The following is a 60,948-nucleotide window of genomic DNA, read 5'->3' on the forward strand; positions in this document are numbered from 1 at the left end:
TGGAGACTCAGTTGTAAAGCCTACTGGAGAGTGTGCAAGCTCCTTCCTGACTCTTGGTAAAAATGAGAGGCTCACCTCTCTTGAGCCCTTCCTCCAGGGTAATGTCCAAAGCAGAGCATGCACATCCCAGGTGTAGACAAATATTAGGACTTCCACTTATACTTATTCATACTTTAAACTTCTAAATTTAATTTTGAGCATTTTACAGTTTTTGTATTATTTTAATAATTAGTCCTGCTAAATAACTTATAAGATAATAAACATGTATGTAAAAAACACCTGTTCAAACAATTCTGTTGATAGGAGTTTAAACAAAAAAGATAAGAAAATACTACTCTGGGAGTAAATTAGAAAATCATCACTAAATTTAGTTTTAGTAAAAGCAAATGCCCATAACAATATATCCTAGTTCAGCTCAAGCATCTGTACTTGTTCAATCCTGCACTCTCACACTCTCTTGAGACATGTACAATGTCTTCTTCACCATTACTCTGCTAAATATCTAGGCCATCTACCTACCACTAGACTTTGGCTTATGCACATTCTAGGACTTTGTGAGATTTATCCACAGAGGATAATTAAGGGAGCTCAGCCAAGATTTTGTGGCATGAATGGGTATCACTCTTACAAGTAAGTTCTAAGAAGAAATGGAGCAAAATGATCCCCAGTTGTGTTGGTAGAACCACGAGAAGCTTCTAGAGTCAAAGGGAGAATCTCAAATTGGTGGGGTTGAGTGACACAACAGTGAGGATACAACTTTGGTGAATACTTGGTGCTGGTTTCATTCACCCAACAACTTCAGTGAATTCTCCCTTCTCCCCAGGATCAGTTTAATTCAAAAAACCTGTTTATGAATTCCATGGCTTCAATTACAAGGAAAAATTAATTTTTAAACTGTCTTTTTTATTAAAAATTGGTTAGCCAAATGTTCACATGAAAGCAGTGGTCATTTCATCAAATGCAATGATCTCTAAATTTAGTGTCTATTATTAAGCCACTGAGTATTTGTTTGCAATATTGCAGTAGCCTTTCAAAACAAGATTCTCAATTACTTGAAGAATCCTAGCAATTCCCTGAGAGGTTTTCTCACAATGTCTAGATGCATGCTTTTATAGACTTATGGACAAAGTTTATTGCTTAAATTTTTGCCACAGAGCTCAGGCCACAGTTAGTGTTTGTACATATGCCACAGGAGGTGCTCCAGGGAAAGACAAGCAAGACAGTCAAAAGGGCCAGGAATGGTTTGTGTTCCCACCAGCCTGGGAGCACTAAGAATTGTACTAAAAAAAAAAAAAAATCGTACACCTCAATACTGGGACAAAATTACTCAAAGACTAAATATTGCCTTGGTCACATCTTAAAAAGTTATAAAGCAAGACTCAAAAGTATCAAACTATTTTCCAGTGACTTAACTGCATCTAAGAACAAAGCTCAAAAACATTTTTAGAAAGCAAAAATATCTGGTGCCTAAACTTCACACTATATGGCATGTAGTTTAAAACTGCTAGGCATGCAAATAAAATAATGAGAAAAATAAATCAATAGAAGAAGTCTTAGAGAAGACACAAATGACAGAGTTAGTTGGGGATAAAAATTTATCAAAAGTATTCTTCTCTATTTCCCATATGTTCAGAATGATGAAGAAAAGAATAAATATGCTAACTAGAGAAGGTACATTCAAAGTCTCCAAGCTGAACATTTAGAGATGAACAATAAGTCTGATGAAAAATAAACTGAATAAGAATAAAAGCAGATTATGTATTTCAGGGGGAAAAAAGATTAAGGAAATTGAAGTCATTGAAATAAAAACCAATAAAAAATAAATCAGAGGGAGAAATAGACTGAAAAAGAAATAAAGCATCAGTTAGCTATGCAACAAATTCAAGCAGCTTAATATACAAGATGGGTACCCTTATTCAAAATTCTTGGGATCAGAAGTGTTTTCAATTTCAGATTTTTCATATTTGGGAATACTTGCAAATACATAAAGGAATCTCTTTGGGATGAGACTCAAGTTGAAATATAAAACTCATTTTTGTTTCATATGCACCATTATATACATAAACTGAAGGTAATTTTATACAGTATTTTTAGTGTGTCTTTTAATTGAGAATTATCACATAAGGTTAGGTGTGAAATCTTCCACTTGTGGCATCACTTGGCATTTGAAACATTTTGACTTTGGAACATTTTGGATTTTAGATTTTCAGATTATGGATGCTCAGTTTCTACAGATATCAGAGTCTCCAAATGAATTGAAAGGGGAGAAGATGAAAAAGGGGTTATTAAATGTACAGAATTTTAGAAATTTTGGTGAAAGTGATAAGCCCAAGGGTGCAATAAGGTCAATGAATATAAGCATTAAAAGTTATGGTGTAATGTAAAACAATGGCATATAATAATTAAATTGCTTAAAATTGACCAAAAAATCTTAAAATAAGTCAAAGGGGGTTAAAACACACACACACACACACACACACACACACACACACATGCACACGCGCGCACACACACGCACACGCGCACACATATTGCATACTGTTGGAGCTCAACCATACCAACTCAAAATGTGACTATGGACGACACCTGAATATGCATCCCAAAACATGTCACCTTGGCACATTAATTACTTTGAGTTATCCAGCCAGCACTGAGAAAGCTCTTCACCTCCCCACACTCAATTTCCTAAAATAAAGTTAAAACTCCCCTTTTGTAAAGAAAATTAGATCTATTAAATTTTTTTAATTAGCAATGTTATCTCTACCAGGAAGAGGAGCTTTTCAACATCTTGGATGACCTTTGTGTACAAAACAAGGCAATATTTATTCACCATACATTTTCTCCCCTCATTCTCCCATAATTTCTCCCCATCACACCCAGAAGTCCTGATACTGAACTCCTTTCTGATATTCAGGGCGCTCAACCATCTGGGCATTCTTTGACCCTTTTATATTTGTGGGACTCCATGCATCCATGTGTAATGAAAACAGTATTTTCTTTGTTGATCTGTTTTATGTCAATGTAACTCTGAACTATCCAAAGAACCTAAAGGGATAGAAGAAAGCCATTTCTCTTCCCACAATAGAGGGGAACAAATATGATAATGATAGCAGATTTCTCACCCTAAAAAGTACAAGATAATGAAGCAACAGTTCTATGCATAGAGAAAATATATCTCGAAAATGAAGCTAAAACAAAGACTTAAAGACGTTTTCATAAAAATCTGGAATAATTCATCACCTTCACTATAAGAAATGTTTAATAAAGTCCTTCTTACAAAAAAAAACATGATACTAGACAGAAATCTTGAGCTAAATATAGTAATGAAGGATAGCAAAAATGTGAGTGGAATGAAAGGTCAGGGGTTGGCAGGAAGGAATCAGGTTTATTCAAAGCTGGCCCTGAAGAAGATGGAGGGGCCAGCTTCTCAAAGCTTCATCTTGAGGGTCTCTGGGCACAGAGGGAAAGGAGGAGTAGGGCAGGAAGGTCATGTGCTGAGTGAGTCTTCGCCATCCAGGGCTTGTGTCTCCTTTTCCTTCTCGGGAACATCACAATGGACCAGTACCTCCTGGACCAGCTCCTGAAGTCTCTTTTAGACAGACAAACCACAGAACTAAAGACTAAGGAAGACATTACAAAAGCCATCATATATTCTGGATCCTGTGAATATTTTTTTTAAAAAGAATATTTATCAGTTAACAATATCATTTAGATGGGGCTTCTTTTTAGAATTTAGAATTCAAGGCAAAGGGGAGAGGACACAAATGGATTAAGAAGTGATAACACCCTTGCAGAGCTCTGGCAAGCACAACTCCCCAAAAAAGAACTGGTATATCTCTTCAAAAGATAACTGACAATTTCAGGGGAAAAAATTAATAACAATTTACTACAGAGTGTGTGTACATCAAAATGTAAAACAGCACAAAGAAGCACAAAGATATGAAATAACACACGTAAGTAAACTACTGAAGGTATTTTACTGTTCACAAAGTGGCACAATAATACTTGTAGTTAGGCTTCCATACATTAAACTGTAAACCCCAATGCATTATAAACATGCACATGTGTAATGTCTAATAGGCATACAAGAGATAAAAAATACAGAATCAGTAAAAATAAAATATTCACTCAATGAGAAAGCAGAAAAAGAGAAAAAGGAAAAGAAAAATAGAGGGATGAGTATAAAATGAATAACAAGATAACAGTTTCAAAACCAATTGTTCAACAATTGTAGGAAATGTAAATAATCTTAGCAAAAACCTACAATTGAAAGGCAGAAATTATATAATTAGATTTTTAAAAAAGCAAGACCCAATTATATACTGCCTACAAGGAATGCATCTTAAATATAATGATACTACTAGTTTTAAAAGATGAATAAAGACAGACCATGCTACCACTAATAAAAATAAAGCTGAAACAGCAAAGTTAGCTTCAGAGAAAGTAGATTTTAAAGCAAAGAATATTACCAGGGATAAAACAGGGTAATTTCATAATGATGGGAAGGTTAACTCATTATGAAGAATAAGAATCCCAATAGCTTAATTTTTAAATAAAACATCTTCAAAATACATGAAGCAAAAACTGATAAAACTATAAGTAAAAATAGGCAGATCTGCTATTTTGGTTTGCAATTTTATATCCTTCACACTTTTTTCTAGGCAACACACAACATGTGCCAAGATATGCCATATGATCTTGTTTCTGGTCCATAAAACGAGCCTTAGTAAATTTAAAAAGTTTCAAGTCTTACAAAGTATGTTCCCTGACCACAGTGAAACTTAAAAATCAGTAACAGAATATGGATGGAAAATCCCTACCCATTTAGAAATTTAATAATGTACTACTAGATAAACTGTTGATCAAAGAAGAAATCACAAAGAAATTTAGAAAGTATTTGGAGCTAAATGAAAATAAAAGCACAGTATATAAACATTTGTGAGATGTAGCTAAAGCAGTATTTATACTATTTAGAGTTTCAAGGCCAATTTTTAGAAATATTGAAAATATTTAAAAATATTCTTAAATCAATGATCTCCACTTATATAGAAAGTAGGAAGGAAAATTAAACCCAAAGTAAACAAAAAAGAAATTAAAGAAAACGATAAAAATCAATAAAATCAAAACAAAATATAATAAAGTAAAAGCTATAAAACCAAAAACTTATCATTTGACAAGATCAATATACCCCTAGCCTGAAAAATGTATTAATGAGAAAAAAATAAAAACACAAATCACCAATATCAAAATGAGAGAGAAGAAACATCACTACAAATTCTACATATATTAAAGGAAAAATCAGGGAATATATGAATAATTTTAAGCCAGTTATTTTAACTATTCAGATAAACTATATTCTTGAAAGTCTCAGATTAGAAAAGCTTATTCAAGTAGAATAAGATCAATAGTTTTTTGTTGTTGTTGTTAAAGAAACTGTATTTATATTCTAAAATCCTTCTCATAGAAAAATTTCCAAGTAGCTTTACCTAAGAATTGTATAAAACATATAGGGAAAAAATAGTACCAATTCTACAAAAACTCTTCTAGATTGAAGAGAAAGGAATATTTCCCAATTCAATCTGTGAGCATAGCTTTACTCTGATACCAAATCTGGACAAAGACTGTAATAAAGCTACAAACTAATCCCTTATAAACATGGATGCACTTTATATACATCACTACCAAGTAGGTAGTGATATATATATCACAAGAGTACAAAAGGGGTTTAATATTCAAAAAACAGTTAATGTCATGTTAACCAACATCAATCGTCTCAATGGATTGATTAAAAAAAAAAGCATTTAGTAAAACCTAACATCTATTCCTGATTAAAAAAAAAACTTTTAGCAAAACAGAAATAGAAGGAAAACTCTTTAAGCTAATAAAGAATACCTATTAAAATATATGTCAGGAACATGAAATATCTATTTAATCACTTCCACTCAACATTGCAGTGAAAATCCCATCCAGTGCTGTAAGCAAAAATATATAAGTATAAAATATATACTAATCTTAACATTTAATGGATTCAGGTTGGGAAAAATATAGTAAGTATTTGTTTAGAAATAACATGATTATCTCTGAAGAAAATTCTATAAAATTTGCCAGAAGCCACTATAATTAGTAAATAGTTTAGCAAGGCATCAAGAGACAAGATCTATATAAAAAGAAGTTGCATTTCTTTTTTTTTTTTAAGAGAGAGTGAAAGAGGGAGATAGAGAGAGAGAATTTTAATATTTATTATTTTTTTAGTTATCGGCGGACACAACATCTTTGTTGGGATGTGGTGCTGAGGATCGAACCCGGGCCACTCGAATGCCAGGCAAGCCCGCTACCGCTTGAGCCACATCCCCAGCCCAAAAGAAGTTGCATTTCTATATATTAGCAGAAAACAATCAGAAACTTAAAAATTTAAAAACTCCTTTATGATAGCAAAGAAACAGAAAATGAGGATAACTTTTTAAAGATCGTTTGCAAGATCACTATACAGAAAAAGGACAAAGGACACTGTTCACTATGCTTTGCTAAACTTCACTAGTTCACCCCAATCTTTCCCATATTTCTTGGTTGTACTTGCTGCTTATGGGAAACATGAAATGCTGTCATCTAGGAATCCTTATGGCTATTCCAATGCAATATCCACCTGTGCTGGATTGAGCCAACTTGTTCCAGAAATAGATTCAGTTAGCCTAAGATAATAATTCTTTTAGGCATCAGAGGCAGTAATATTATGCCCTAGGTTTTAGATAAAGTCTCTTCTCTAGATTTGCAGGTTTTCTATTTCTAAGGAAAAATACATTTACCAAACCTCAAGTGAATTGGAACATTATTCCTGTCTACTGTGGTTTGAATATGTTCCCTAAAATTCATGTGTTGGAACCAATGCAATAGTCCCAAGAGGTGGTGGGACCTTGAAGAAGTGATTGGGTCATTAAGGTAGATAAAAGCCTTTCCCATAGGTCTGGGTTCATTCTCACAATACTGGATTGTTATAAAGCAAGTCTCCTGGAGTTTTGTCTCTTTCCCACACACCCACTTGCCCTTCCACTTTATGCCATGTGTGGAAGCAGCACAAGGACCCATGAGAAGCTGAGCAGATGCCAACTGCCATGCTCTTGGACTGCCTGTCCTCCATGAGCCAAAATAAACCTCTTTCCTTCCTAAGGAATACGATAACAGGTATTTAATTATAGCAACAGAAAGTGAACTAAGACAGTTCAGAGATTTTAAAAAAAAAGAAATATCAATTTAGTTTTTAAAACCTAAGGTGAAAGAAGGAACATTTGTACTATACAGCTCTTTTCAAATTGTTTTATGTAAAAGAAGACCTACTGGGAAAAACAAACCATTTACACAATTTTGGAATTCCACATTTGCAGGACTTTCATTATATCTGGGCCACAGTTCCAATGCCTCTAGGCTGTAAACCTGGATGGAGTCATTGTTAACTGCTCAAAATTAGCTTTATACAAGTTTTCTCTCATATGTATTCTCATCAGCTGCATTCAGTTCAATAGTCATAAAGCAAGAAAATACTTAACAGAAATATTTAAATGTATTATTAATAAATAATGACCAGAGGTTTTTCTCTTAGTAAATTATCATAAAGCTTTCTGAGGCAGATTGAAAAGCCACATGTGAGGAGCTTTACATGATTCGGTCTATGGATGTTTTGTAATCAATTACAATAACATTATATACCTCATTTCTGCTATAATATATTCAATTACATAGTTAACATTTCCTGCTAACCTTTTCAAATACAGGAAAGCAAATTCCACCTACCTGATTGCTATGTTTGTGTAATGCATATGTTATTCTCGTTATCTTTAATTCAAGTGGACAGTTGCTTTCTTTGGTTACATAGCTGGATAACCAGTTATTTACCTGATTTGTAGATGCATTTAAACTCCTATGCCTCAGGGGATTGATTCATACATATTGTTGTCATTATACTTTCTCTTAACAATTTATCTCTCCCAACAGTCTCATAAAGTGGGTTGGTATAACATTACCCCTCTTTATAGGAACCTGGAGACATTACCACTACATTTCTGCATGAATAGGTGCCAGCCAGCAGAAGTGTTGTCTTAGCCCATGCGGTTCTAATCTATTGCATATCCCAGACCTACCCCACCTCCCAAGAGAGCCACAATTTGGGGAACTGTAAGAGCAAAGAGTTAAGAAAGTAGATAGCATTTTGAAAAGTATTTACAATGCAAGTCATTAATATCTAGCAGTACTAAGTCATTATAATACCACTGAGCACACAAGACCTTCTTCAAATACATTTTTATTTCACCATCAAGATCTATGCATGTATAATCATAATGCACTAATAAAAATAAATGGAAAAAAGGTAGGAAAAAAGGTGCATGATAACAGAGATAGGAGAAATTTAAAGAATATAGACTTCTAAGTCTATATTCTCAGGAAGGAATGGTTTGGGCTTTTAGGAGCATTCTGTTTTGTTTGGCCTACACAATGGCCTTGAAGGGAGAAGTATAGCCTGAAGTGCAAAACGTGACTCTGCATTTAATTAGGAGCATTTTGAAGAGTGAAAATTAAGCAATGTGATTTTAGGCATGGATCATTGTAAAATGACCAAAAGCAGTGGGCAGAATGAATTGGTCAGCTGATTTTACTCTCTGTGGATTCCAACTTTGGCTCTCACTTAATTGATTTTTGTCTGAATAGGCAATTGATATGCATATTATTTAATATATACTTATCCTAAGAAATAAGTAAATTCTCCAAGACTATATGAAATCTGCTTTGGTTTATGAAAAGTTGAACAAGTCTGTGTGCAATGATCTTAAATGTTTTCAAACCTAGTCAATCCTCTCTGCCCTATTAATTCTTCCCCCGGCCATCCCCCATTCCAAAAGAAAATAAAATATTCGATTGCCTTTAATATTTCAGTGTAAATCAGATCTCAAAGATACCATAAGACAAAGCAGAAATGCAGAGGCCTAGAAGCCCCAGGATTTGGATCTTCATCTCACTCCCAAGCAAGCATTTGAACACAGTTATACTAGGAGCCTAAGCCAAATTCTCTACTGCCCCAAGGGCAGAGACTGTGGCCCAAACCACTGGAGTAAAATGTGTTTTCACAAACTACGTCAAGATCTTTAACATGAATCCACAACAGGCATAGCTTCAGCCAAGGCTGAAATTAAGTTCTACTCTAGAACACATCTGTACAAAATGACTTTGCTAAATGAAGTTTACCCTGTCAGTCAACAAGCAGTCAAACATTTTGAAATTACTAGGACAAAACAAATCCATAAAATGTAACTACATTTATATATAAATACATCTGTTAGATTTATGAATAAAAGTGACTTGCGGTGTACCATTTGTTTACCTGCTGAAAAATAAAGAATTCTACTGTCTAAAAGAGAGGAGAAAAGATGTTATGGCAGAAATTCTCTGAGGCTAAAGGCAAAGGATTTTTTTTTTTTTTGCCTGTTTGTTTTAGTTTTATTGAAATACACTATATAGTCAGAAAAAGAACATTTGGTATACAGTTTGATGTATTTTGATAAGCTGAACAGGCCTGTTTAACTAGCTGGTAGATCAACAAAGAAAATGTCAGCTCCCACAAAGACCCCCCACAGCTGCTGCCACTGCTTCCTCCCCTACACTTGCTTCCCTGGGGAACGATGGGGATCATTTCTGCCTCCTAAACCCATTTCACTCTGGTCCCAGCCCTGCATCAAACCAAAACGTGTCCCTCTGCCTTTCCTTCTCACTCTCTGGACACGCCAAGACTCAATACAGATCTCATCAGAGTTAGGGCAAGAGAGGAGCAGGGAGGAAAATCCTTAATTGGTTGAGCCTCAAATGACTTTGTTTACACCCAGAATGTGCCATTGTGTCCTCTACCATCAGTTAACAAAAGGACTTGAAATAACAGTGAGGTTGAGTTGGAGAAGAATAAACTAATTTGAATATTTTTTTTATACCTGCATCAGATAAAAACCCAGCCTTCCTTCCCTGGCCATCATAGCTTCCAGGAGTTCAAAGGTGGTTGAGGAGGGCAAGTGTTAGAGTAAAATGAGGAAATGCTGTTGGGTGAAAGATATACATAGGTGGGACTTGGGAAAGCAGGAGAGACTTTAATGAGTCTTCTGAAACATTTGGCAGCTCTCAGTTGTCTGCAAAGGAACAAATGACATTTTAACAATATTTTAAAAGAGGAAAAATTGTTCAGCATTAGGGGTGTAATGTTTTTCGGTAGCCAGAAATTTCCGGAAATAATCTGGGGTTGATGATGAGTGTTTTTGCAGTGAAACTGTCCTCATAGCCCTTATCAGGAGAGAGGGTAGCAGAGCAGACAGTTTCTCAACTGTACCTACCCTGATAATTGAAGTAACATATCTTGGTGTTTGCATCTGAGTGATACATAGGAGCATTATGAAAATGGATGGAAATGAGCATTATTACAGTTTGGAACTAGAATGACCCCCAAAAGCTCATGCATTAAGGGCATGGTCCCAAGTGCAGCAATGTTCAAAGATGGGGTGTGTTAGTTAACTTTGTGTCACCATGACCAAAATACCTGACAAGAACAACTTAGAGAAGAAAGTAGTTTATTTTGGCCCATGGCTCACAAGTTTACTGTATGGTGGGCCCACTTTATTGGTCTGGGCCAAAAGTGGGACAGAACTTCATGGTGGAAGGACGTGGCCATTTTTGGCAGCCAGGAAGCCGAAAGTGGGGGAAGGGACTGTAAGTCCAAGGAACCCTTCCAAGACAGGGTCCCAGGGATCCACCTCCTCTAACCACGCCACACCTGCTTACAGCTACCATTTAGTCAGTCCATTCAAACTAGGATGGACTAAGTCACAACCTAATCATTTTGCCTCTGAATATTTCTGCATTAGTACAGGGGCTTTAGAGGATATATCACCCACATGAGGGCTTTGAGAAAGTGATTGAGTCATGAAGGCTTTGATCTCATTAATGGATTAAGCCATTAAGGGATTCATAATTTGATAGCATTATTGAGAATTGGTAGAAAATGTAGGAGGTGGATCCCTGTGGGTGTGCACTGGAAAGTGTATATCTTGCCCCTAGCCCTTCCTTGCGCTCTCTCTCTCTGCTTCCCAGAAACTATGAGGTAAGCAGCTTTTCCTCATGCCCTTCCTCCATGATGTACTGTCTCACCACAGGCCCAAAATTAATGGGGCCAGCCAACCATGGACTGAATCCATGAGGCAAAATAAATCTTTTCTCTTCGAAACTGTTTTTCCAAGTATTTTGTCATAGTGACAAAAAGCTATTGCAGGTGTATTATAAGCACAGTTTGACAGCTAACAAACACAGAACTTGCCAATTACTCATTCATCATCTATTTTGAGGACTTACTTTAGCTTTCTCCAAGAAATGGCTCCTAATTATACTCTCCCACAACCCAGAGTTTCTCATTTAATAAGCAGATGGTACCCATTGCCAAATTAGGAATCCACATTAGAAGCTGTAGTATTCAAACTTTGAACATGTTTCAATATTGGTATAAAAATATATTATATTCAATAAGCAGTTTTCATTCTTTATCCTACTGGATCTCCCATCGGTACTGGATCCAGGTGGTCATACTCACTGTGAAAGTATTTTTCTGACCTCTATAACACTACTGTTTCTTGGTTTCCCTATTTCTCCCACAACTTCTCCTTCTTAATCATCTATGAAGGCCAACTTGTCTTCCTCAGAGTTTGGTCCTAAGCTCTCAACTCTTTTAGTTCCACATATTCTTGAAAGGTGACTTCAACTACTTTCGTGATTTAATTTACAATCCACATGCTATTACTTCCCAATTCAATATCTACAGCCCAAATCTCATTCCCAAGTTCCAGACCTTTTTATCTAATGGCTTCCTGGACTCTTTCATGAGAATTGTTCATAGTTTCTCAAATTTAGTATCTTTGGACTGCATCTAAACTCATAAACCCATCACTGTCATTGAACAGTCCAACTATCTTAGCTGAAAATCTGAATCATCCTTGATTTCTCTCTCTCTTTATTATTCCCAAACCAACAAAGGGGCAGCTTTGCAAATTTCACATAGTTGACAATTCTCAAGTTTATTCACTCTTCCCCATCTCCACTCATATTTTGGACTCTACTCATTGTTCATGTGGAACACAGCAATTGCCACTTGCCAATCTCTACTATTCTCTATAATGAACACAGTAATCTTCAAAATGCACTGAGATGATGATTATATTCCCTGTTTCAATTGCTTTAATCAATTCATATTTTCCTGAGGGTGGAGTAGTAAGTCACCCTTTCCCTTTTTCCCAAAGCCCTTCATAGAGTAGTTCCCATTTACTTCTCTAGCTTTTGAATTTATCTCACTTATACTCACATGATGAAAGTTCCTGAAAACAGCTTATTCACTTCTTCCCTTAGTGCAACTCTCCAGAGAGCTCAGACCACAAGGGAAAATGGATGCCAACACTACCCTTTGTTCCTGTCCTTAGCACCTCCACTCAAGTCTGCTTTATGAGGACTCCTGGTCCCAGAGCAAAAACTCAAAAATATTTGTCTTCCGCTTTCTGCTAATAAATTCCCTTATCCCCAACCAAATTCTGAACTGCAATCTCAGCTCAGCTGAGACCTCCATTACAATAAAATGAGATCCTCTTCTGCAACTGGAGAAATAGGCTCACATAGATGAAAAAACATTGACATGCCAGACTTTCAAATCTAGTGACTGCCACATACTTTGCATAACCTAAACCTTATATATACTTTCTTTGTATAGACACACACACACACACACACACACTGTAAAACTTCAGGGGGAGAAAACAAAAGGCTTCTCCAAGTCTTTGCTTACTTCTCTGCAAAAATGGATCAGAACATTCATTTCACTGGACAGGGCGATCTAAAACAACTTAATGCTTGGAATACTGTTAAGTGTTCAGTAAGCATTGGTTCATTTTCCCTTTGCCAGACTCCAAGAATCAGGTAGAGATGTAGACTTTAACATTGCCTTGTGCACCTGAATGGTCACAACATATGACACAAAAGAATGTGCTCCTCCGTGGACACTTTTTGTTCTTTAAAATCTGTCTAAGCCAAGCAAAGAAATTTTGCAAAAACACTCTACTGTATGTTCACAAAAACATGTGTTTCGATGCTACATCCTTAAAAAAAAATGCAGACAAGTATAACAAAAAAGGTCTCCTGTTTAAGATCAAATTCATTTTAGTTAAATATTATGAGATTTATTGCTTTTGGCATAAATATGAGATATGGATTTCCTTGGTTAAAATTCTAACAAGGTCTGTGTTATGGTTTGGATATGAGGTGTTCCCCAAAAGCTCCTTTTAATTCAGGAAGATTCAGAAAGAGAAATGATTATGAGATCTGTAACCTAATCAATTCATTGTATTTCAATGGACTGACTGGAAGGTAACTGTAGGCATGTGGGGCATTGGTTAAAGGAGGTGAGTCACTGGACAAAATATCAACTCCAAAAGCATACCCTCAGTAACCTACCTGCCTACAGTTATCCTTTCACATTATTAATCCATCAAATTGATTAATTCACTGCACTGAATAATTGGTTTGTATTATTTGGTTTAATCCACTTAAATCCCCTCTAAAATCCTACCAAATATGATACATAGATGAAAAATAAGTATGTGAAAAGATATTCACCATCGTTTGTCATCAGGGAACTACAAATTAAAACATACTTCACATCCATGATAATAGCTAAAATCCAAAGCGCTGACAACACCAAACGTGACAGAATATGTAAAGACAGGAATTCTCCCTTATTGCTGCTAGGAATGTAAAATTTTATAACTGCAGTGGAAAATGGCTTAGCAGTGTCTTGTAAAACTAAACCTACTCCAGCCATTGTATGCTTAATATCTGCCCAAAAGTAGAAAACTATTTCCACACAAAAACCTGCAACTTTATTCCTAATAATCAAAATCTGTAAGCAACCAAGGTGTCCTTGAGTAAGTAAATGAATAAATAAACTGTGGTTAGATCCAGGCAATGGAATGTTATTCGGGAATAAAAAGATATTATCTATCAAGATGTGAAAAGATCTCCATACTGTTAGGTGAAAAAAAAATGACCTAAAAACAATATTACTGTGATTCTAACCATATGATGTTCTAGAAAAAACTATGGTGTCAATAAAAAAGTTTTGGAGCACGTGAAAGAGAGATGAGTAGACGGAATACAGGGTATTCTTAAGGTAGTGAAACAATTCTTTATGGTATTGTAATGGTAGATACAGTTTATTATACATTTGTTAAAAATCTATAGAATATACAACACTAAGTGTAAACAATGGACTAAAGTTAGTAAAATATATCAGTATTAATTCATGAATTATAATAAATGTACCACATTAATGCAAGATGTTAACACTGGAGCAAGGAGAAGAAGGCTTATGGGAACTCAATACTTTCTTCTCATATTTTTCTGTAGACATAAAATTAACCAAAAATAGTCTGCTATTTTTTTAAACACTCTGAGGTAGACACTATCATCATTCACATTTTATAGATAAGGAAACTGAGATATGTACAAAATGTTACTTGTTCAAGGTCAAATTACCGGGAAATTGAGATGTGAATCCAGGCAATCTGACCACAGGACCTATGATTCTGTCTTATATCTTATATTGTTAGAAACGCTGAAATGCACAACTTTCTAACCTGTATGCCCACCAAAAGCTGATACCAAATCTCAGTCTTAGGGAAAAAAAAAACTATTACAAAAGTGTTTGTTAAAATGAAGCAATTTCTCCCAGTACCCAATTTGCTGTCTCCATTAATGGTAAGTGCCCTCCGGATCACCAAGGAAATAACTAAGTATTAACTCCTTCAACACTCTGGAACACCATTCTGTCTTGCAATAGTAATTTGCTTCATTAATCTAGTAATATCTTTAACAGTCTCAGTGGTTTTAATAAAGAATTGCTTCTATAGTGCCAATGTCATCCCAAGACACAGGAAGTCACCTCTTATGAACTGGTAACTATGGAACTTGAGAGATTCAGTACATGTGCTTGCTTTTTGTAACCACTAGAAAGTCAGCTAGACACTGGGAGAAATTAGACTCATTAACAATTACTGTGTCTACCAATGATTGCTGCCTTAGGGTAGGAACCAGATGAACAGAAGGGGCACGGCAGGTTTCAGACTCATGTCATCCAGTCACAGCAGCCAGTACCTGGTAACACTTGTAGTATAAACACACCAGCCCTAAGTTGCCTGCTGGGGGAGATATGTGGTTCAAGAAGTGCTTTGCACAATGGCCACTGCACTGAACTTCCTAGGGTGAGGAATCTGAAGGTCAAGCCTCTTAAGTGAGCAGCAATACTCCACAGATACTTGTAACATTAAGTGTCTGTATAAACAGAAATGTCAATGAGAAAAAGGTGCATCTCTACTAGAATTAGAATCCAAAGGCTGTGTTCCCCGAAGTCTTATCCCAGAGCCCAGTGGATCTCCCACTCTTTCCCTCAGCAGTGCTTAACAAGCACTTACTATGCACCAGGAACTTTCCCGGAGGCTGCAAATGGAGTGGTAAATACATGGATGGGAAGTATTCCATCAAAATATGACCCTATCAGCTCCATGAACAAACTCCCAGCGCATCTACTCTCAACACCAAGTATTAACTTGTTCACATGAGGTTTCCCAAATCTTCTTGGATTAGAATTGTTTCTGTTTCTGGCCTAAAATTTTGTTAAGGTTTGGGTAAGTCAAAAAAGTTGATGACATGGAGCTGGGGTTAGGGCTCAGCGGTAGAGCGTTTGCCTTGCATGTGGGAGGCACTGGGTTTGATCCTCAGCACCACATAAATAAATGAATAAGTTGATGACTTTGAAGTGGTGTGAATGTGAGAAACATTCACAATATAAAATTTGAAGAGGGCTACATAACAAAGAGGGCTCAGTATAATTCCATGTCCAGAGTTCACTGCTTAAAAGGCTAACAAGGAGAGAGAAGGGGAAATGAAGTCATGAGAGTCACAGTCACGATCCATAAGACCAGAACCCTGAGGATGGAGACAGCACTACTGGTGAGCTTGACTTCCTTGGCATGAAACACACAGCTTAGAAAGTTCAAACTCATTGTTGAGATGAAACATGGTTACTTACCAATGACCACATGGCCACAAACCTAGAGTAAAGAAAAGACAAGCTCTTTATCAATCAAATAAATTATTAGCTGAGGGTTACTCATATAAATAAAAGCAAAATTAAGAAATGTGTTAATTTTTTTTCTTACTAAAAATATCTTTTTGCCATTGCTGCTTGACAAATAGGGATTTCTAATAATAAATCAAATATAGATTAATTGGGGGGACACTCTTTCTCTGTCATAATCACTTCACTTAACATTTTGCTCTTATATGATTAGAAATGCTGAAATAAAATGTCAAGTATATTTTGGAAATTAGAGTGCAAAAATAGACAGCTGGTGACATTAATGTGGCAGAGTGGGGTTTCCTTTCACTCCCATCCCTCTTGCCTTGTCTCCTCACTCCTTCTGTGGTGGGATGGGAGGCATCTTACATGAATAGGAAATTAGACAAAAACATCTTTATTGTGATCGTATCAGTCAGGACAGACAACAATGCTGTGGTGGTAACTGGTCCCTAAAGCTGGAAGGCCCAGTGCTGCAAAGGTTTATTCCCTGTGCCTTCTGTGTCCACCGCCACTTGGCAAAGGCTCTGCTCCATGTCTTCTTTCTTATGGTACCCAGGCTGAAAGAGTACCCACGATCTGGAAAGATGTTTTGCACCATTGTTGTTCTCATTTTAATAAAAAAAAATTAAGATTTTTTTTTTTTACTTTTTAAAATTTTGCTTAGAGAAACCTAATGTAGCCATAATTTAAACCCATTTTTCACTGCTATAGAAACTCTTCTCTTTGCAAAAATAAACAAAGGTATTCACTGTTTTTTTTTTTTTTTTGAAAGGCAACCTACTAGAACCAAACAACTTAGGGAAACACTAAAATCTCATATATCAATTGGTGAATGCTTTCTGAATTAAAACTAAAGTGAATAATGGTACTAAGAGAACACAATTACAAGTACGTATTTGCAACCAAATTAAAGTCAAAGTAAATGATACTTTCCAAAGGCAAGTAAAATATTTTTAGACTATATGCATTTTAAAAAATATTTATGCTATTATTCCTTTTTGACTGTGTAGAAAATTAAGTTCTCTGTCTTCTAAATTAAGCATGCCTTTAGATTTAGAAGGATTATACAATGCTTACATTTCAAATACATATTTTATAGCATACTCATTTAACCATCTCAATTACCTTATTTAACATTCAAATAGCACATGTATTTGCAATATACTTTGCAAACAACCCATTACTTCAGTGTACATTCAGTTCACAACATGACATAAATATTAAAACATTGGGGAAAATGATCTGGTTATGTCTCATGCAATGCTTTGCCATGGTTACTAACTTGTGTTTTCAATATTCTCATCAGTGGTAAAAATGACTGTTGAATTTTTAGGGTTCAGACTTTCATTTGAATAAGCAAATGTAATTTTGCCTGATATCCCAAATACAATATGCATTATATGCTTGTTTCGAGAACTATAATTACAGAATCTCTGCTTATAATAAGTAAACCTGAAATTGTCTAGCATTGGGATGCCTCGGTGAATAAAACAACTTATTGAAATTGGAAAAATCCTGCATTTTCCTACTTTAAAGCTACACATTTCCCAGAGGACAGCACTTCTTTATATCAAGTCATAAAGAACACTGGTGTTTTATCTGGATCTGAACTTAGTATCTATAACAATTTTAAAAAACAGAAAAAATTATTGAAATTTTCCCATAGTTAACAAGATTATAACACTAAACTGTTTAATGCTAAGACATCGTAACATAGTCAAGGGCAGTAAAAAATGGTACAGAATGAAATTGATTTTTCATTAACTATCCCACAGGAAGCTTTCATATGTCCTTTTAACATCTGTTTCATCTACACTTTCATAAATGTGAGTAGCTCCTTCATCTAGTTCCAAATGCATCGATACTTGGGATTCATACTTTTGTCTATACAAACCTAGGAAAGTAGAAGCTTTTTCTAACTCATTTGAACCATCTCTGGTGGAAAATCTTATTAGAAGATATATAAGAAAGTAAAGGCAACACTCTGTTGCTCTTGATTTAAATTTTTTTCTTTTCTTTTTTTTCCAAGGCTGAGGACCAAACTCGAGGTCTTGTGCATGTTGCCATTGAGCTAAAATCCCAATCCCTGTAACTCTTGGTTTGAAAACAGCAAAGATACTACTCAAAGCAATCGATAGACTTAATACAATCTCTATCAAAAAATGCCAATGACATTCTTTATAGCAATTTTTTACAAACTCCTAAAACATGTATGCAACTACAAAAGGTCTCTCATAGCCAAAGAGATCTTGAGCAAAAAGAACAAAGGTAGTGGCATCATATCACTCAGCTTTGAAACATCCTACAAAACTATAGTAATCAAAACACTGGCCTATAATCAGGCATGGGAATTAATGGAACAGAGTAGAGAGCCTAGAAAATAAATCCACCTATTTACAGCCAACTGATTTTCAACAAAGACACCAACAACACCCATTGGAGAAAGGGCAGTCTCTTCAATAATTGGTGCTAAGTGGGAAAATTGACTCATAAAGGATCAAAGACTTAACCATAAGCAACCCAAAGTTAGGAACTACTAGAAGGAAACATAACGTAAATTCCTCAGAACTTTAGTGTGGGCAAAAAATATTTTTGATCTGACCCAAAATTATAGGCAACAAAAGCAAAAAATGACAAATGAGATTACACTAAACCAAAAAGCTTTTTGCACAGCAAAGGAAATAATCAACAAAATGAAGAGATGAACAATATAATGGGACAAAGTATTTGCAAACTACTCATCTGAGAAGGAGAACATATAAGAAACATAAAAAACTCACCATTAATAATAACAGTATTAATCCAACATATAAAAGGGTAAATGAGCTGAACAAACATTTTTCAAAGAAAGATAAACAAATGCCAAACAAGTATATGAAAATGCTCAACATCATTAATTACCACGGAAATGTAAAACCACAGTGAGATATCATATCACCCTGGTTAGAAAAAAACAAAACCAGTAAATGCTGGTGATATTAAGGAAAAAGGAGAATTCTCCTGCTGTTAGTGGGTTGTGCAAATTAGTTACAACCATTATGTAAAACCATTGGAAATTTCCTCAAAAAACTAGAAATAGAGCTACCAGATAATCCAGCTACACCACTGTGTATATATCTAAAGGAAAGAAATCACTGAGTCAAGGAGACATTTCCACTCCCATTGTTACTGCTACATTATTCACTATAGCCAAGATATGAAACCAATCTAAAAAATGTCTACTGAGAACAAATGGATAAAGAAAATGTGAGATATTTGTACAATAAATTATTATTCAGCCAAAAAAAATGAAGTACTGTCATTTGCCACAACATGGATGAGCATGGAGGACATTATATTAAGTGAAATAAGTAAGTCAGGCACAGGAATACAAATACCACATGTTCTCTTATACATGGAAGCTAAAGAATTTTATCATGTAGAGAGTAGAATAGTGGAAACCAGAGGCAATGGAGTATGGAGATGGGGAGATGAAGAGAGGATGGCTAACAAAGAAATAAATTCCAATGTTCAATAGCCCAGTAGGGTGACTATGGTTGACATAAATTAATTGTGTATTTCAAAAGAGCTAAGACAGATCATTTTCAATGTTCCTGGAACAAAGAAATGACTAATTTTTGAAGTGATAAACATGCCAATTACCCTAATCTGTGCACATTGTATGCATATATTGAAATATATACTGAAGAATGTGCAACTATGTGTCAATTAAAATTTTTAAAAATTAAAGAAAACAACAAAGAGCACCTTTCAGTATCTATGTTACAATGTCCAAATATGCTGATAAAATTTATTTCTCCTCCTTAAAACATTTGTCATTTTTCACTCTCCCCAACTTTCCCAAAGAATCCCACTGGACACTTAAGTAAACAATCAATATAAAATATGCTGCTTTGGTTTAATGCAAACACATGCACATCCCTTCTTTGAGTGCTTCTCAGCACCCCCTGCTGTACTGCAATGAAGAGTTAATACTCGTGAGAACATAGATAGGATGGTTCTTGGAACCAGGCAAATTCAATTTATTAAGTAGGCATTTCCAAGGTTTTGAAAAGTATTTGAAACATCTTCATGCTATAGAAGTCAATGACAAAATCTGATCAAAGCTACCTTTGGCACCATCAAAATGTTTTACAAATATAATACTTGTTTACTTCCTCTTCAGAAGTTGTAGAGATTTAGACATCCAGATCATTGCCACTGACAATTCTTTATTAAGCCAAATGTTTCTACCAGCCTATAAAATATTTTCATGTCACATTTCAAAGCAGGTGGAAGTTTTCTGCATATAAAATATCAGTTTGTGATAAAAGCCAGATTCCCTATGATCGTCAAAATTTTGTATGCTTCCTTGATCACAGCCTGGATTGAGGTTTTCCATTGTTTCATTTTGTACTCTATTTGTCACCGGCCCACTTTGTAATTTTAAAAATCAACAATTAGGAGGAAGAACAGTGGAGAAATGTCATTAATAGAGATCAATGCACACTCACTACAAAGGCTAAGTATAAAAGCTTACTGTAATGATATGGAGGGTTTGCAACAGAGCTGAAAGATAGGTTTACCGTGGAGAAAAAAAAAATTCCAAGATCTGTAAGTATAAAATGGAAAACAAATCACAAAGGGAGGGAGTAAACTTCAAAATGGGGCATACAGACACTGAACCATTCTTCCCTCTTTTTTTTCTGAGGGCTTCTTGACCAGAATTATGGGCAGATAAAGACAACTTCAGTGTCAAACTTGCAATGATCACATTGACACTGCTGGTGGGAGTGCAATGTTTTTGGAAAATGACTAACATAAAGAACTTTAGAATTTCAAAAAAGTTCACTCTCTCCTGGATTAATTCTAAAGCTTAGCCAATTCTAAGAAAGCTATCTTAAAGAAGCACTTCTAAGTAGGCAAAACGATGTTAGGCTCCAAGATATTGTTTAGGGATTGGTTACAAACAATGAATAGAAAGATAATGCAGAAATAGGAGACTCATAAAAACACATAACTTTTCCCAAAGGAATACAGCCTTCTAAAGTGAATACTCCTGTGGAGGGTGTTGCACGGACTGAAACTGAAGCATCACAAATCAAAACTACCTTGAGATTCCACTTTGCCCCAATTAGAATCATTACTATATTAAAAAAAAAAAAGAACAAATCCTGATGTGGGGAGAAAGGAACCCTTATCACTGTTGGCGGAAATGTAACTAGTTCAGCCACTCTAGAAAATAAAATGAAGATTCCTCAAAAAATTAAAAATAGAACTACCACAGTATTTAGGCATACCACTCTTGGATGTACCAAAAGGAAATAAAGTTAGCATATGAAAGAGACACCAGCATGCCTATTTTTATTGTGGCACTGTTCATAGTAACCAAGCTATGAGATCAGTCTAGGTATCCACCAACAGATGAATGAATAAATAAAATATGGTAATATATATAATGGAGTATTAAGAAGAATTAAGAATTCAATCATGCAATTAAGAAGAATTCAGTCATGTTGTTTGCAGAAAAATGGATGGAACTAGAAACAATTTTTTAAAAGAATAACAATCTAGTCACAGAGAGACCTATTGTGTGTGTTCTCTCACATGTGGAAATTGAGGGGGAAAGGAGAAAAGGAACTATTAGGGAAGAGGAAGGGGACCTAGGATAAAGAGGAGGGAGGGGAGGGAAAGAGAGGGTAGTAGTGTTCTGGTTTAGATGATGTGTCCCAAAGCTCATGTGTGAGACAATGCAAGAAAGTTTAGAAGTGATGACTGGGTTATGAGAGTCTTAACCTAACAGTGTGTTAATCCCCTGATAGGGATTAATTTGGTGGTAACTGTGGGCAACTGGGTTGTGGCTGGAGGAGGTGGGTCTCTGGGGGCATGCCTTTGGGGTTTATATTTTTGTCCTGATGAGGAGAGCTCTCCCTCTCTCCTCCTCCTCCTCCTCCTCCTCCTCCTCCTCCTCCTCCTCCTTCTCTCTCTCTCTCTCTCTCTCTCTTTCTCTCTCTCTCTCTCTCTCTCTCTCTCTCTCTCTCTCTCTCTCTCTCTCTCTCTCTTCCCCTCTCTCTCTCTCTCTTCCCCACCACCCCCCACTTCCTGGTGCAATGCCTGAACTGCTTACCCCCACCACATTCTTCTGCCATGATGTCCTGCCTCACTTGGGCCCAGAGCTATGAATTGGGCCATCTATGAACTGATACCTCTGAAACCATGAGCCCACAAATAAACTTTTCCTCCTTTAATTATTCCTGTCAGGTCTTTGGTCACAGTGAGGAAAAAAAAAAAAAAAAGCTGACTAAAGCAAGTAGGGAAGGTAGATATGACTATACACATGCATGGAAATGTCACAGAGAAACCCATTAATTTGCAAAACTTCCATGAGTTAATATTTATATTTAGAAAAGAAAGAAACACAACATAATAAAATGACGTCTAACACAAAGAAGCTAAAACTATGCCTAAGCACAGAATGAAATTGGTGCACATTGGTTTTTCTTTCGGTGGTGGGACAGCATTTCTCATTCTCTATACTTATTTGTCTATAAAGAACATGTTTTACTTTTCCAATTAAAAATCCCTGATAAATGTTATCTCTAAATAAATAAACCAGAAAGCCCTCTGTAGAAAGTTAAATGAGGACAAAGCCCAAAAGAGGAAGTAGAGCAACAAAGTGATTATTTTCTTTCTCCCATCAGCTAAATATAGTACCAAGATGTTGATCCAGCCCATGGGTTTTCCTACTTCTAATGAGGGGCCTGCCACGGCTCTCTGTATAAGGATCTTTATTATTCAGTGCAGGACAGCAGTCAACGCTCAGTCGGCAGAGTGGATTAGAAAAGGAGGCTGCACACATTCCTCAGTTTATCAGCAAATCCAGCAACATGCATTTTCTTTTTCCCCCACTCATGAAAACTAAAACCTTCAGTCTCTCTTACTTCTGAGCTGTGGGCTAAGAGGCCACCTCTGTCCCCTCTGCTGCTTGCTGGTGGGCAGGCAGCTCAGCTCCACAGGATTTTGTTGTTTACTGGTAAAGCTAGTGGGTCAGCCAAGAGCCAAGAAGTACATAGGCAATTTCTTTGAATAATAAGTGAGTAAGGGTGTGTGGATATAAAAAGATAAAAGAAAAACTAAATTGTATCTCTTTCCAGGGAAAGAAGAACAGCTTAGCCACATGTGAAGTATCAAAATCTGTGACTATGTTTTTATTTATTAGTTATACATGACAGTAGAATGTATTTTGACATATGATACATATATGGAGTATCACTTCTCATTCTTCTGGTTGTAAGCTTTGACTATTTTTTTAAAGTCCTTGGAAGTATTTTACTTCAGATTGAAAAATGAACAGTTTCCGCACTACTGTGCATTGCAAGATACACAGTATTCATGAATACAATGCTGGTCATTTGAGAAAATGTGTGCATACCTCAATTTCTCCTCCATGCTTTTTTCTTTTAGAAAGATACTGTTTACCAAAAAGAAACTTCAGCAAAAATTATTTTCCCAATAAATTTACAAAAACCTAAGAATCCCAATGTAATCAAGATTATCTTCCTGCTACCTTTACCTTAATATAATCACATGCTTATGGGAACACTAATATTCACACCCTGCATGTACATTTACTTTCTACGGTGAGAGTGATTCTTTAAAAAAAAAAAAAATATTTCAGTGTGGTAAATGTAACAAGGATCTCTGCAAATATTAAGTATCTGAAATAGGCAGTTAATACTGCTGTGACTATTTTTAAAGGCTAAATATTCCGAACAGTGAGGTAATTCACTTGATAATTGTTTAGGGTTTTTGTTTGTTTGTTTTGTTATTGTTGTTGTTTGTCTTTTTTATTTTATTTTTTATTTTTTATTTTTTGGTTTTGGCTTTGACAGAAAAGCTTAACTTGGCAAATAAAAGCCATAGCCCTCTTTATCTTTTCATCCTGCTTTCTTCATTCCTTTCAAAAAGTCCTTTGGGAGCTACTGTCAAAATAGAACCTCCATAGAACCATATCTGACTGTAATTAGTTTCCTTTGGTTCATCTGTTCAAAAACACTGATTTTAAAACAAGGGCCGAGATGTCTGGTTGACATCTTTTCTTTGCTTTTTTTGCAGCTGACCCAAGAGGCCCTTCTCCGCATTATTAAAGAACATCATTCTGTAATTTAGTCACTAGAATGATAGCAGTTATAGTGCTTACTTATAATTTGGTTAGGACCTTTGTGAGCAAAGAGAAAACTGATATGAAAGAAAAATCAATCAATGTTCCCTCTAAAGGAATATATTATACCTCTTCATATAGCGACTGAAAATATGAGTGCTCAAGAAATATTTGGTGAGTCCATGAAAGTTGTCCTTATTGTTCTAAAATCTTTCCATAGGTAAAATCCATGACTTTGTTTCTTCTAGCATGTAGCACAGTCATGGTTACATAATAGGTTCTAATCATTTTTTCAGGTAAATAAACAAAAAAATGATCTTTAAAAAAAACACACACATAAAATCTGCTCAGCAAGTTTTATGCAAGCTACTCAAGAATACCATTATATTTTTGCCTCTACATTCTTCTGATATCCAATTGCCTCTCATAGACTGATATCCAATCTTCTCTCCCTTTTGAATTTCATCATAAACTAGGACTCTCCACTTACACCAGCTTGCACTGAATCTAAACTTAAGTGTGAATAAATAGAAATCATGACACATGAGCACCCTGCCCTTCTTTGTGAGCCCTGCCACACCTGAAAGGGAATGAATGCATTTGCCCCAAGAAAATATTGAACCCCCAGGTACACAGATAAAGAAATCAATAATACTTTACATGGGGATTTAATCAGAAGCAAGGCAACTGTTTTTCAAGTCTAACTTTTTCAAAAATATAAAAATAAAACAGATTATACAGACTTTCAAAGTATGTCTGAAACCCCCCAAAACAATGCTGTCTGTAAGATAGAAGTGGTATAATCTAGATGGCTCCATGTAAATGTTTAGCATAAGGCATTCAAGTGATTTAAGGAGTTATTCAGAGCAGCAAGTGATTTCTCAGGGCTCTGTGAGTAAACTGACAAGCTAAATAACTTAGTTATCAATGCAAACATTACCCATCAATAAGAAGCAGGATTGGGAATTAGGTGTACCTAAGGAAAACTACTGGTTCTTTGGAAGTTCTATCTGGCCAGCCATGCCATGAAGAGAGAATATTTAAAACAACCCAGTTGGACAGGAAGTCTTGAATAAAACAACTTGGAAAAGTAAGTGTGCCGAGTATACTGGTATTTCTATTTGACTAGGGGGACCAAATTTTGGTGCTTTTCAAATTATTACAGGAAATTTGACTTATTGTGAAAACTGGACTCAGTCTTATCTTTTGCTCCCAGTTGGCTTGATCAGACCAATGTTTTGCTTCTCAATATTCTGTTGGCCAACTACACGCCCTTGTTCATGCTTATCATCTCTGAAAACCTAAGTCCTCAAGATGTCCCTAAACAAGCTGCCATTCCTCCTCATACTTTTGGACCCCCTTTCCTAGTTCCTCCCTTCTACCAGCCTGGCTTCTCTGCTGTTCCTAGAGTAAACTAGACCCCCCTCCAACCTCTGGACTTTGCACATACTGTTTCTCTGACCAGAACAGCAACAGTCCATTTTTTCACATGGCTTTCTCACTCATCTCCTGCTCAGATAACATCTTAGAGGGCTCAGTGAAACCTTCTATGATACCTGTACTTAGTATTCCAGATTCAATCTCTCTCTCTCTCCCTCTCTCTCTCTCTCTCTCTCTCTCTCTCTCTCTCTCTCTCTCTCTCTCTCTCTCATACTCTCATATGCAAACTCCACTAAAGAAAGAATTTCAGTTGCATGCGTTCACTTTTGTCTTCCCCATGTCTTGAAGACTATTTAGAACATAGTAGATTTTCACTAGATGTTCACTGCTTGAAAAAAATGAGAACCAGATTCTACTTTGCGGTTGAATGATGGATTGATTGATTTTACTTTTTTTAAAATTACACATGGAAAATAAAACCAACTAATTTTTCTCTCTCTTTTAGGGGAGGAGGTAGGGCAGACAAATGATGGAAGAGGAAGGACAGTACATAGGAAGGAAAAAAATACTAGTATTGATAGATCATGAGGTTGTAGTAAGTCAGCTTAATTTAGAATGTAAGAGGAAAACTAAAATGTTCAAAGGAATGAGGCACTCCAAGGATTAAAATGAGTTTCTTTGGTTCCCAGGGACCTGTCCCTGAGTTCTCACTCAAAGGTTGTGTTCCAAAGCTATTTTATTTGCTCCCAGGGCTCTCTGTGTCACACAAAGACTCTCAATGATTTAAATTCCAGAGCCATCTAAGCCCCCCAAATGCTTATGTAATAATTCACATTAGACATGAAAAATTAATTCTACCCAAATCTCTAGGCTCAAAGTCAAGATCTATATATAAAAGTCACTCCACCCTAATAAAGCCACCTACTGCACTCAATCCATGTTGTCCCCAGACTAGCTCAGAAAATGAACAAGTCTTTTCTTCTTCTCCCTTCAAAAAGGTTGTTGGTGAATGCAGGCCTCAGAGGAAGTACTTGGCCTCAGTGGGAGATGCCCACAGACTGCAGCAGGTGAAAGGTGGCCCCCAAGGCCCAGTCTGTCTCTATGTTGCTCACTTTCTTAGTGAGCTCTAAGAGGGTGCTAACTGCAAAGCCAAAGCCTTCTTTTAGCAGGGCAGTGATGTATGAGCTCCATGCATAGGAAAGGACTTCCTGAGGTGAAGTTCTCCAAGTTATCACACACTTCCCTGGCTTTTCCTTCAAAGTCTTCAACTTTTAAAACACCTCCCTTTTCATAATCGAGCATGTGTGTTTCAACCACTTGGTCATAATAGTAAGAAAAAGCATAGAAGGAGCTTCCTTGGATCTCCTCTGGCTGGTGAAGCTTTCCTTGCACCACTCCCAGTACTTCATGGTAGCAGGGCTCAAAGCCCATCTCCCTTCTCAGTTGCCACCAAACTGGTATTTCCCATCCACAAAGATCCACTCTGCTTCTAACCATCTTGGTAGACAGGCACTTTGGAAAATGTATCCATCAATCCCTTCTGTTTGCGGGGCTCCCAGGGTTGCTAGTCCTGCAGCTTTCAATCCAAATCCCAAGTAACTATGTGTATAGATCTTATAAGTGCTGTTAAACATCTCAAAGGAAGTGAGGTATCCCTTTGGGGTTTGTTCCAGGGTTTTCTTAAACTACAGCAGGAACGTGATTTGGGTGGAGGCCCTCCAAGGTCCAGAGTCCCCACAGTCTCCTGGCTATCACCATGTAGCTGACTTGTTAGGAAATTCACAGTAACCCAAGCCAATATGCCTTCATCATCCATCCATGATGCTACCATTGTCATCTGGGACCGGGAAAGGTGACTTCTTGAAGATCTTCTCCAAAGAGCAGAGCCTGGGCTTTCTGTTCGGGCAGTAAGCACAGATCTGCTGTTGCCTTCAGGACCACTGGGGTCCTTTTCCAGTGACTTTGGGGAATTGAGTCTTTGACCACCTCTAGGAGTTCTTCAACAGTGTCAGCACCCTGCTTAGGTTGATCTACAAAAGCAGAAAGTCCTGGCTTCACAGAACCAAAGACTTCACCTTCTAGAACTAGAAGCCGTCCTGGTATTTCCTGCACCAAGGTTTAAACATGAATTCGAGTTCCAGCGCTTCCTGCATCAAACATAATTCCATACAAGGTGCTGGCACTGACATTTATGGGACACGTGGAAGACAGGAAGACACACCCTCCAACCAAGTCTGCTGGTCTCTGTGGAAGATAGTGCTACAAACACAGGATGCCACCAGCACAAAAAAAGACTGCCCCAGGAAGTGGCCCTACTCTATCCAAGGTGTGGTGACTTGAAGTTTGGCTGTGGAAGGAGTGCTGCTCACGACCCTGTAGTGGATCTTAAAGCACTCACTTCAGTTGATTCTTCTTTTACAGAAAATGAGCTGGTCACACAGATCAATCTACATAACTTGTGTCCAGATACCTGGTCTACCTACCAGGACCATAGGTAGCTATGAGGACTCATTGGCTGAGTCCTCATGCCAATCTTGTCTGCATGAGGACTCAGCCAGTATACTCCACATTTCTATATTGACCAAGAACACATGCACCGCCCTGTCCTAATTGATTTATTTTAAATTTCAACTGATAAGATAGTATGAACCATTTATTTTTACATGGTTTTAGATATCCAGATCAATATAATAGGTCAAACTTTACCTCTCCAACCAATCATCAATGTTTCAGAGAGCAAAATGTTTTAAAACCCTATGTCCATTTTATCCATGTTTCAAGATTATTGAGTAGGGAGCAGGGAATGGAAGGCCGTCTGGTTTAAATAGTGGCAGATATTGACAGCTACTGAAACTGAGTTGTTGGTACAAGAACATCAACTATATTGCTCTGTCTGTGTTATATATGTCTAAAATGATCATTAAAGATCTTTTTAAAATCGTCATTGCAGAATCTTTCAAAATTGAACTGGAAAATAAGGAAAAAGAAACTTTAAAATTTTCAGGGTAACCTGTAGACTATTTGATATTTGATATCTTCTCCTGAGTTCATATGTTTAAAATTCTGGGATTTCCTCAGAAAGTTTGCTAAAAAAAAAAAAAAAAAAAAAAAAAAAAAAAAAGCAGCCCATTAGGAGATAGAGTCTCCAGATAGGGACTTTCCTATCTTGATGGAGGTCATGAAGTCATCAAGTCATGATGGCTCTAAATGCTCTACAACACCATCTTTGGAAAGGAGGATAGTGGATCACTGACTTCCAGAGGCAGCAAGGAGACTCCACTCCCACAGGGTGAAAGCAGGTAAGAGCACACTGCGCTCACTCTACAACCTCCCCGCCCTGCCTGCAAGGGGATAATAGGCCTGATTACAGACCCAGCTGTGGTAAGCTAGTCCTCTCTCTTGACTCATCTGCAAAACATAGCCAATCTACAATTCCAGGAATAGCTTAAATCCTTTACAGATAATGATGGATTTTTGCATTTAAAAAAAAAAAACTTTCTTGAATTCTAAAATAGTGCTAAAACAAATAAGAGCCAACGCTGTGTTTTTGATATGTCTTTTTAGATGTATACAGTCTTCAAAATTCAAAAGACATGATTTTTGCCTGTCTGGCAATATCGTGTCTGTTCAACCTTCTGATGCACTTTTTCATTTATTCCAAAGATGGAGTATGTTTCAGGGGCTAGGAGATGTTCTAGATTCATGGTTTTGGAACAACTTATATCTTCTGAAACAGCCTGGAAATGTGTACTTCAGCTCTCACCTCCTTAAGCGTGATCAGTTGAATTTGGTAGAGCTTAATGATTCTACTCTGACCTCTGATCCTTTCACCAGCCATAATTTACCAATTCACTGAGGTGCTAATTTCAGTAAAAGCAGAAATATCACCAGGCTCCGTAGTGGTAGTGCTCGCCTGTAATCACAGCAGCTCGGGAGACTAAGGCAGGAGGATCACAGATTCAAACCCAGCCTCAGCAACAGTGAGGTACTAAGCAACTCAGTGAGAGCCTGTCTCTAATAAAATACAAAAAAGGGCTGGGGAGTGGCCCAGTAGTTGAGTGCCCTTGAGTTCAATCCCTAGTACCTCCCCCTGAAAAAAAAAGCAGAAATATCATCTTAAGTCTCATTTAAGCCTCTGATTCCTTAACAAGTTATTACATAGCAGATTACTGGTACAAAATTTTCAAAAATAAACCATTTAAACTGAGGTTGAAGTGAGTGAAGACTAGTAACAGTGCAATGAATTTGGTTATATCTAATGTCTACCTTACATATTTGTTATAAACAACTGTAGGGAAATAATTTTAATGCAGTAAGACATTCGTTCAACAAAAAGACTTGCTACCACCTCGCAGCCATTACTATTGAAAACTACAAAGTAACAAGTATTGGCAATGATGTACAGAAAATTGAGACCCTTGCTCACTATTGGTAAGAATGTTAAATAAGCAGCTGCTATGAAAAGGAGTATTTCAGTTCCTCAAGATATTAAAAACAGAATCACCATATCATTCACAAATTCCATATCTGAGTATTCATCCGAAACAATTGAGCAAGGTTTTTCTTTTAGTCTCTGCATCACTGTGACCAAAGGCCTGATGCAAGAACAACTTAGAGGAAGAAAAGTTTATTTTGCCTTATGATTTCATAAGTTCAGCCTATGGTCAGCCAGTTCCATGGCCCTGGGCCCTGGTGAGGCACAATATTATGGTGGAAGGGCGCAGTTGCTCAGAACATGGCAACTGAGAGATAGAGAGAGGGAGATCTGCACCCCAGAGACAAAGCATGAATCCCAAAGATATACCCCAAGTGGCCTACTTCCTCCAGCCATACCCTACCTGCAGTACCCATTTACTCCATTCTGGACTAGCTCACTAATTAAATTTCAGCTATTATAATCTAATTATTTCACCATTGAAAATTCTTCCATTGCTTCACACATGAGCTTTTAAGAGACCACTCTTATCTAAACCATAACCATAACATTTCTCCCTCACCCAAAAAGCTCATGCCCATCTCACAATGCAAAATACATTTAACCTTAACAGTTACAGCATTGTTCAAAAGTCCAAGTCCAAAATCTCATCTGAGACACAAAGCAAACATGTGGATATTTTCCCATGTAAACATCAAAAGCAAGTTACACATACCAAATATATCATGGCACAAATTAAACATTTCCATGCCACATGGGAGAAATAGGGGCATAGGAAGAAAGGATGGAAACAAATAAGATCTAAATCCAGCTGGACAAACAAGCCCTATAGCTCCATGGCAACTGGGGCACATGGCATTGTGATATTCTCTCATGTGTGGCTCTGCCCCTATGGCCTTGCCAGTTGCAGCCCACATGACCTCTCTCTTGACTCATCACTGATCCATTTCTGCAACTTTCCTTGGCATACATTCCAAGTGACTGACATCTCTTAATCTCAGGAGTCTCCACTGCAACTTTGGCTTCCTTCTTCCTTCTCTATGCATCTCCCTCTCAGGGGCAAACCACAGGGACTCCAACCTGTTTAACTTTACCTGGCCTCCCAGGCCTTCCTTGGAAATCTCAGAATTCCTACAAACCAGAACCACGTGGTTGAGGCCAACACCTATTGCCAATCCAAACAGTAGCCAAGCCTCCTGGGAGCCTGGGTGGCTGAACATGATGAAACTACTTCTTAGACCCCTCTGTGCAAGCAGGGTGCACCCATTGTTGCTTCTCAAAGTAATGTTTACTTTTATACACTTGAGCCTGAGACAGATGTGGTCTTGTGATGACCTCAAACCATCTTTCCTTTTCTAAGTATAGGACTTAGCATCTCTTTAGTGACTATAATATCTATAACCACCTCAACTTCCCTAGCTTCAATTTTATTCACACTTTTCTGGCCAAACTGTGGGTTTTTCAAACCTTTATCATCTGCTTTCTGCTCCTGATTATCGCTGTAAACTTAGCTAAAAGATGCCAGCAATATCCGTGCCATCACGTAAATGCTGTGCTGCCTTGAAATTTCCTCCAGCAGATTAATTAGACCATCACTATTAAATTCAGCTTTACATAAAGTCTCAGGACATGGACAAAATGTATATTACTTCTTTGCCAGAAAGCAATATGAATGACTTCTAGTCCAATTTCCAATAGAGTCCTCATTTCCCACTTAAACCTCATGAGCACAGTTTTACTGACCATAGTACGGGCATTCTGGTCATCTGAGCCCCTACCAAATTCACCCATTAAATTCCACTTATAGCATTCTAAAGCTTTTCCAGCTTGCATCTCTAAACTTTTTCAAACTTCCTCCCATAAACTCCAAAATGCTCCAAAAGATTCTGGATCATCTGGTCAGGTTTATCACAGAAACAATCCTACTTCTTGGAACCAATTTCTATTATAGTCAGTTTTTTTTTTGTTGTTGTTGTTGTTGTTTTTCATGTCTGTGACCAAAAGATCTGACAAGAACAACTTAGTGGAGGTTTCAGAGGTTTAGTCCATGATTAATTTAGATCCAAGGTGAGGCAGAATTTCATGGAGGAAAAACAGCACAAGACATGACAAGCCAGGAAACACACGAGAGAAAGAGAGCACTCCAGGGACAAAAAAATAAGCCCCCAAAGTATGCCCCCAGTGACCTACTTCCTCTAGCAAGATCTTATCTGCCTACAGTTACCACAGTTAATGATTCGTTTGGATTAACTCACTGTTATAGCTCTCATAATCTAATCACTTTGCCTCTTAAAATTCTTACATAGCCTCACAAATGAGCTTTTGGGGAACGCTTCATATCTAAACAATAACAGTCAAGAAGAAATATTTATATGCTCATATTCATAGCAGCATTATTCATAATAACCAAAAGTGGCAGCAATGTAAGCATACACTGGCAGATTAACGGAAAACAAAATGTGGTTCTATACACACATAGAGGGGAATATTATTCAGCATAGTACAACATGAATGAACTTTTATACTAAGTAAAGTAAGCCAGTCACAAAAATACAAATACTCAGCTCATATGGGAAACTTAGAGTAGTCAAATTCATAGAGACAGAAAGCACATGGTGGTTGCCAATAACTGAAGAGGGGTGAATGGGGAGTTGCTTTTTAATGGACATAGAGTCTTAATAAGGAAAGATGAAATCAGTTTTGGAAATTGATTACACAACAATGTGAATATACTTAAATGCTATAGAACTGTCCTCTTAAAAAGATGGTAAATTTTATGTTACACATACTTCACAACAATTCTTTTTAAGTCAAACAAAGCCTTCCACTCCTATTCTCTAGAGTCTTTTGAAAGTGTTACTGACTCCAGGGCCCAGGTGGCCATGCTCTTAATGGAGCTCTCAGATGAATTGCTCCAAGGATACATTGTAAATCAGTTGGAAGCCCCAGAGCACTGCAGCAGACAGCAGAGAAAAAACCTTAGCTGGTAGAGCTTGATGAGGTGCCACTTTGAGACACAGGCAGGTTGCATTTGGCTGTGTCCTGTAACATACAAGGCACTAGATTCAAAAAAAAGTTTCAATCAGGGATATCATCTAAATTGACCACAGACACACATTGCAGCAATGTCTATCTTATCAGATGTACCCTTCAGCATACAAAAATGTGAAGGTAGAGACCCAATTTTAGGTTAAACAGATGCATCAATAACTGTAGTCAGTGCATGCTTCCTGCTGTCTACCTTCACACTCCTTGCCCATACTTGTACTGGGGGAAAAAAAATTGAAAACCAACTACCGGATTCAATTGGAAAGTTCTAGAGATCAAAGGACATTCAGAGATACTCTGTCTCAAGGTGGAAAATAAGTTTTAACTTACATGGCAACCTCAATCATTTGGTGATAGCTACCTTGAATGTGATGCTGAAAAAATTCCAAAGCTACTTCTGGGCTCAGTGAGAAACCATGCCTTGATGGGTGGTTTATGTCAGACCGAGATTATTCAGAGATACTGAAATAAGTCAGCAGTCCAAAGCCCATTCTTTGAGGAGCACAGTGACTTCCCAAGTAAGAAGAGCAAGTTGGTGAGCTATAAAATGGAATTTGCCTTGCATATTCCTACCAAGTTCCAGACCAAAGAATTGGAAATTCACTGGGACAAGGGGAGGCAAGGAAAAAGAAGGTGAGTTTGGGGGTATCTTCCTCCACATAGCTAGAATTTTTCTATGTAAGGTGGCCTCCAGATTTGGGTGAGCTCACCAGAAAAGAAATAGCAGAGAATCATAGAAGTGGGAAAACAAAAATGAAAGCCTGTAAGAGAAGAAACATCCAGAAAAAGACATGCTTCTTAAGAATCAGAAGGGACGGCTGGGGCAGTAGCTCACTGGTAGAGAGCTTGCTTAGCCTGTGTAAGGCGCTGGGTTCAATTCTCAGAACCGCATATACATACATACATACATAAAAGGCCAATCAACAACTTTAAAAAAAGAAATCAAAGGAATCATGTTTTGTTTTTCATGATTATTAATATAAGTTCTATCAGCTCTCTTGTTAATCATATTAACTACTGTCTCTGACATCTGATACAGAATTTGTGGCTCTCATATTTAGATAACCCATGAATTTGTTTCTATTGTCTGTTTTTCCTTTGGTTTTGGTCATGAGTTTCTGTCTTCTGGTATTCCAGTTAGCTCTTAATTACCATATTTGTATATGAAGAATTATAGAGATATGCTTACTGTTCCGGGGAATAAATTTCTTCTCAAAAATCAGTTAGATCAAAAGCATATCCAGTTAGGAGTTGAGATGCTTTGAGACTAGGTTTCAGCCTTTGAAAGGACTAGTCTATTTCTGGTTTACCCTTTTTTATTGTAGGAGCTTGTCTTTCAAGTCTCAACTCAGGTGTTTACCACGGCCCCTTCTCCTTGGGGATCCTAAAATTCAGTTTAGTTTGTTGGTTTTTATGTTAGTTTTTGTCTACCTAGCTCCATGATAAAACTGGAAACACAAAGCCCTCCATTTTTGCCTATCCTTTCATCCCTGCTAACAAACCTGAAAGAGGAAAGCAGCAGAGAAATTCAGGATCACCTCAAAGCCTTTCCCCCTCTGTTCCTGCCCTTCAAGTCCTGCCTATCTTGGTTACTTTCTGAGGATTTTAAACAGCTATTCATATACTTACATCTGTTCTTGGCAAGAAAATTGGTCTGATATTTGTTTTCCATTATGGTCAGGTAGAGAAGTATATTTCATTCTAATAAATTAATTTTGCTACTACCAAATGGCTCAAGAAATTGTAAACAAAAATTAAAGATATTAAAGAAGAAAAAATTCACCCATAATTCTGTGATCTTGACCTACTTCAGTATTTTGATGTTTTCTTAAATTCTTTTCTCCTATGCACTTATGTTGGCCTATATTTGTAGAATTATCACAATGAAGTAATAATTGTATGACTATAGCTCTGTATCCTAGCAAGAACTCTGAGGACAAGTGTACACATGTTTAAAGGGTAAATTGCTTTTTACTGGAGAAAACATGGCATCAGGGCCCGCAGATCTCACCTAGTTGGAATACTGCATCTCTGAGAGTGTTAGAGGACCCCTATCCAGAAGCTCTCCACAGAAACCACCAGCGCTGTGACCCTACTGGGGCTCCAGGACTCAGAGTTCAAGCAGGACACCCAGCGTTGGAGCAGGACACAAAGCCCAAAGTTCCAGCCCACGGGAGACTGGGCGAATCATCTGTCAACACATCTGCAGATCACCAAGACTTCACTCCACTCCCACGCAGGTCACTCAGCTGCTACCTACCCACAGCACAACTGCCATCACCCGGCTCCTCCCACCTTACAAGGCTCCTCCCACTCATCAGGCTCCCCCCTCCTCACCAGACACCATGGCACTGAAAGCAGACCGTCGCCATCTTGGCTCAACATTCTCACCATATTAGCTGGGGGCAGTTCCCAGATCAGATCTCCAGTGGCCACGTACCAGGTTTCCGACCTTCTCCCCTCCAGTGGTGGTAACCCAACACAGTAGCTGCCCAACACAGGTGTGCAGTGCGACCAGGGAGCCGCTCACAGGAGCCCCAGGATGAGAGTTTCCTCAGTTGGGAACTGCTAGGGGAGAGGGAGAGACCAGGAACTGGGAAATCTCTAGGCAAGAGACAGAGAGTACCAGGCGCTCAAGTCATACAAGCGGTCCCAAAAAGAGAGCTATGAGGTGCAGTCTCTCTGCAGGGACTGGCAGTTGCCACTCCACGCATCCAGGTGACCTGCGCCAGGACCAGTCTTCTCACCCTGGTTACCTCCACCATCTGGAGGGCAGAGACACCAGCTTACAACAGACGACGCCACCTATTGGATGGGAAGAGAAGCAGGAAAGATATAGATCTTTAAAGGTAGCTACAACCCTGGTTTCTTCCTTCGAGTTGTTTGTTTGTTTGTTTGTTTTTTCTCTTCTACCCCTCTATCCTCTGCCCTCACATCCCCAACATATGTGAAACCAAGAACTTTGCATGAAATAGGACTTTGAGGACTGATTAATAATATAATATAGAGGTGTTTATATGCCCTTTTTTCTTTTCCTTTTTCTTCTTTTATTTTTCTTTTCCCCTCCAAATTTTACTGTTTTAATATCAGTATTTTTCTATTTCATATGTGTGTTTGTTTTATGTACTCTACTGTCATCCCATGTACTTGCCTACCCTCAATTACTTCCTGGCTATTCTCTTGTTACTAGCCCTCTTCATTAGATTTCTCCTTCACACTTCCTAAGATATATTAACCCTATATCCTCACATCCTACCTCCTCAGCATATTATCCATACCCCACCCCCAGTTTATTGTCCACCATCAGAAACTGTAAGCCTTTTGACAAAACTATGACTATATCTTAGATAATAATTGAATCCAACATTTCTGAACATTGAGACTAAACTGTAAACATCTTAACAACAACAAATTGTTCATAGGTGGTATATTGTTGATATTGGGATCTGTTAACATTGTCCTTCCCCACAAAGGAGAGGTCTTGGAACCCTACAAGAGCACTGCAAACCTATAGGGTAAAAACAGTAACAATCTAGACCCACAGAGCTGAAAAGGAAGACACAGGAGCAACATGAAAAGACAAGGGAAGAAATGAAGACACCACATCATTAGAATCATTGGCAGCCACAGCAGGAGAAATGACAGAGAAGGAGTGAAGGGTGTACATGGTTAAAATGTTCTGTGAACTCAAGGAAGATATAAGAGAGCAAATACAGGCAGTGAAAGATCACTTCAACAAGGAGCTACATAAACAAATACAGGAAGCAAAAGATCACCTCAACAGGGAGACAGAGGTTCTAAAAACATGGGTGCCAACCAAGAATCTTATATCCAGCAAAATTAAGCTTTAGATTTGAAGATGAAATAAAAACCTTCCATGATAAACAAAAGTTAAAAGAATTTATAGCTAGAAAACTGACATTACAAAACATCCTTGGAAAAATATTCCATGAAGAGGAAACAAAAAACAACAATGAAAATCAGCAGAGGCAGGTAGTACCCTAAAGGAAAAACTAATAAAAGAAGAAAATCAAGTCAAGTTAAATAACAAAAATAAACAAATATGGCTGGGAATAGAGTGTAAATTCCTTTAAAAGGCTTTAATAAGTTATGTAAGAATTCATATGTTCAGATATAGTCTAAGACACCAAAGAGCTAATGATGTGATTAAAAGGACAAAACAAAAAAATATATATCACTTTAAAAGTTTTCAACTAATAGGCAAAAGCCTATTATCTAACTACTTGATTTAATAACAATGAAATTATATTCAATTTTTAAAAAATCAAACGGCCCAAGGAGCTATACCTAAATTAACATCACAGAACAAACAAATAAACAAATAAAACTCCATGGATTTTCTTGGATTATTGCTTAAACTTCTTTTCTTTAAAAAAAATAAAAATAAATTAAATAAAATTGTTTTTGTCTGGCTTTCATTTATTGTCTCCTCCCAATCGTAAATACTCTACATGTGTTTGTGAGCAGTAAGCCTTTGGTTGACCTATATATTGAGTTCATATAAGATCAAGCCATCAAGGTCCTATGCTGACCATGACCCCTACTCTTGATGAGCTGTTGTCCTGTGAAGTCAGTGTTCTGAAGACAGAATTTCACAGTAGGGATTTTCTACATCTATATTGTAGAAGAAATTATTTGCAGTGTAGTAGATCTTTCACTAAACCAAGGGAATAAGCACTTTGTAGTATCAGTGTTTAATCCCACTTCCCTATGGGTTTTAGGTTCACACCAGCCCCAGAATCAAGGCAGGCCAGCATGAGCCCTGGAAATTGCTCTGTAGACTGGAGATCAGGGAGCAAGTGACATTTCCCATTCTCTTGCTGCCAGACCTGATGAACAGGTGACTTCAGAGGAGTCCCCCACAGGGGGGTTCAGCTGCTTAGCCAACAAATCTGCATATCATTGTATATTATAACCTAATCATGTATGATTCTAAAGGTTTCTCAAAGATGAATTGGAAATTTGTGGAAATATTGGAAGCTAATTCATCCTTCCAAATAACTGTAATTCTATTCACATACACAAACCAAAATTTCTTTATAAATAAAGCATAGTATGATATGAGGTTAATATTTCAAAGAAACTACTATGAATAACATCTTAAGCTTTGTAATATCTGCCATCACCAATATAAACAAATGAACAAGTTCATCAACACAAATAAATAATTTAACATGAAGCTGAGAACTATTACATGTAAGTCACAGAGATTTCTGTGGGGAAGTAACACTTTTTGGTTCTGGTTTTGTACCATTCTTAGATTTCTTCAAAATGCATATAAAAATAGCCATTTGATATAAGTACATGTTCTCAGATATTAATAAATTCCCAACTTTTTAATAGAGAATTTTTGAGACTACCTGGTTCTTTTCCAAATTGTGTTTTCATCAAAATATAACATTACCTGGGAAGGTCTTTGCATCATTAAAATTTTATACTCTCATTCAATGGCTTAATGTTAATGTGGGTGAAAAGTAGCAGAAAACAACAAAACTTTTAAACTGAATTAATATAGAGGGGTTGGGCAGCTTTTTAAGCTCACTGTGAAGCAAGCATTCTTTACCCAGCCCAAATTCACACCTTTTCAAAGTTGCAATAAGTATTATCATAGGCCTTGAGATCCAAGAGAAACCGCTGCATACTGCAAATGTCAATTCTTGAAGGACAAAGATCAATTGCTATTGACTATCAGGATGCAGAGCTGCCACTGGGATACACAATATTTTTAGAAAGGCTTTTTAGAGCCACCAAAGGATCTTTGATGGCTTAAACTGGAAAGATTTATCGTTCGGGAAACAATAACATTGTGCAATTATCAAAAGGTTGACTTTTTTAAAGTGGATGGTACAAGTACAGAGGATCAACTAAACAAGGCTGAGTGATTATAATTCCAATCTGCTCCTCCTTGTGCAATTTTGTGTCTTTGAGGAATCACTGAAGTTGGGTGGTCCATTTAATATTAGACATTGGAACAAGCATCCCTTTTATTCTACACACATTCATGGCAGACATTTCCATAAGTAAATATTTTTGTAAATAATGTCTTAAGTTTCTCTAAGATCTTTTTATTGCTATAACACCCAAGGGAAAAAAATAGTCCACTTCTTTTTAAGTGATCATAAAAGAAATCTAAATAGAAAAGCACAAATATGTAATTACTATGATCATTTATTACATCAATAAATAAGCTTTGGTTTCCACAGCTGATATCAGAATCTAAGCCAGGAAAAATCTGCAGCAATGACTAAAGAAAATGCCTTTCTTTTTTTTTTAATAACTCTTTTTAGTCCCTTATGATTTTTGAAGGATCACCAAAATAATCTGAATAAACCACAAAAAGACATAGGTGAAAGGTAACAACAGTGGTAGGATTACAGCACAGGGGCTCTAGAACCTAGAAAGTAATAAATGAAATCTTAGTCCTATAGACTGCAATGGTATAAGAAAGGCTGAAGGGAAGTATCATACTTTCTTGCTGGGTCAAAGACAGCCAAATGCTGGAATCTGACTGTTTCCCACCTAAAATGTACTAAATATTTAAAAATCTAGAGAGATATAAAGAGGAAAAAATAGCTCTAATGTAAATTGGGCGGGGGGGGGGGGGTCTGTTTACCAGAAATACAAGAGAAGGGAAGATTTCCAGTGCCCAGAATTTTCCAGGACAAGAATATTTTGAAGTAATAGCCAACAGTGCTCAAGTTTTAAAAGAGTAAAAAGCCTTTTCCACTCACCCTGCTGTTCTTTGCACTGGATATCTGTCAGACAAATATTAAGGAATGAAGCACAAAAAAAAAAAAGATGAAGAAACACCTCCCAGCAATCTGTCTAGGCTTTACCTCTGTCCAACACTGACTAGAACACACATGGAGACCACTATCCTCTGAGTGCTTAAGAACTGGGTAGATAAAGGGAGGAAGTGAAATTGGACATGTAGAGAAGGAGCAGGATGCTTTTAGACTTGTACATCTGTGTAATGGTCAGTTCTTAGAAAGCAAGGAGTTTAATAATGAACTTTATAACAGTTATGTCACAATACCTAGCATGCCAGAAAGCCTGTCTTGGGGCCAGTTAAATATTTAGCTCTCTGAGTTTCCACTTTGCATCTATATAATGATGAGACAAATTTTAATCCCCATCTTCAGTCCCAGCCCAAAGCCCTCCATCTGTAACAGGAAAGCCCTTTGTACATGTACACAAGGCTCGTTTTATGCCATTGTCTTTCTTTCTAAGTCAAAATCCACTGCTTGGGCTCTTGTCCTCAGCAGCCTAACAGAAGTAACATATTCAATTCATTTATGATTCTCATGAGTGAAGGATACTAGGTGGGAAATTATATACTTGGATTACATGGGCAATTAACCAGCTTTGTCAACTGAAGTGGTGACAGCTGTTAATCATATCATTTAATTCTCCCTTATTTTTTAATGTTATTATTACTCTTCTAACAAATTTCCAACCTTTTTACTTTCTCCCAATCTTTTTTTCCCCCTTTAGAAAGGCCTAACTGAACTCTTCCTGACCTTCTTTTATGCTGGATAATTTCCTCCTGGGAAACACAGGCTTCGTTTCATTTCGGTCTTCTAGTTTCCTGATTCGAGCTCCCTCTGCTGATTGTAACCAATTTGCTTTTAAGGGTTGAGGCAGACATCAAATTAAGGCACTAACACACACTGCCCCATAATCTCCAGTGACAGGAGAAAAAAAAAATGTGTTACTTGATAGAACTTGGAGGCACCTTTCAGATTGTATGTATAGTCCGACCTCTTATAAGTAAGAAAACTGAATTTTCATAAACATTCCACTGAAAAACACTGGACTCTACAATGTTAACATTCTTGTAGTGGTTTGTCATTGCCATCTGACAGCTGGAGGACACTAATGAGTTCTTGCTCAGATTTTAAATCCACAATTCAAAAAAAAAAGCATAAGATCATCATTATCATAACCCTCTGAAAATTCTGGACAAGAGAAGTTGGCTAACACAGCTCTATTGGTCAGAGTTTTCAGTAGAAAAAACAACAGAATTCCCTTTGGCTAACTTAAGCAAAAATGAGATGTACTAAAGGATATTGTGTAACTTACAAAATCATAAGAAGCCCAAAGACTCATTTTCCAGGAAAATGCTCCAAACGTTGCCACAAATTAGCTAATGAAGACACTGAAGCTGGTGTTCTTGACAGGACTTGACTTTACTATAGCTGCTACCATTTGCAATACAAATGTGACTTCTTACTCCCTCTACACACCTGAGAGTCAACTGTCTCCACAGTCCTATAAACCAGGAAAGGGAAGTCACCACTTGTCCTCATGCTCATTCAAACCAAAGCTCCACATGTCCCTTTCATGCTGCAAAGGACACTGAGACTCATCATTTGGGAATTGCCCCAAATATGCAAAGACCATTCAAAAACTGGTGGGCAAGCAAAGATATCACAAAGGTAAACTTCAGTTGCAAAATGGAAAATAGCATCCCAGCTCCTTCTGCTCCATCCCTCTGTCCTTGCCCATTTTGTGATAGCACAATTATATTCCCAAATGACTCCTGTTCTGCAGTCAACAGAAAAAAAAAAAGCATTCTCTTTATCTACATGCACAGCCAAAGCGATACTGGGCACACAGTAGGTGTTCAGCCACACTTATCAAAAAACTGAAATCTTACATAGTACTTATATTTAATCCAATAAATAAATATGAAGCACCTGCTGAGTCTAACATTTGTTTTGGGTATAGATGGATGATACATAGATGAATAAAATATGACGCAGTTTTTGAGGGTATATGGCCTGGGAATTGGAGAAATATTTGTGGACTAACTTTAATATAGTCTGACAAATATCATACAATGACAGAAATGTTAAGCATGTCAGGAAAACATAAGATAAATCACCAATTAATTCTGCCTTATGTTTGCAAGCTGTGGCAGTGGAATAGTAATATTTGACCTACAAATTTTATGGAAGAAGAAAAAGTGCATATCAAACCGAGGAACTAGTGAGAACTAACGCTTATAAGCACCTGGTGATGCCAGGCATTCTTCCAAGCCTTCTACACATACTAGCTCCTGGAACACACTTAATCTGTAGGGGAGCTATAATTATTGTTGGTGTTTCACAGGGACTTTGAACATGGGTGTCCTGATTCCAGCATCTGGGCTCTGCACTGTGATCCCAACACCGTGCTGCTATCTCGCAGTAGCATGGGCACAGATACAGAAGCATGAAAGAGTACAGTGCAATGAAGAGCAGAAGCTCAGCCATTTTCAGGGTGGTTACTGCATATATTAGTGTGGATATAAAGAAAAGGCTGAAAGATGTAACCATCAGTAACCACCTTCAACATCAGCAAATGTCTGAGACCAATGGGGCTTATCTTTGCGGGGGAGAGGGGGGGCTTTTTTCTTCCCAAGATTGGTAATAGAAAAAGCAAAAGCTGTGCCAAGGGACCAGTGTCTTCTCCATTGTGCAGTTCTTCCTAGATTAATTTGGGGTCTGCCTGACTGTAACCAGCATGAAGCCACGCTCCCCCTCTGACAAGCTGGCTTGGGTATGTGCCTCCTTTCTACAACTCTTACAAAGCATCTCTGGGACCACAGTTGCTTCATATGGAAGCATAGCAAATATTCTTTTGAAGGCAATTTCAGAAACATCGTCACTTGAAACACATAAAACTAAAGCAAGCTACTTTTTGGAAAACCTCCTAAACAAAATAATTCCCCACTAGAAAAGTAAGATCAGCTGGTTTACTTATGTGACTTGTCCACCCCTGATGTCTGTGATCCTGTGATATGATTCCAATTTGCCTTCATGGAGAGCTGTCTGCTCAGTTAATTGTATGCACCCCTTTGTGCTGGCCTCTTATGTTTATTTCATTACAATATTTACAAAGGGACTTGAGAAATAAGTCACTATGCAAATGGAAGTATGAATACAAGATCCTGAGGAATATTAAAATTCATTAACCCTATTTACATTTAAACTATTATCATGTATATTTGAGCATGGTGCACCTGCCAGAATGGATGTGGGGCCACATCAGCAACCCATTGAATAATCTATTCACTGTCTTTATTTCCTTGTCAAGTAAAGTAAAAACTTCCTTATTTTTGGACACATTCACAATCACTACCAAGTTGATTTATTCATTTGCAGTCCTTATTTCTAGAGAAATCGAATACAAATTTCAAGTTGCCTTTGTCATTTGGAGGATGGATTCCCTTGAAGAATTTTTCCCATCTTTGTTCATTTTGAAGTACAATGTTTCTCTTATCACCCATTTGGAAATGAAGTAAACCAAACTCAGCATTTTGGATGTTGAAAAATAAAGGTTTTGCCTGCTTAATGACCTCCACTACCCCAAGAAACTCAGTTCTATAAAAAAAGGAAAATGTGGAAGAATCAAATTGGTGGCTGGCTATTATTTAGGCAAAGAAACCAAATGAACAGAATTTTAATTTTTCAGTCATTTATTAATAATACCTTAGTTCAGTTAGTTTAACAGGTCAAAACGGTGAGAAAAGTCATCATGAAGATGGTTAATGATCTCTAAATCTATAAGGACTGCATCAGAGTCATGCGCTGGGTTTGTTAAAACAGTTCCCCATGCCCCACTTACGGACTGTCTCATTCTATAGTTCTAGGAATTTGTATTTCTAGCAAGTATCCAAATGATGCTGAAGCTGCTAGAAAAGGGAAAACACTGTGAGACATCCTTATGCTGTTCTAGAGGCACAGGAGGCTTTAGTTGACATCACCCGAGATCCCTGCTGACCACAGCCAGTGACCCTCAGTTTCAGATTCACATTGGAATCATCTGGGGAACTGTCAGAGAACACCAATACCTGGACCCACCCCACAGTTAAATCAGAATTCCCAGAGGTTGGAAATGAGCTCTTCATCTGTTACTAGAGCTCTCCAGACAGTTGACTTGAACACCAGAATCTCTGGAGGCACTTCCCTAAAGTCACAACCAAAGACAAATGATGTGCTTTTGTCTGCATCCAGCTTTTGTGATCTCTTTGGAGCAGAGCACAAGTTATGCTTTGGGACACCGAATTCAGAAGTGAAGAATAGACAACCCTAGAGAGTGAAAGTAAAGGCAGCACGCACAGACCCCCACCACTGACTGCTGCCCACTGCACCAGGGTGAGAATAGCAAGAGTCTAAAGAGGAGTTGTCCCTTCCTAGGAAAGGCCTAGAGATAGGTCAAAAGAAGAGTAGGAAACAAAGCAAAGCTTTGAAAGTGCTGTTATGATATTAACTGTTGAGGTAAGAATTTATAAGTCTTTATGTTAGACAGGTAGAAGAAATGCATCAATCTCTTGAGCTAAATCTCTAAATCTATATACAGCAGTTGTAGCCATCATCCTAACACCATAAAAACAAATTGAAAGAGTTGCAGAGAAACAGACACAGTAGGGAAAAGATATTTTGAAGATCCAAAGGAGCTAATGCTTATTATTTATGTGTGTCCATGCATATGTGTGTGAGGGTAAGTATGTATCCCAGTAATGTATGAATTAAGACTTAAGGACATCAAACTTGAGGAATGAGATGATCCTCCATCTAGCCCACAGGCCACCTCTAGAGAAAGTGGAGTGTATGCATGTGTAGGGATCCAAACTCATAAACGTGCCTTGAGAAGAGGACCCAAGTTGGCAAAATTGTGGGGAATATTTTTTTTTAATTTTTTGATACTGGGGTTTGATGCTAGAGGTAATAACCACTAAGCTATACCCTCAGTCTTTTTTATTTTGATTTTGAGACAGCGTCTTGCTAAGTTGATAAGGTTCTCACTAAGTTATTAAGCCTGACCTCAAACTTGTAATCCTCCTGCCTCAGCCTCCCAAGTATCTGGGATAACTGGTATTCACCACTGCATCCAATTTTTGTGATCTTGTTGGAGCAGAGTCTTTGAGGGAAAAAAAATGGGATAAGGAGGATAAAAGGAGATACCTACCCACCAAAGACGAACTCCACAAAAGTGTTCAAACTTCTGGAAAAGTATTGGTTCCAAAACTGTGGGAGCATTTATTTAAATCACTTTACGTGCACCAGAATCCTTCAGTAAAGCAAATAATCACAGCATCCAGAGTTTCACATTTTATTTTTAGCATAACAACTCTGTCATCAAACTAAATTATTTTATTGGAGAAAATAATAAAGCAGAATAAAGGCAAAGAGGCTCCAAAGAGCAAAGTGACAAACCCCCTTTTGCTCCCAAATTGGGACCTAATTTCCCTGTTGTAGTTCCTGAGAGGCCCTGCAAATTGTCATTTGATAACTACTAGATAATATCATTAGTATCATGAATCTGCATTTTTCACTTAGAAAGTTGATATTACTCTATGTACGATTTTTTTTTAAATAGGAGCTGTGATATTTTCATTGAATGCTGTCAGATAAGAGGTTAGACTGTGGGAGATTCTAGAGGAAGAAATGAGCATAGTTCAGGGCAGCTCAAAGAGTAATGGCAGGGTTGATTTTAAGTGCAGCTGCCTTGGTCAGAAAACCAATTAATGTGCATCTTCATACTACACACAAGTCTACAAAGGTGGAGCAAATCACTGCCCCAGGCTTTTCTCCCCTGTGTATTTAGTTTCTAGAGGTCAAAGGAAGGTAGACCAGAAGTAATTTATGCCTGTGCTTCAAAGTCAACCTGCATGGAACTGGGTCCAGTGCCATAAACCCTATGGGGTGGTTTGATTATTAGATTTTATATCTTCTATCACCAACAGAAGGTCTCTATAAAGTAGGAGGTGGAACTGAAGACAGTTGAGAATAGGACTGTATGTAGGTGGTACATTAGTCCAACAGATCAGTAAAATGAACTGAGATACCCATTTGGGATTATATTGATACCCTAAACATCCCTGCTTCCCTTTATTTTGCCCTTGTGTGTGTGTGTGTGTGTGTGTGTGTGTGTGTGTTTAATTAAATCTTTAGTTTAACTCTACTCCCTTCCTCAGCATGTTTTTCTCTCCTCACTACCCTAAAACACCATCTTTCATTATCAGAATTCCCAGCACAGAATCAAAATGTTGTGTCCTATTCCGGTGTGCCCCAGAGAAAGCTAGAGCAGCCCTCCTCTCTCACTTCCTAGCCTGGCCATACATAATTCAGCTTTGTATTTATTCAGGGTTGACAGCTAAAACATTTAATGACAGGAAAGGAAGGGATGTCACAGCCTTACTTATACCTGCCACTGGAAGGTCAGTTCATCCTTTTTGACAATCACCACTACAGTCTTTGACATAAACTCTTTGAATTCTCAATAAAATAATACCACTCCAGGAAAGAGGTAAAATGAAAGTTCTAAAAATTGTTATTATATATATTTATATACAACACATTTTGATGTGCATTTAGACAATGAAAGGTTATTACAGTCCAGAAAAAAATAATATGTCCATCCTCTCCTGGTTAGTGTGTGTGTTTGTGTGTGTGTGTGTGTGTGTGTGTGTGTGTGTACGCACACATATGTGTATGTGTCAAATGTCCCTAGTGATGTTCTCATATTGGACCTTAGCTCTCTAGACTCCTGCCTCCTACACATCTGCCATTTTGTATCCTCTGACCTGCATCTCCCCATTCCCTCTCCCCACCCAACCCCAGTAAACATTGTTTTATCCTTTGGGTTTAACTCTTTATGTTTTGAAAGTTTGCCAATACATTTGTTGCCATGTCACCTTTAAGGAGGTCCAGACAAACTTAAGCTCTTCTCCATACATCACTTTGCCAGACTGTGCTACAATAAGGATTCTGTATAAATTTAATTAGCACTTTCTATTTTTAGCTGAGCCCTATTATTCCCACACACCTCACCACACCAGCATGTACCCAACAAACATACACCAGAAAATAACCCATGCAATAAAATGAGAAATTAATTTTATTCCTAAAAGTTAAATTTCTGAAACAAAATATTGACCAACTCCTAAATACGTCTCTCTCAGACATTAATTCTTCTCTAACAGAAGCTGCACCAACATCAAATTCTTCTTTTGCCTGTTCCTGCATCCATCTTCTGGGACAAAAAAATTATAATGCAGTCATGAAGCACGGAAGATTTAAGACATTCCCTGCCAGAATAAATCAAACCGAACTTAATTTAGAGATGGGTACCTTTCATTTTAAAGACTTTTTTATGAGGGAAGAAATAGGTCATTAATTTTGATAGCTTTTAGTATAAATAGATAAACAAACAAAGCTACCCATATATTATCTGCACTTTTTTTAAGATACGTGTTGTTGTAGTACTACCCTTTTTCAAAATATATAAACTAGCAAATCATCCTGGCTAGAAGAAAGATCTATTTGCAACTTTTTCCTTCTTATCTACTTATAGTAAGTAGCCAATTAGCTAATATTGTTCACATTTTGGATTATTGGTGGAAAATCCAACATTTTTTTTTGCTCTGATAAGTTCTTTTAAATTAAGAAAAATAAACTTTTTTTATTGGTTGTTCAAAACATTACAAAGCTCTTGACATATCATATTTCATACATTAGATTCAAGTGGGTTATGAACTCCCATTTTTACCCCAAATACAGATTGCAGAATCACATCTGTTACACATCCACATTTTTACATGATGCCATATTAGTAACTGTTGTATTCTGCTGCCTTTCCTATCCTCTACTATCCCCCCTTCCCTCCCCTCCCATCTTCTCTCTCTACCCCATCTACTGTAATTCATTTCTCTCCTAAGAAAAATAAACTTTATTAGAATTTGGAGTGTTCTCAGTGTAGTAAAAATGAATAAAGAGAGGACGGTTGCTTCAGACTAAGCCTCCCCTTGGTAAAATAGATTAACTCACATTCAGAAATGTGATATCAGTGGTTCACCTATGCTCCTAGGAGGAAAGAACGACATCTTACATGACAGATTGATCTGAAAAGCCAAATGGCAACTTCTTAATTTACCACCATGGAATAGTCCCTCAGGAGATGATCACCAGGAGACCAAGTCACAAATCAGAAAGAGTGGAGGACCCTAGAACTGGTAGAGGGGCAGGTGGCGTAGTCCTGTCTAGCCGAACATGGAAATTAGCTACTGTTTGGAAATTAATTGAAAGCAGTGATTCTCAACGTTCAGCCAGCACCAGAATCATCCAGAGATCTTGTTAAGACACAAACTGCTGGACCCCACCCCTAGAATTTCCTAATCACTGGGTCTGTAACCTAACCCCAAAATTTGCATTTTTACAAATTCCCAGGTGAGGCCAAGACTGCTGGTCTCAGGCCCACAGTAGAAGGGAGCAGGATAAACATCATGGCTCATCGATGTATATTTTTGTCAAAATAACTGGTATTAGAGTTTGATACTAAAATCCATCTTTTCCTAACCAAGGGCAGATTCACACACTCTTTTCTCTCCAAATTAAGAATTCTTCAGTCAGCTATGGAGCAGCTTTATCTCATAGTATAATTCTCACAAACCAATTGTATGCTATTTGTGCTTTAGATTAAAGCTTTTCTGGTGAAATTATTGGAAAATATGCTATTCTCTCATTATAAAACATGTTTACAATAGATCTCTTCAATTGGCTCCTTTGGCAGGCTGTTATTTCCACACATTGAGCAATGACTGTTGTTAGGTTCTACTTCAGTCTTCAACGTTTTTCTAATTTCAAGGTCTGAAGATGCCACCTAGATCAGCAAGGATTACATTCATTTCTAATTAACAACAACAAAAAGAAAAAGAAAAGAAAAAGAAAAAACTTCATTACAGAAGCTCTGACCTAACTGCTCATTTTTCACATAATAAAAAAAATCCAAACTGAAATATTCCAGAGCTACTGTCAATGACCCAAACTCTGTTCTGCCATCCTTTGAATGTTGGATTTAGTCTTCTTGCTTATTTCTTTGTTTTAACAATGAAGATTAATGCTGCAGTCCAGATTTATGTCACTGTTATAGACAGAGTAACAAAATAAGGAAGAAGAATACTTATATCAGAAACTCAAACACTTGCCATGAAAACCTCAATTTAAACTCAGTAGCTGCACTATGAAAATGACCACCTCTAGTTGTTTAGAATAGTGATAATCTCTAGGCAAATATATAACTACTCTCGCCACCCCCCCCCCAATACTGGCATTCATTAGAAAAGATGAAGGGGAAAGTTCATTTACCAACTACAGACCACTCCTATGTTTGAAATATTGCATCCTGCTACAGACTTCAGCTCTCACTACAATAAAGGACATCAGGACAACTCTGGGAGCTTTGACCTAGGCACAGGACCACCAGACTTCATCACAAAGAGAGCCAGCGAGCACTCTTTGCTTCTTTTGCAAGAGCTGCAAATCCCACCAAATCATTAGCATAAATATCAGTAATAATAGTGATGTTCAAAGTGCTAGAGATTTGCGCACATATACACAAGTAGGTTTGCTCACCAAATATTCCTAAAGCTGCCCTAAAGATGCACCCTCTGCTAACAGGCAAGACCCCATGAAGGGTCTCTTAGTCACTCCCCTTAAAATTTTGCATGCCAAGTCATTGCACTGGCTACAGAGTGAATGAGATATTAGCCCAATCTTAAGAAATTTAGACAAAAAGGAGAGATTAACCAAAAGAAGAAAGAAGGGGAGTGCCACACCAGACCTTATTCCTCTAACCTCAATTTCTTCTCCAACTGCATGGGGCAGCTGATGTCTATATAGAGGTGTTGCCGCTGGGTCTTAATGAAGTAGAATCCTTGGCTCAAGGCAACGTAATTTGACTGTCCAGCCATCATATTTCCTCTATTCTCAAGAGAAAACTGCTCCCCAACCCCATCTAAATGATGAAAGACGCATGTTCTAGGGTATACCCAGGCTCTTCCACTTACCTGTATGAAACCTGGACAAGGGCGGTGATGATAACAGTTATTGATCTTGTAGAATCTGTCATAGACTTCTTAGAATGTACACGTTCAGAACTGTGCTTGACAGATAAGCACCAGAGTGTCAGCTGGCACTTGCAAACACTATCTTATGTGAGAAGCTATGGGTGTCATCACACACAATGCCACAAACTCATATTCTGCTCATGCAGGCCCTGGACCTGCATTAAAGCCTGAAAACATTTTGGTCAAGAATTTTCACTATACAAGAAAGTCTCTATTCTACATCCCAGTTCCTGTGCCTAAGCCTAGTCTCAGTGGACTCAAGTTTTTTGTTTTCCAGAATAGGGATGGACTTTCTTATTTCTACAACAAAAGAGTTGGCAGCACCCAGGGAAAAGCAATTCCCCTCTTTAGGGAAGAATCTCAGACATGGACTTCATTATAATTCTCTTGACCATCTGAGCTCACTCCTCCATGTTCTGAGAAGAAGGCAAAATAAGCCACAAAGGAGGCAGCCTGGCAGAAGTTGAAACATAAACTGTATTATTTCAACCTTAAACTGGCCAAAAAAATACCCCCAACCAGGCTGCCCCACAAAGATCTGGCACTCACACCCAGATCTGAGGTTGAATTGGAGCTGGTTCCAGAAGGTTCCAGAACCCTTCTGCCCTAGCTATCCAGTACCAACCAGGTTCAGGACTCATCAGCTCACCAGAGCCATAACCATCTCCCTCAGGAGGAAGAGTTCACATCCCAAGGCAATACTGGATGAAAACAGAAACATTTTCCTTTGCACTAAATGTAAAAGAGTCCCTTCCCACCAGCGTTCCATTCCATATGTTAGTCCTTTCCTTTAATCTTCCTGTATCCAGGGCTGTGGGTTTCTCTTTCTCTCTAACCAACATGGTACCGAGCCCTGCCTCCTGAGCACTGCGGGTGTTCAATAAATATTTGCTAAATATATAAATGGCTCCTAATCCAAAGGCCACCTTGGGTGTGATAACTGCTGGCTGGTTATCTCTGTATGAGATCTTTCCTTCTGCAACCTGTTCCAAAATAGGATTACAGACCGCCTCCCTGGGCACATGAGAAGGACCACGGCCAAAGAATCTTGGCCCTGACTTCAGCATGCAGCATCACGGGGACCTAGTCTTGGAAGCCTGACAGAGAATCTATATCAAGAGTGGAGCCAAGCCATTGTCTGATGAGGCCCTCAGGATGCAAATGGAAAGGGTGCCAGGTTGGCTCAGCTGTTTGGATCCCTTCAAACCATCCTCTCCTTGATGTGTCAGGTTAATCACAGCTGCCTAAATCCTACTAGAATTGGGAAATTAAAGCATTGTAGCACCGTTCCATTATTCCATTAGGGATACATCCTATTCTTATTTCCAATTCAGCAGGCACATAGAAGTGCTCATTCATCACCCTTAAAAAGTGCTAAATTAAAGCCTGGACACTCATCTCCATTTTACTCTTTACCTTGAGAACAAATGTAAAAGGGCAATTCTCAGCTATGGCCATGAGAGAATTCCCTCCAGCTTGGAGGTTTTTGTGGCTTGCCTCCTTCTAAAGTGAGCACACACATCATCTTGATTCCTTTCTTAACACTTTTTCTTCACTTGGGAACCCAAATTTCCAGCATTCCTGCGCTTCCTGATGACCTCAGTGAGGCTTTGTGCCTAGGCAGGCATTTGATACTCATTTTTTCTGCTCAGAATTTAAACCCCTTTCTATAGTTCATACATTTATATCTGAAGTCATGCTATGGATGCTCAAAATGCCAAGTACTTGCTCTCTTGGCATTATTTATAACTAGGTTTCAGCTTGTAACCAAGGCTTTAGCAAAAAAGAGATCCATCTACACTGAATTTAATTCAGGATCCAAGGACTCAAGCAGAAAAGGATGAGAAGTTAGTCTTTTTTCCCCTTTCTCTCTCACCGTCTTTCTTTCTCCCCGCCATCATCTTCTCTCAGCAGGAAGCAGTGACAAGACTGGGTGCTCAGACACAGCAGTGGCAATGCCAGTAGTGATGTCAGTGTTGGTTGGCATGAAGTGATTTTCTGGTACAGAATGGTGTGGATATTTGCATCAGAGCCACTGAAGACCCGTTCTGATGCATATTTTGGGAAGCTGATTCTGGCCACTTCACCTCTGGCTGGACCCTACAGCCCTCCCAAAGATTCTGTAAGTTATTCCCATAGGCCTTTGACAAACATTTTCTTCTTAATCATCCAGGGTTAATGTCTATTTATTTGCAACTGAGAGCTCAGACTGATGCAGTAAAGTTCCTACAAAACTGGTGCTTTTCTTCAGATTCTCATCTCATAATAGTGGTAGTTTGGGACCTCTTTGGCTGAGTCCAATTCTTTATTCAGGATACAAATTTCAGATACTCAGAGGGGCATATAGAGATGGTTCAAGTGAAGCCCAAGTTCATCAGATAGTGGGTGGAAGAACTGAGGCTTGAATACAGGTTTATTTATTTTTTTACTCCAAATCAAGGTTTCTTTATTCTTTTCTGTTTTTCTCAGCACAAAGTTTTTTTTTTTAAGTCCCTCCTGAGTTGTCAAGTCAGCTTAAGGAAGAGTTGTATTTTATATCCACTTGAAATAAATTTAATATTGCAAGTGTGAGCTGCACATCCTTGCCCAATGAAAACTATACATGTTATTTCTCATTGTCAAACAATTCGGATCATTACTAGCACCACCTTTGCAGGTCTCTTGAGGCAAAGCCTAAGCAAAAGCTACAAAGCTTTCTCCCCACTCACAACTTATTGGCTAGTCTGCAGTATGCATCTGCATTTCTCCTCCCAACCATGGACTTGTATTCTTATCAAGAATCAATTGTACTATAATGCACCATTAAAAAAAAAAAATGGGGAGAAAAAAACTAAAAAAAAAAAAAGAATCAGTTGGGTTTTTTTTCTGGAAAATATTTATGAACATTATACTTGTTATTGAAAACTATAAATCAATAAAATAGTAGAGAAACCCTGAAATACCAAAATAAAAAGAATGTATTATTTCATAAAGATTCGATAGAGGCAAGCCATTGAAACAAATTGACAAAGCATTAGGAGATTAATAAATATGAAACTGGAAAAGTTATATAAGCACAGAAAGAATATATCCTCAGAATGTTTTTTACTGTCTTTAAATTTTCAATTTGGGTTCTCCATCTGAACTTAAAGTTCTCAATGTAAAGACAAGGACACAGAAGATTCATTACAGAAGATGTGTTAAGGAAATGACTTATGCAAGAAAGAAATAAAGATATTCCAATCAGCAGAACAATGTCCTGAGCCTACATCTTGATATTGAAGAATGAATGAATACATGTGCACATGCTTCCAAAGTATGTTTCAATAAAATGTGTAAGTTATTAGGCATCCTTATTTTTTATGATTCCCCAATTTAGCTGACTTAGTTAATTTATTGACCAACTCCTGGGTCTGGTCACATAAGATTAGAAACCAGCTACTGTGATTCCATTTGTGGTCACTCCTGGCCAAGAAATCCACCTGCTCTGGATGATGCAGTTATGAGATCACCTTGATCATCTACAGCCCATGTCAGAATGCTGTTGATTTATTTTCTAGACCTTGTGTACTATATAAGCCAGCTTCCATGAGATGGGCCCTTCCTCCTGATCATGGGGCAGAAAACTGAAAATTTATTCCTTGCAGAATCCCCAGAGACTTGGCTCTCTTAAAGAAATCAATTTATACTTTCTTTACATTTTCTTTCCATCCTATGCAGAAAGACAGTCCTGAGACAACAGTAAGAGATGTAAAGTGTAATACCGATCAATCCTCTATACCAAGTTGTAATCTAGAATTTGGACAATGATGACCTGCTACAGATCATAGTAGAGACTGGAAAAGAACTTGCTCAATTTTCCTAGCTGTGACCACTTGCTATGCAGGTACATGATAATTCAGAATCTTCTTACAACATAATATGATAACCCGTAACTCCTTTATAATCAAAAGTTATTAACTGAGCAATAATATATTATGTGCCAAAAACTATTCTAGATGCTAGGGATACAATGGTGAATAAAGCAAAGTCCTGCTCTCCTGGAGGATATTCTAATAGGATTATCTCTCATCCCTACCAGTCTATAAGCTCCTGGAAAGTATTGCTAGCATTAAGCAGTGTCTGGTACAAAGTACCTATTCAGTAAGTTGAATTAAGTAAAATTGGTTCAAATCAAATCTTATTTTCTGAAAGTAAGATCTCAACAAACTTGAAATTTATTTTTCTATCATATCAGAGATTCAGATTGTTCCCTGTTTCTGTGAATTTAATTTGAATCATGTAACAACCTTGTTTGAATTATGCCTCCACTGTACATAAACAATCCTATTTTCCAAAAAGAACTTTTGCCAAGTGAGTTGTTATTTTTTTTCTCCCCAAAAAGCAGGCTTCACTTCAGAAAATTGAATTCCAAAAGATTACATCAGGGCTTCCAAAACAATTTTTAAGTATGGCATGTTTTCACACAGGAAACAGGGGAGCCAATTCCAAAGTAAGCAATGGAAACAGTCAAAGATCAAGATACATTAAAAAGTGAATTTCATCCAATTGCAGCATAAAAGGAATAAATACTAAATCCCCACAAACTGTACATGAACATTCTGAATGCATGCATGCACATCGACATTAATCATTGTGTCTTCTTTCTACCACAACCTCTACTGGAACTTAATATTTAAAACTGCTTTTTTGCATTTTTATGGCTCATAGATTGTTTTAGTACAGAAATCTTAATTTAGCAAACATGCCAATGCCTAGTTCATGCCAGATGTTATGCCAGACAGACTCCAAGTGGCTTTAGGATAGGACATTGTCCAATGTGCACACTGACTTCGGCCCTGGAGAAACAGAAACAAATGTTCTCTTTTAAATCTGCTTCCCTGAGTCCAATGCCCAGTACAAAAAAAAAAAAAAATCACTTTCACAGCTTAAACTTTTCACAGCTTATGAGAAGAAATTTGCCATATAATTCTCAGTACTCATTTCCCTAACACTCCCAAAAGGAAATTATTTTCTGGTAACAATAGAAGAAATGCACCTTGCCTCCATGAAATCTGATCATCTGTTTGGGGTTGCTGTTTTTTAGAACTGGCAACCTGCTTGTGGAACTGCAGAAATGCTGGTGGGCAAGGCCAAGTGCAAGGTCATGGTGAGCCACACGCCTCTTGCCCTTGCAGGAGGAGTAATAAAAATGATCTCTTTCATACCCTGGGAGCTTAATATGGAAATAAAAATCTTCACTTTAATAAGTAAAGCAAACTGCAGTTTTAACAGTAATGTTAAAGCTATAATTCTCAAAAAGCAGTAGGTCTCTGGGAGTGTTGGGACTGGACAAGGGGATGGTGAAACTTTGAGAAGGTAACACAACACCAAACATTCAGCTGACAAACCATAACCTAGAGTAGATCGTCTAGATCTTTCAAAGATGCAAATACAATACTCTGATCATACTGTCATTTTGAGTACACATCAACACATGTTGTCCAAACTCATAGAAAATACAACACCAAGAGTTAATTAACCTAATGCAAACCATGGATTTCAGGAGACAATGACATGTCAGTGCAGGTTCATCAGTGTAACAAATGGATCACTCTGGAGGAGGGAGTGATAACGGGGAGATTATGGATGTGTGAGGGTAGAGAGTATATGAGAAATCTTTGTTCCTTCCACTCAATTTTGCTGCAAACTTAAAATTGTACTAAACCAGGCATGGGGGGTGCACACCTGTAATCCAGGCAATTCAGGAGGCTGAGGCAGGAAGATTGATAGTTTAAGACCAGTTTCATTAAGTTAGTGAGGTCCTATGCAACTTAGTAAGATTCTATCTCAAAAAATAAAAGAGGGGGCTGGAGATGTGGCTCAAGTGGTAGCGCACTCGCCTAGCATGCGTGAGGCACTGGGTTCAATTCTGGACACCACATAAAAATAAAATAAACATTCAAATAAATACATAAATAAAAAGGGCTGGGGGTATAGTCAGTAGTAAGGAACCCCTAAATTCAATCGATGCTACCACAAAACAAAAAGAAAAAGAATTAATGGAGTAAAGTGAAACAATATATCTGAAAATCTGAGAATACTGGGTCTCTGAATAAACTTAAAGATGTAGATGTCTGTTTTCCTGGGCCTTTACATGGACCATTCCTGTAACATTTCAGAAGCAACAGAATGAATATGTTCATGACATCCAGACAACTTCCAACCCACCTCTAAAGTACCTCACTACAGGAAGTTAAGAATATAGGCAAAGAAAAATCACATGGTATTTTATTAAAAGTTTTATCTTTTTAATTAAAGTAGCTTTCCCATTTTGTGTTATTTTTCCTTTCTATATGTTGCTGGTTCTCCTGCATGGAGTTATGTTATATAACTGTGCTTGCAAGAGGGGATAATTTGCTGGCCCCAAAGGAGTTTTTGGAATACTGAGAGAATATGTTACGAGATGGGCAGAAAGAGGAGCATCTGGTTGCCCTAAGTATAATGCTTGCAGCAGAGAATTTGCCATAAATAGCTTTAACAGAGACCAAATGTGTCCATTTCAATCCTGTATTTTATCACCCACCAAGGGAATTACAGGGTGAAGGGAGAGAAGGGGGAGTGGAGTCATTTTAGCAGGGTATGGTTCATAACTCTTTTATTAGGACCAAGAGGTCAAGGTCTCTCATAGCTGTAAGATGAAAAGTTAAAGTCATTTTTATCCAGCCATATTTAAGGCATGAAAACAGAGAAAACTGAGAGAAAAGAAAATTAGATTCTCTAATAATTGGGGGAAATGGAGGGATTATATTTAAAAAGTGATTTGGAGAATCAGAAAGGAAGGTTAAATATACTTTCTTTTTCTTAATCAGAATATATTTTGGTTGGAAAAATTCACAACTAAAATTTTCCTAAAAGTACTGATTCTGATCTTGGTAAATTCAAGATTTTCTTATTTTGTGTCCAAGGAAATGAGTTGAGGACACTACTCTTAAGAAAATTAGTGTATACTAAAAGTACTATAACTGGACCTCGTTGTAAGAGGCATATAATCATCAGACACACTAGCTTACTGCAAATTAACAAAACCACCACCAACAACCCAACACACACACACACAAAAAAAAAAAAAAAAACAGAGTGGGTAACTCCAGTACATGTCTATGCAAAAAGTGTGCAATTATTTAAGGATTATTTATTTTATTTCAATAATGATAAGCAGCCATCTGGCATGGAAAGGATAAAAGATATTTTAGCACACAGTAAAATGAGTGTCTCGCTCTATTTCTAAGGAGGTGGGAAGAACTTCATAATTAAAATCAATAGATTGTATTATGGTGAAGTAGGATAGGACTATCTCAAAGGGAAATAAAGATATCCTCTGGAGAGACTGGAGGTTCAGCTAAACAGTTGGCTTTCTGCCTTGGTCATAGGGCAGAAAACACCAATGTACCAATACTGTTGGAGACTTTGCCCAATGTCCTGGCACCACCAAAATCCTCTGCTTCAGAAAAATCAATCTGTACTTGGATGTGAAGTTCAACCACAATAACACTGCACACTCCTGTCTATCTCCTTCTGTGTTCTGTTGTAACCACTCTGAATCAACTCTCCAGAGAAATCCTCACTTGTTAGATGTCTCAAGAACCCACTTGTATGCACTTTGATATAAATAATGATGCATAAGTTGAATAATAAAAATAAACACGGCCTGCCATATGGGCAAAACCTATCTCTTCTTCTGTCTTCGGGAACACTTCCTTTCAGATCTAATTGTGTGCAGACAATTTAAATCAGAAATAGTTTGTTTCTCCTGCTGCAGTCCCAGCATTCTTATGATAAAAGAGCCAACTGCCATCCTCATCAGCTCGTTACAGCATGAAAACAACCCAAACCTTCTACAGATGATTGATTGAGCCGCTAAAGACATCAAAATCCTATAATTGAGCTGTCTGAATGATATCAAACGCCCACAGGGAGGTGGGAAAAGAACTCAGACCCATCTCATCAAAACGAAACCTGTTTAATTGGGATCAACAGCTTCCTTGTCTTTGTTTCATCCTCTCACACACTAGTCAAGCAGCATGACCTCCTGCCTCTCTCTGCCCAGCCCAGCCCAGCTGTCTAAGGAATGAAAGGTCCATACCTTGGCCAGCATTTGGAACACTCTGTCTACTTCTTATTACTGAGCACATACCTAGAACACCATTTGCCTCTGTCGTCTTTGCAACCAAATCTGCATTTGTTGACTGATACTTCGACAAGGCTCTCTGACCTCTACCACATCACTTTTCCTTCTGGGTCATCTTGCATGGCAGATGTCAACCATAATTTATCCCTTTGACTAAAGCCACAAGAAACCAGGTCCCTCTGAAGCCAGTTGGATCACCTGGAGTCGATCGCAGTGTTATAAACTGCTGCCTACCATCCGCACACTTCCACCCACTTTCCCCCCGCCTCCTCTGTGAGCTGCCAGTCATTGCAGAAGCTCTTTCACTGTCTGCATGTTTCTACTTACAATAAAGTCATTGCAGGGAATGGTGCTTTTGTTAAAGGATAGTCACACAGTTACAACTGGATTTAATGATGTGTTGTCTTCAAAGAATGACAGTCTCTGACAGGTGTTCATTCTTATCACCTTGGAAGGGGCACAGGGAAAGGTTGGGAGTGATGGAAATGTTCTATATCTTGCTTGGGGTGATGGTTGTGTGTGTGTGTGTGTGTGTGTGTGTGTGTGTGTGTGTGTGTGTGTGTGAAAACTCAACAAATTCTATACTTATAATTGATATTTTTAATTATATAAAAACTATTTCAAATAGATGATTCTAGAAACATAGCCATAGGTAATAGATAGGACGTCAGACTAGATAGATAAATTAAAGAATTAGGGAACTAACTGCAAAACCATACTCATCCATGTGGCAAACATTCCCAATTCTCTAATTTTATACCTAGGGCTGAATTACTTAACCTGAATGTAATCTGAAGCTTTTTTTCATGCAAAGATTATTAATGCAAAATTCTGAAAGGTTGGCATGTCATCTAAGCCCTGCCAACTGTTTGATCAGGCAGCATAAATTATTACTTTGACATAGCTATAGGAAAAGCAAGCAGCCTAACTTCCCCTACATATACACCGCTGGGGGCAAGAAACTTGGTTTCAAGAGAGAATTTCAAAGAATCAGCATCCTCCAGTTCTTTCTTTGCATTCCATGTGAAGTGAAGCTAGCCATGCAAAATATTCCAAACCTAGGGGTAACAAGAAGCTTTAGGCCAAGAAGATGATTTAAAAGATATGTGAAGAAAAATCTCAAATACAATGTTTTTAGAATAAAATAGCATTTGTTTTCTTCATTGTACAAGGATATCATGAAGGTGAGAGCCAAGCTCAGCTGCTGCTTGTAAATCAAAATAATCCTTTCATTTTTAACTAACAAAGAAGAGAAAGGGGAGAGAACAAGGTTACAAGGTGGTATTCCTACCCAGTGGGAATACAAAAAGGAATGGCATTGTTACCAAATGTGTAAGGGATATCAATCACATAGGTTAGAAATAACAGTGCACAAAATTAAGTGCAATATTGGAAAGGCATGGATTTTCTTTGACAAGGTTGAATTGTTCGATATAAACCCTGGGAAGAACTGGTATGAACAAGGAAAAAATGAAGAGAATCTTGAATAAAGCTCAGTTCTGAATATCTGATGTTGCTGATCAAAGGAAAAATACCATGAAAGATTCTATGTGGGGTCAATCCCAGATTATACAAATTAGTGGTATAAAAGAATGACACGTAAATTCTAAACTAGTGAGAAGTTAAGAAACAAGATATAATTTATTTTAGACTGCAGCCACACACAGGGACCTTGTTATGTTTGGAGATGAAGTATCCTTCAAACCTCATGTGTGAAAAAATGAAACAGGGATTAGAAGAGAAATGATTGGGTTATGAGACGCCTAACCCAACCAGTGGATGGATCCCTGATGGGATTAACTGAGTGGCAATTGAAGATGGGTAGGGAGTGGCTGGAGTCGGTGGGTCATTAGAGTATATATTTGGTATCTAGAAAGTGGAATATCTCTCTGCTTTCTGATCATCATGTGAGTCACTTTCCTCTGCCACACTTTTCCACCATTATGTCCAGCCCTGAAGAATGAAGTCAGCTGTCTATGGGTTGAGAACTCTGAAACTATAGCCCTGAATAAACTTTTCCTTTTCTTATCAGGTCTTTTAGTCACAGCATCGAAAAAGCTGACTAAAGGAGACCCCTAACCACACACATATACACACGCACATGCATGCACACACACACACACACACACACATGCAGACACACTTCTACACTCCTTGGTCTTGACATTCTTCTGACTCCAGCCTGTTGCTCACAGTGTGGATTCCAAAGGCTGGAGTGGCGGAAGCCAGCCAACAGAAGATGTGCACATGTGTTCCATGAGAATTTTTGCTGTATTTTTAGAATAGATGTTGATAAATGACTTTCAAGTAGCTCAGAAAGAGACATCATTTCTTGAAAATGATGTTCCTTTGCTCAGATGAGCTAACATCTTATAACATTTATTTTGATTTAACAAGCTGACAGTTTCTCAGCTGTAAATTAGGAGGCTTCATCAAGATGGTTCTTGACCATTCAAAGGACTGCTGCCTAACCAATCAAGAGAACCAATCTAATCAAGTATACTATATCCTTTTAAGCTTTCAAAAATATTTTTCCATATGTTAGCATTTAAATATTTAGACACCCAAACATTCAAGTTGTACAGCTCTCTCTCCCTAGCATACTTAACTAATTTGTGTACCCACATACTATGGTGCATTGAGTACTAATATAAGCCAATCATGGCACAAAGTGTTCTGCATACAT

The 60,948-nt window shown here is 37.7% G+C and overlaps 1 pseudogene; it reads right to left on the minus strand.

The window, feature by feature from the left end:
• Positions 1–26,731: 26,731 nt before the first annotated feature.
• On the minus strand, positions 26,732–49,960 carry LOC101968669 (ectonucleoside triphosphate diphosphohydrolase 5 pseudogene; annotated as a pseudogene).
• Positions 49,961–60,948: the final 10,988 nt, after the last annotated feature.

This window comes from Ictidomys tridecemlineatus, chromosome 7 (genome assembly GCF_052094955.1).
Source record: "Ictidomys tridecemlineatus isolate mIctTri1 chromosome 7, mIctTri1.hap1, whole genome shotgun sequence".
NCBI classification, from domain to species: domain Eukaryota; kingdom Metazoa; phylum Chordata; class Mammalia; order Rodentia; family Sciuridae; genus Ictidomys; species Ictidomys tridecemlineatus.